The 70,532-nt window shown below is 49.4% G+C and overlaps 2 protein-coding genes across 7 annotated transcripts; both read left to right on the top strand.

The window, feature by feature from the left end:
* Positions 1–30,327: 30,327 nt before the first annotated feature.
* On the top strand, positions 30,328–57,766 carry LIPA (lipase A, lysosomal acid type). Of its 6 annotated transcripts, none has more exons than XM_041728858.1 (10): positions 30,328–30,455; positions 33,714–33,825; positions 35,445–35,562; positions 45,842–46,040; positions 47,145–47,254; positions 47,821–47,957; positions 52,177–52,323; positions 53,278–53,349; positions 55,346–55,417; positions 56,312–57,766. In XM_041728858.1, the coding sequence occupies exons 2-10, from the start codon at positions 33,715–33,717 to the stop codon at positions 56,543–56,545; spliced, it is 1,200 nt and encodes a 399-aa protein (XP_041584792.1). In that variant the 5' UTR covers positions 30,328–30,455; position 33,714; the 3' UTR covers positions 56,546–57,766. The 6 variants fall into 6 exon arrangements, with proteins under 6 accessions (XP_041584792.1, XP_041584794.1, XP_041584795.1 ...); XM_041728860.1 differs by lacking the exon at positions 30,328–30,455 and adding an exon at positions 30,457–30,478; XM_041728861.1 differs by lacking the exon at positions 30,328–30,455 and adding an exon at positions 30,491–30,502.
* Positions 57,767–63,782: 6,016 nt separating this feature from the next.
* Positions 63,783–65,572, top strand: CH25H (cholesterol 25-hydroxylase). The gene has a single exon (XM_041729118.1). The coding sequence runs from the start codon at positions 64,223–64,225 to the stop codon at positions 65,033–65,035; it is 813 nt and encodes a 270-aa protein (XP_041585052.1). The 5' UTR covers positions 63,783–64,222; the 3' UTR covers positions 65,036–65,572.
* The last annotated feature ends 4,960 nt before the right edge of the window (positions 65,573–70,532 follow it).

The following is a 70,532-nucleotide window of genomic DNA, read 5'->3' as shown; positions in this document are numbered from 1 at the left end:
GGTGAAAACCCTCAACAGATTAAGTTTAGAGGGAATGTATGTACCTAAACATAATGAAAACCTTATATGAGAAACCCAGAATATCATCCTCAACAGGGAAACACCAAGAACATTTCCTCTACAGCCAGGGCCAAGACAGGGATGTCCGCCCTCATCACTCTGATTCGACACAGCCCAGAAGTCCTAGCCACAGCAATCAGACAACAAAAAGAAATAAAAGGCATCCAAATCAGCTAGGAAGATGTCAAGCTTTCATTATTTGACGATGAATGATTTTCTGTATAGAAAACCCAAAAATCTCCATCAAAAACTGCTAAAACTGATAAATTCAGTAAAAGACACAAAGTGAACTTGCAGAAATCTGTTGCATTTCTATGCACCAATAATGAGGCGGCAGGAAGAGAAATTGAGGATTCACTCCCATGTAGACTAGCACCAAAAACAATAAGATACATAGGATTAGGCCTAACCAAAGAGGTGAATGCCCTGCACTGTAAATCCTATAAAACACTGATGAAAGAAATTGAAGATGACACAAACCAATAGAAAGGCATTTCATGCTCATGGATTGGAAGAACAACTATTGTTTATATTTTTTTAAAGATTTTATTTATTTATTCATGAGAAACAGAGAAGTAGAGACACAGGCAGAGGGAGAAGCAGGCTCCATGTGGGGAGGCCGACGTGGGACTTGACCCCGGGTCTCCAGGATCAGGCCCTGGGCCCAAGGCGGCGCTAAACCGCTGAGCCACCCGGGCTGCCCTACTGTTTAAAACAGGGCGGGTGCCAGAGGCTCCTTTTTTTTTTTTTTTTTTTTTACTGGGATCAACTGTGGGCTTTGGCCATCTGGATTTGAATTCAGCTCCACCCTTCACTCTGAGTGATCTCTGGCTCATTGCTCCCCAGTGCGTGGTGGCCGAGAGGCCTGCTGCCCAGAGCCCCCATCCCCTGCTGCTGGGGTGCTGTCCCGCTGAGTATGGTGCGGGCACAAGAAGGAGAGGCTTAGATCAGTAGAACAGAATGGAAAACCGGAACAAGACACACACCTATAACTCTATGATCAATTAATCTTCAACAAAGCAGGAAAGAATATCCAACAGCAAAAAGACAGTCTCTTCAACAAACGGTGTTGGGAAAACCAGGCAGCCACATGCAGAAGAATGAAACAGGACCACTTTCTTACACCATGTATGTAAAAAATAAATTCAAAATGGATTAGGGACCTAAATGTGAGACCTAAAACCATAAAAAGAAGAAAAGATAGGCAGCAATGTCTTGGACATGGGCCATTGGATCTTCTTTCAAGACACTTCCCTCTGAGGCGAGGGAAACAAAAGCAAAAATAAACTATTGGGACTTCATCAAGTTGAAAAGGTTCCGCACAGTGGAGGAAACAACCGTAGCTAAAAGGCAACGTACAAAATGAGAGGAGATATTTGTAAACGACGCATCCGATAAAGAGTTAGTGTCCAAAATATATAAAGTAAATATAAATCTCAGCATCCTAAACACAAATTACCAATTGAAAATGGGCAGAAAACATGAATGGACATTGTTTCTGACAGGACATCCAGATGGCCACCAGACACACGGAAAGTCACTCAGCATCACCCATCACCAGGGAAATGCAGACCCAAACCACGATGAGATGTCACCTGACAGCCGTCAGAATGGCTAAAATTCACAACACGAGAAACAACAGGTGTTGGTGAGGCTGGGGAGAAGGGGGAGCCCCCTTGCACTCCTGGTGGGCATGCGAACAGGTGCTGCCACTGTGGAGAACGGTGTGGAGGGGCCTCAAGAAGTTAAAAGTAGAGCGACCCTACGATCCTGGAATTGCGCAGCGAGGTACTTGCCCCGAGGATACAGAAGTACAGATCCTAAGGGGGACGTGCAGCCCAGTGTCTGCAGCAGCGTCATCAACAGCAGCCGAACAGCGGACCGGGCCCAGGCGTCCACCGACAGATGAGTGGGCACAGACGATGGGGGAAATACAGTCACTGCGATGTCACTCGGTCATCAGAAGGGATGGAATGAAGCCATTGACAACGATGTGGGAGAAACGGAAAGGACTGACGCTAAATGAACTAAGTCAGTCAGAGAAAGACAAATACCATACGATTGCGTTCACGTGTGGATTTTAAGAAACCAATCAAACTGCAAAGGGGCGGGGGGCGGGGGGAGATGAGAGAAGCAAACCAAGAAACACACTCTTAACCATAGAGAATAAAGTAATAAATACCAGAGGAATGGGGGGGGTGGATAGGGAAATGGGGGATGGGGATGACAGAGGGCACCTGGCATTGTATCCAAGGGTTGAATCCCTATGGTGTGCACTTGAAACTATATTACAGTGTGTTGACAAACAGGAATTCAAGTAAAACTTTAAAATAATAATTGTTAGTATTGATGAAATGGTGTGCCCAAGAGATAAAAATACAAAGGAAACTAAAAATCCAAATAAAGAGTATTTAGAGCCACAAATCCTCTCATTATCTCAGCTCAGGAGATGCCTGCCCTGTCTATTCTCACCCCAGCAGAAGCCTGTAGTTGGATTCTCTGGAGAGGCCTCTGACTGGGTGGAGCCAGGCTGTCCTTGAAACCAAAACCTAAATATAGTGCATAAAACTAAACCCCTGAATATATTGGAAGTCCCAGCACCAGGCACGTGCCAAGACCCAATCGCTAATGGTACACAGACAATAACCTAACCCTAACCCTACCGAAAACCAAACACTAATCCCAAGCCCCTAATCCATAATCTAACAATAAATACAAACCTAACCCCTTACCCTAACCCCTAAACTTAACCCTAACCCTAACCCCTAACCCTAACCCTAACCCCTAACCCTAGCCCTAACCCTAACCCTTACCCTAAGTGGTGTGGTTTCTGTCTGTTACTCACCTAGAAGCAAACTTGACGTTAGGTTGGTTATACGTGTTTTGATCTAGATATGACATGAACACCTCTTTAAAAAAATATTCATTCACCCAATGCAAGAAATCCCCGCTTGCCATCCACCTTCCCCTCACCTTTGAATCCCCTTAGTAGGAGGATATCCAGTCCCCACACCCCTTGTCTCTCCTTCCTATACTGGGGACAAGGTGTTCTATGCTGAACCCAGAGAATGTATCCATTTGTATTTCCCCCAAAAAAAGGAGAAAAAAGAAAACCACTATGAAAAAGAGCACCACCCCAAAAGAGGAATTCTCATGCCAACTCTTATTTATTTGAAAAAAGAAAATTCAATCAATTCTACCCTGAGATGCTATAGGAACCCTTGGGTTCTGAGATTGTGGGTAATTTTAATTTATGGGTTTCAGTAGTTTCCTGGTTTTCAGAATATCCTTTTCAAATAAGAAACACAAAAGAAAAATGATGGAGTTTTTTTGTTTGTTTTGGGTTTTTTGTTTTGTTTTTTCTAAAGCACTCACTTCTGAAGAGGGTGTAGCAAGGCCTCTGTGGAGGAGGCAGGGGGACCCTATCACCTGCAGACCAACTTCTGTGAGGCTGGTCACTAGGCCAAGCAAGCCCCCTAGTGGGGAAGCCTGGTAGCTTCCTCCACTCCTCTAGGGTCTGTTAAAAACAGCTTTTATAGAAAAAAATTGTTCCTTGACGTGGATCTTGACAATGACTTTTTGGGTTTAACACCCAAAGCACAAGCAATAAAAGCAAAAATCAACAAGTGGCAGTACATCAAACTATGAAGCTTCTGCACAGCAAAAGAAACAAGAGGCAACATATGGCAAGGGAGAAAATATTTGCAAACCGTGTATCTAACCGGTGGTTGATATCCAAAGCATATAAAGAACTCATACAACTTAATAGAAAAAAAAATTTTAAATTGCTAAAAAAAATAGGCGGAAGACTTGAATAGACATTTTTTTTCTCAAGGAGATGTACAAATAGTCAATAAGGACACAAAAAGATATTCAACATCACCCATCATCAGGGAAATGCAAATCAAAACCACAGTGAGAGGTCACCTTGCACCTGTTAAAATTGTTATTATAGAAGAAAAAAAAAGGGAACAGATGCTGGTGAGGATTAGGAAGGAAGGGAATGCTGGTGTACTCTTGGTGAGAATCTCAACTGGTACAACCACTACGGAAACCAGCATGGAGGCTCCTCAAAACACTACAAAGAGAACTGCTGGGATGCCCGACTGGCTCAGTTGGTAGGATGTGCAACTCTTGATCTTGGGGTCGTAAGTTTAAGCCCTGCGTTGGGAGCAGAGATTACTTAAAAATAAGTAAAAAGGGACACCTGGGGGGCTCAGTGGTTGAGCAATTACCTCGGGCTCAGGGCGTGACCCCAGGGTGCCGGGATCGAGTCCCACATCAGGCTCCCTGCATGGAGCCTGCTTCTCCCTCTGCCTGTGTCTCTGCCTCTCTCTCTGCGTCTCTCATGAATAAATAAATGAAATAATAAATAAATAAATAAGTGCCATATGATCCAGCAATCCCACCTCTGAGTATATTTCTGAAGGAGATGAAATTATTATTTCAAAGAGAGACTTGCACCCCCATATTCATTGCAACATTATTCACAATAGTCAAGACATGGAGACAACCTAAGTGTCCACCAGTGGATGAGTGGGTAAGCATATATATATATATATATATATATATATATACATATATACACACACAGTGATATTCCTTAGCCATAAGAAAGAAGGAAATTTTGTGGATGGATGCGTAGAGTTAAGTGAGATAGGTCAGAGAAAGCCAAGTACTGTCTGAGCTCCTTGGACATGAAATCTATAACCATCGGACGTAAAACAGAGAGCCAAAGGCTAAGGAGTGAGGGGAATGGGGAGATGTGGTCCCTGAGTACAAACTTTTAGCTATAAGATAAATAAGCCCCAGGATCTAGTGTGCAGCATGTGACTATAGTCACCACTGGACTGCTGCCCTGAAAGGCGCTGAGAGTAGAGCCCTCATGTTCTCTCCAGAACAACAATAAAACGATTGTGCAGCAAGCCCACGAGAAACCTAATCTGCAGCTCTTGCATCGAAGAAAGATAGGCTATTCATTGGTGTGGCCCACCCTGGAGAACGGAGGGCAGATGTGCAAAGTCCCAAGCCCTCCCGCGGCTTACAAGTGAGGGTTTTTAAAGGCAAAAATTAAAGATCAGGCCTCAGGCAGGCCTGGCATTCAACAGTGAGTTAATACAAGATCCTATACTGCGGTAATACATCCTGTGATTCCAATCCCTAGAAATTTATTTATTTATGTTTAATATTTTACTTATTGATTCATGAGAGACACAGAGAGAGGCAGAGACACAGGCAGAGGGAGAAGCAGGCTCCCTGAGGGGAGCCGGACGTGGGACTCGATCCTGGGACCCCAGGGTCATGCCCTGAGCTGAAGGCAGGCGCCCAACTACTGAGCCACCCAGGTGTCCCTTAAATAGTTTTTTTTTTAAAGAGTTTATTTATTTGAGAGACTGAATGGGAGGAGCAGAGGGAGAGGGAGAAGCAGACACCCCGCTGAGCGGGCTGCCCAATGGGGGACTCCATCCTGGGACGTTGAGATCATGACTGAGCTGAAGGCAGGTACTTCACTGACTGAGCCACCAGGTGCTCCTCTATATTAACTACATTTACCTTAAGCGACACATACCTAAAATCCTGCCCCGGGGATGGACATGGGGCCTCCGTGCAGGTTAGCAAGCCGGATCCGCTGCCTTTCTTGTGTACTGCGCCCCCACCCCCGATGGGTTCAAGGGCGGCTACCGCGGATTTTGCGGTCCTCATCGTTATCACAAGTGCGGAGTTGCTTGCACATGGTTTCAGATTAAAATGTCTCATTTCGGTGTGTGCTTCCTGAATTTTAGTTTGTGGCATTAATTCCTTTCAGGGTGCGCTAGCGTGGATGCTGTTTGCTGGCTCCGCAGCCAGGGAGCCTCACCTTAGCCAGGAGAGGAGTGCCCCCCCCCAGGGCTGGGGGACCCACTCACGGTCTCCCAGGAGTGCTCTCTGCACCAAAGCTCTGCTGCAGCTGGGACAGGCAGGAGCCGGCTTCCCCCCCGCCCCCTGAGCACCCCCTGACCTTCCTGGCCTCTGAGCTTTGGCTCCCCCAGGCTGTGCCCTCTCGCCTGGCCGCCAGCTGGCCGCCATAAAGCCTCTGCCCTCTCTGGTCTGTGGCACTCCGGCCACGCTTCTTTAACAGAGGTTGCTTCCTGCTGTTCCAAGGCTGGCCACCCGGGGGTGTCCCGATGGCCCTGCCGCGGAGTCCCGCTGCTCCCTGGCTGATGGCACCGTTTCCAAGCCAGCGACCTCCGCTCGCTGGAACTCCTCTGATAAATCCTGCGGCAATTACTGCCTTATCACTATTAATAATAATAGTAGCTACTATTTTCTTTAAGATTTTATTTATTTACCCATGAGAGACACAGAGAGAGAGAGAGGCAGAGACCCAGGCAGAGGGAGAGGCAGGCTCCATGCAGGGAGCCGGATGCAGGACTTGATCCCATGTCTCCAAGGTCACGCCCGGGGCGGAAGGTGGCGCTAAACCACTGAGCCACCCGGGCTGCCCAGTAGCTACTATTTTTGAGACATTTTCATGTGCTAGTAGCCATGGTAACCATCTGGATGCTTTCCACAAATGATGTCTTTCCATTTTCTCAGAACCCAGGAGCAGACAGGAGCATCCTGTCCCATGTCTCAGGGGACCTGTGCTTCCCTGAAGCAGCTTACACTTACTGGGTCCCTCGCCAACACGTGGGACTGGTCTGCTGGCACTTCCTTTACACAGGGGGCAGGGTCCCCCAGCCAAGGAGCTCTGAGACTTGCACCTGTGGGGTCATCCCAGGGGGCCGGGGGCTGGGGGTGCTAGCGAGCTAGTCTTTCTCAAAGGGCTACCCAGAGCAGCATTTCTTTAGAGGGACAATATAGGATTGGGCTGCCAGAGTGGTGCCAGCCCACCTATGTGCAAAGATCCAAGTTGTTTATATAGACTGGAGACCCACACAAATGTTTGTCTAGGGCCTGCACAACCCAGGGATGACCCCGCCCCTAAGGCAAGCATGGTTATGATTGCCATTTTATAAATGAGAAAACTGAGGCTTAAGGGAGCCAAGGAATCTTCACCAGAATCCCCCAGAGGAGCTGAAACTTGCATATTATCCTTGGTGTCAGAGCATGAACTTCCAGCCGCTCTGCGACACCGTCCTTCTCTTCCTTTGCTGATCTCAATGTATGCTCAGCCCAAATGCTCCTGCGGGCGGAGGCAAGGATGTGAGAGCCCCGTGACCTCCCAGCTCGGCCTAGCACGGTGCCCCACACACGGCGGCTCAGGAACTGCAGTATTCGGTTGAAAAGCTGGAACATTCCCCCACAAAGAAAGTCAACCCAGTGAGAGTCCTGATCTCCAGGATCCCTAGCTGCTCCTGGGCCCGTGGAGGCCTGAGCGGAGATGCTGAAACGTCCCCAAGTACCAAAAACTTCCCAACTCGTAGGTCTCAGATGGATGAGAGAGACGGTGGGGAGAGGAGGGCCAGATGACCACGGATTTGCTAGAAGTCCAAGAAAAGAATAGGATACCTCTGGAGATGTGCTTTGTGATTCAAAGGTACTATCCACAATTTATTGTAAATTATTTTTATTGATCAAACTCACTAAATTATAAGAAGTCTTAAAATTCTTTCCACTGGACTTTTAAAACAAGCTTGTTTTCCATGTGCTCCAGCAACCACAGGCTTTCAGTAATGCAACACAGGCTTCGGAGCCTGCTTGTCACCAGGCTTCCCCGGGCCATCCCAGCCTGGAGCCAACACCAGTCTCCATGAGAGAAGCAGGCAAGAGAAGCTAAACTGTTTCTCCAGCTCCATTTCCACCTGCGATAGCAGGATCCAGCCCTGCCCTCCCCACCTCCCACTCCCAGACATTGGTGGGAGCTCTGAGGGGCCTGCACAGTTTCTCCTCCCTGCTCCACGTGCCGCAGTCACTCCCAGAGCCCGAGCCCGGCCTGCGGTTGGCTGCTCCGGGGCCTGGCCACGCTGCCTGCTCCCCGGGGACCTGGGGCGAAGGTTGGCGCTGAGCCTCTGCCTGCAGCTGAGTCAGCACCCCTGGGCACCACAGTGACAGTCTCCCCTCCCCTGGGCTCTGGCGCGGGTGCCCAGCATGGGGAGGGACAGAAGGCAGGTCTGGAACAGAAAGTACTCCCAAAGCCTCCACTCCCTTCTCACACTGAGCCATGTTCCCAGCCCCGAATTTTTATTCTCTCTGTCTTATCTCCCCCTAAATTCTTGGCCAAGAGCCTCCTAGTCATTTCCACAGGGCCCCCCAGAAAGGCCCCACCCCAAGCAGTGGCATTGCACACCAGTGAGGATGGGCCCCAGTGCTTAGCATAGGCTACGTCTTGGAGCTGGCATCCTGCTCCTCTTGCCCCGGCGCTCATGCACGCACACACGACCTGTGTACACAGTGTACACACGCGCTGCTCTGTGCCGCGTCGAGGTGGGGATTCCTGTGGCTGCTGTGACCAGTCTTCCCAGCCTTGGCCTCTCAAAGCCGCAGGGACTTGTTCGCCTGGTGCTGGAGGCTGCAGTCGGGATCTGAGTGTTGGCCCTGCCGTGCTCTCGGGAGGACCCTCCCTGCCTCCCATAGCTCCTGGTGGCTCCCGGGGTCACTGGGCCTGTGGCTGCGCCTCCACTTCCCCACACCAATAAAAAATAAATTTATCATTAAAAAAAGAAATAATCATCAAAAAAAATTTCCTGGCCTGCGCCTCCACTTCCCCACAGTGTTCCTCTCTGTGTGTCCCCGTGTCTACTCCTTTCCTCTTAAAAGGACACTGGTAGGGCTTAGCGTAAACCCAAGACGATCTCAAGGTCTTCAGCTTGGTCAATGAAAGTTAGTAGCTCCACTGAGCGTGCACTACACGCCAAGCACTGCACACACTTCATCCAGTTCCCACAACAACCGTGCAAAGGTGGGTGTTATTGGTCCCATTTTAAAGATGGGAAAAGTGAGGCTCAGAAGAGTTGCCTAAAGTTTTAAAGCTAGAAACTAACCACTCTGAGCATGTTTACATAGCATACTCCTTACGTCCCTGGTGCCTCCTCCCCGTCCCTCTCTCCCCCTTCTCCCTCCCCTCCTCTCTCCCTCCCTCATCCCTCCCCACTCCTCCCTCCCTCTCCCTTTCCTTCCTTGCTCCCTCCTTCTTTCTTTCTCTCCTTCCCTAAACATTTAATGAATGCCTACTACATGTGAGGAACCATTCTGGGTGTTGAAGATACAAAAAAACAAAACAATAAAAAATCTCTGCATGAAGCTGATATTCTGATAGGAGAGACAGACATTAAACAAATACGTAAGATGGATAGGGTTTTGCAGTGATATTGCTATGGAAAAGTCAAAAAGCAATGTGTGTATCTTATTTGGACTTTTATTCAAACATCCCGACTGTAACAAGGCATCTTTGAGACAACAGGAAATTTTTTTTTGATGATTATTTCTTTTTTTAATGATAAATTTATTTTTTATTGGTGTTCAATTTGCCAACATACAGAATAACACCCAGTGCTCATCCCGTCAAGTGCAACAGGAAATTTGAATGTGGACTGGTGAAAGGCACTGTCGATCCGCCACATCCGATTGTGGCGTGGTGGCTCTGTTTCTAAAACGTGATTATTTAAAGGTGCCGACTGAAATATTTATGGGTAGATCAAGCCTGAAAGAATGTTGACTATTGATGTTGGATGCTAGATTCCTATGGAAAGGGCTTTATGCTTTCCTACTTTCGTGTGTATTTGAGAATTTCCATAATACAAAGTTCTGGATAGGAGTGCCAGATAAGAGGGCAAAGGATGCTGGAAGACCCAGTATGTAGATGACGGGGGTCTCGCGAAGAGGGTGTTTTAGCAAAGGCTGCATGGGGCATGGAAGGAGCTAAGTGAAGAATGTCCTCTGGGAAGAAGATTCCAGAAATGGGAGCTTGTGCAGTGCTCCGAGGTGGGAGTGTGAGAAGGGAGGAATTCACTCCAAAGAACTGGGCAAACTGTAAGAAATGGGGGCCCCTGGGGGGCTCCGTGGGTGAAGCGGCTGCCTTCGGCCAGGTCACGATCCCGGAGTCCTGGGGTTCCGCGGGGTGTCTGCCTCTCTCTCCGCCCCTGCCGGCCGCCCTGCTCAGCTCGCTCTCTCTCAAACAAATAAAATCTTTTAAAAAATGAAAATATGACAGCTAGCTTCCCATCAGCGTTATAGATATTAGTAATGTGCTTTATTGTGTTAAGCAATAGAACATTTTCACATGGTATCTATTGTTTTGGAATTTCCAAGACCAAAGAAATTTCCCCGCTGGGGCCCAGGTTGCTGACCCTTGTAGCTCAGGAACCTGCTTTTCAATGAGTCCCTGGACTCAGACCGAAATTAGCTTGTTTCCTCCCTGGTGTCTTTCTCTGTTGGTTATTAATTTAGTTTTCCTGCTTCTCATGTTTATTTTTTCATTTTAAAATTCTCCTTCACTTTTCCTTCTTTTTCATCCACTTGTCTCTAATTTGTAAGTATTTGTCTATTTTTGCCCGCCGCTGTGTTTTGGTGCTGTCATAAACTTCCTGCGGTGAGCTCCGAACAGGCTCGCACCAAACCTCCCCCCAGCTTCCCTCCAGCTGAGGGGAGCTGACCTCAGGCCGCCTTGGGCTCCAGGCGCCGGCTGCGGGGCCTCTAGCCAGCTCTGCCGAGGGGGTCCCCACGGCCAGTCTCCTCTGGAGCCCTCACGAGGGGGTCTCGGCCACGGTGGAGACGGTCCAGCAGATTCTGGGCAGCCAGGCGACAGCAGTGTAGGTTGCAGGGGGGCCGCGGGACTCCTCCAGCTTCCAGAGGCCCCGGCAAGGTGGGAGTCATGAAGACAAGGTCACCCCCATAGTGAAATACTCTGTGTCGCTGGGAAGGGCCCTGGTGGGGAGGGGGGGTGTGCGAGCCCCAGGGCTCTGGCGGGAAGAAGAGAGGCAGGAGGCTGCTGCCCCCATCCTGCTGCGGCCTGGACAGCGGCTCCCGAGGTGCCCGGCCCAGGAAAGCTCAGGGCAGAGAGCCTGCTGTGGGGGGTACGCAGTGCGGGGAGCGGGACTGCACACTGGGGCTTCAGGGCCAATTCACCTTCACAACGAGCCGCGTACCTTCTGTGGCCTCCCCCTCTGCTTGCCCAGGACCCCGGGGCCAGGAGTCCCCCCCGCACAGCCCGCTCCATGGCTCCTGCCTTTCGAAGGACGGAAACCCGAAGAGCTCTGCGGTGGGTGCCGAGTAGGACACGCGCCACGTTCCGCTCCGGTCAGTGACAGGCTGCTTGGGGACCTCTCGTTCCCAGTCCCAGCAGGAGATGAACTTCGGGGCAAACTGTGAAGCTCTGTGAACTACGGGGGGTCATGAACACGAGGACTAATGCCCTATGCGAAACCCTGCTCTCGCCTCAAGGACCCTCGGCAGGCTGGCTCGGGGTCCCTGTGTCTTACACACGCAGGATGGGACCCAAGACCCTCTCACGGGCCAGAAATGCGATGAGGTCATGGCTGTGTGTGTGCCCCTGGGTGAGCCAGAGGGCCGCCCAGCCGCCCCGAAGCCAGAGCTTTCAGCTGATCCAACAGTAGCTGGAGCCTCTGCCGCCCTCGGGCCACACGACGACCTGCCCTTCCCTCCATGACCGCTGTGCCGAGAGTGTTCAGAGGAGCCACGTGGGGCCCGAGGAGGCCAGGGAATAGGCTGGAGGCCCATGGCACAGCCAGGCTGCCAGGCCCTTCCCCGCCTGCAGCCTGCAGGGAAGGGAGACCTCCGTGCCCCCATCCCCTGTCCCCCACCGTGACCTCTCCACCAATGCAGATCAGAGCAGGAATGCCTCACTTTTGGAGGCCAGGTCTCCATGCAGACCAGGAAAGACCGCTTAACTCCGCCAGGCCCCGGCCCCCAGTCTCCCTGCACCCCTGCCTCACCAACCCAAGTGGGCTGCAGTGAGGCCCAATCAGGCCTCTGGACTGCACCCCACGGAGGGCGCCTGTGAGCAGCCAGCGCCAGGAAATTCCCCAGCGTGTCCCCTGGGACTCCCATCTACCCACAACATCAGCAGAGGTGGTGGGGCCCCTGGGGTGTCCAAAGCAGAACTCCGGCAGCCCAGATGGGTGCTGGAACCAAAGGTGAGACGCTTGCCTCTCCCTACGGCAAGGTTCACTGTTGGCGGGGATTACGGGGAGCTTCTTCAGGAAGTTCAAGTTCAAACGTACAGAATGAAATCTTTGTCCAAGGTTTGCTAACAAAACTTGTATGAACCTGAAAGAAAGCAAAGAGGGAACGTGCTTTGAGAAACACACTTGGAGTGTGACACAAAAAGGAAAAGAGTTTCAGGTGGCCAAGCCACATTTCCCACACTTTAGGTGGAGGGCGAAGGCCCCGAGTTCTTTGGAGCTGAGCGAGCTGATGAGGAAGACAGGCTGGTGATCCACGCAGACACCTGCCAGGGTGGCTGCCGTGGGACATGGGTCAAATAGCGCCCTCAGGATGGTCTCCCAGCCCCGGGGCGGTTTAAACATGGATCCTGTACCTCCTTGGCCATCACATCCTTGCTTCCAAACCACCACTGCTCGGGGGCAAGAAGAGGGACTGCTCACAGCTGCAGCTAATGTGGGTCTCCTGTTGGCCCTGAGTTAGGAAGGGAGTGTCAGTATAGGGAGGTAAAAAACAAAAACAAAAAACCAATATGGGTGCCTGGGTGGGTCAATCGGTTACACATCCAACTCTTGGTTTCAGCTCAGGTTGTGATCTCAGGGTCATGGGATGGAGCCCTGGGTCAGGCTCCTTGATCAGTGGAGAGTCTGGAGCTGGAGCTTCTCTCTCTGTCTCTCTCTCTGCTCCTCCCCACCTGCTCTCTCTCTCTCTCTCTCTCTCCCCTAAATAAATAAATAAATAAATAGATAAATAAATAAATAAATAAATAAATAATAAATCTTTAAAAAAATGAAAAAGAAGAGGAAGACAGAAGGGAGCAGTCACTGATCCAAGTTCTGGTGCCTGTAGCTTTATTGAAACACAGAGCTCAAGGTGGCCACATCACAGCTTCAGGTTCCAGGGTAATGGAGCCACAAATCAGTGTAGATCCACAGCTCTGGACATGTGTCCCTCCAGGGAACGTTAACAGCCAGGTGAACTTGTCAAACTTTTCCACTAGATGAACATCCCATAACCATTGCCCGTCAGAACCATCCTGAAATGGGGCTGAAGGCTGGCAGCTGTCTACTTTTGGGGGTACTGACATATCGTATAGAACCATGTATAAATTGGCCCAAATAGTCTCTTCCTTTGTCAGTTAGCCACACGGAACTCCTCACGAGGACACGGTCATGACTGAGACAGAAGAGAATGTAGTAGGAGGATGGGTTGTGGGAATCTTGCTCCTGTGATTTATTTGTGCCTTTAGGTGTTACAAAGGCTCAATTTCATCTACATCCTTCCACTTGATGGTGGAGAGCTCTTACATGCACCCAACTTGGTAGTTTGATGGGTCAGACTATGTCCAATTATCAAGAGTCATCAAGCCATACATAACTTGGCGGTTCCTGGTCAAGCACTCAGTCAACTAGAGCCCCGGACAAGCTAGACACTGTTTCTCCAAGGAGAACAGGCATTGGCAGAGGACGGTGCAGCTGTATCCTAAGACCCTAAAGTCAAGCTCTGTGATTCACCTGACAAAAGCTCCCTAGAGCACCCTGATCTGCCACAGGCACTTTGGACACCATCAAATCTGGTGAATCATGTGGCACAAGTAGCAGAGTGGCCTGTCTACAGTTCAGACATGTTGCAGCTCTTTCTCTTGTTCTGGCCCAGTCAAAACCAGCAGCCTTTAGGGTTATTCAGAAAATGGGCCAAAGAAGCACGTACAGATGTGGTGTGTGTTGTCTCTGAACTCCAAGGAGACCCAGTAGGCTGGGTGCCTCTTTCTCAGTGGTCGGAGGGAACAGATGGAACAACATGTTTTTCACATCGGAAGCCACATGTTCAACAGGCCTATAGGCCTCAGACACTGGACTGTTAGAAATGTCATTAAGGAGGCAGAACTCTGAAATGTTAAGGGGCTTTTTTCTCACCTACTCATAACATATGTCTTACCTAGGTGTCTAGAATGGTTGCGACTCCTGCCTGCCACAACTAAATCAGCATAGTGCCACCACCATCACCCTGCACCAGCATGAGGTCTGGTCAAATGGAGAAATGATCAGTTCTCTGCAAGGCAAGTTGGGACAGAGGCCTGGAGAATTATATTTCCCTCAGCCTGGGCAGAGAAAGTGGATTTCTTGTCGTGCCAGCTGGAAGCAAACTGCCTTTGTCGGGATTCCTAACACAAATAGAGAGCACAGCACTGACCAGAACACACAGCTACATACCGGGTGCCAGAGAATGTGTTGCCTTGCTCTAAAAACAAAAAGGCATCTGGGACAGCAGCTGGAGTGACCTCCTGATCAAGTTGAAAATAATCCAATGTCACCAAAATACACCTGCCCCTTGTATAGACACAATTGAGCAATTCTTGAAAAAGGAAGAAATCAGGGTTAAGATTGTGCAATAAACGTCTGCCCAGAATTCAAACCCATCTACCTGGTTCCAGTTTAAGCCACCTCCCGGCAGCATCAGACCTCAGGTTGTCACCCTCAAGTCTGGACCTTGAGGCAGACTCATTACTGCAAATAGTTAGTCTTACATTTTGGTAAAAAATACATTAAGAAAAAAATTCACCTTCTCCCAAATATTGAATGGCTGGCGAGGTAGTTACCCCAGATAAGACCCAGTCCTTCTGCGATCGTTGTGTGGTTTCTGATAGTCCAGATGGCACCTGGAGGGCTTGATGGCTCAGCGTCCTTAGCAGCTGTGCAGGGCCTGAGGGAGGGCCTGGACCGCGCTCAGCTCCTGAGCGGAGCAGCAGTCCCTGGCCGAGCCCGTGCAAACGCCCGCAGTGACTCTGTACGACGAAAAGTCCATTTCCGAGCTGTCCACCAGGGAAAAGCCCTTAACCTCGGTGGCCCGGCTGCACACGGCATCACAGACCGTGAAGCACTCCAGGGACAGCGCGCGGTTTTGGGGTGCTGGTGGCTGTGGATCCTGACGGTGACCCTGACACTGATCGGGCCGTGCCCTGTTCCTGGCTGGTCCTCTGAAGACAACAGCAGGCCCCATACAGCAACACCCCCGAAGGGGCAGACACTCCCCAGAAGGAAGAGGGCAGGGGGTGACAAACACCTAGATGACCTCATGGCAGCTGGGCTCCTACTACTTCCCCATGCCATACCCACACAGCCTGTCACAGAAAGCTGAGCTCCTCTGGGAGGGCAGAAACAGGTGTGAGGAGATGCAAACCAAATGCACAGAACAAAAATTAGCTGAAAGACCAAATATTAAAATGCAGAGCTACCATCCTGAAGGGGGAAGGGTGGAGAAGGATGATGCATTCTGGAGACAGGCGTTGGGATGATCTACATCTCTCGCTGTTGAGATGTGGTCATCCTATATCAGATTTCTTTTTTAAAGATTTTATTTATTTATTTATTTATATATTTATTTATTTATTTATTTGAAAGAGAGCAATAGCCAGGGGGAGGGGTAGAGGGAGAAGCAGACTTCCCACTGAGCAGGGAGTCTGAATGGGGTTCAATCTAGGGACTCCAGGATAATGACTTGAGCCAAAGGCTAAGGCTTAGCTGACCGAGCCCCCGAGGTGTCCCTTGTATCGGACTTTTTAACAGTATCAAGATCAGCGTCAGACACTTTTGAGGGCAAGAACTTTATGCAGTGACCTAAGGAAACCATGAAAAATGCCCAGTTCATCTGTCAGAAAATGACTTTCACGTGCTTGAAAAGTTTAATGTTTGAATATTGTGTTTAACCACATCGTGTTAAACCTTTGCAGCACGTCTGCATCCCTCTGGGCGCTACTAAGAGCGCAGCACTTTTGTCTCTTTAAGCCAAATGAAAGAATGTAATTGCTTTTTTTTGCCTTATTCTCCCCTCTGACAAATAGCATCTATTATGTTCCTTTCAGTGAAATACTTATTTGTGCTGGGCAATATCTAAACTGAATTAGGAAAGAAACTGTAGCTCTCTTTTGAATAAAGAAGGGAACAATCAGGAGAATTTTAGGTTTATGTGCATCAGGCTATTGAGATGATGTGAAGAACCCAGGACGAGGCCCATAGGAAATGCATACAAATGTTTGTTTCTTCCTCTTCTGTCCTTGTTTAGGGAGAATGTTCTCTTTCTTCTGTTTGGGCATAAGGAGCATTTCTAGTGGCATAAGCTGGAGGGTAAGGAGCATTTCTGGTGGCATAAGCTGGGCATAAGCTGGAGGGTGGAGGGGCTTTCCAGGTGACCAGATTTTCCTGGAGTAGACTGGGATCTAGGAAAAGTCTAAGGTGAAGCAAGTGCTCTTCCTGTGCTGATTCATTGATCTAACCAGATGCGTTCATTTACTGGACATGAGCATTTGGAAAGGAAATTCATATTTCCAAAAGCTAGAGTTGAATTGCTGCCTTGCCAACACAGCACTTCTAATTTCCCTCAGAGGAAACAGTATGGAGGTTCCTCAAAAAGCTGAAAATAGAGCTACCCTATGACCCAGAAATTGCACCACTAGGTACTTACCCCCAAAGGTGCAAATGTAGTCATCTGAAGGGGCACCTGCACCCAGTGTTTATAGCAGCAATGTCCCCAATGGCCAAATGATGAAAGGAGCCCAGATGTGCATCAACAGGTGAATGGATAAAGATGTGGTCTATAGGGGATCCCTGGGTGGCTCAGAGGTTTGGTGCCTGCCTTTGGCCCAGGGTGTGATCCTGGGGTCCCGGGATTGAGTCCTGCGTCCCTCCCTGCATGGAGCCTGCTTCTCCCTCCTCTTGTGTCTCTGCCTCTCTCTCTCTCTCTGTCTATCATAAATAAATACACTTTTTCTTAAAAAAAAGATGTGGTCTATATACGTACAATGGAACTTTACTCAGTCATCAAAAAAAGAAACCTTGCTGTTTGCAACCGTGTGGATGGAACTAGAGGGTATTATGCTAAGCAAAATAAGTCAATCAGAGAAAGACAATTATCATATGAACTCATTTATGTGTGGAATTTAAGAAACAAAGCAGAGGATCACAGGGCAAGGGAGGTAAAAATAAAACAAGATGAAATCAGAGAGGGAGACAAACCACAAGAGACTCTTAATCATTGGAAACATACTGAGGGTTGCTGGACAGTAGGGAGTGCGGGGGGCCGGGGTAACTGGTGCTATGCCAGTATGTGATACACTATATGCTAATTAATTGAATTCAAATTTTAAAAAATTTACCACAGAGGGACGTACATAACATGAAGTAATAATAGCATAGTTTATCCTTCTCTGTTCACTGTCCAACTATTTTACAAGTCTGAGCAGAACCAACAATTGAGAACTGGCCATTTAGGGGAAGCCCACAGAAAAGCTTTGTCTATAGTCAAGTACCATGTATGTGACCTGGTCACTAGTTCACTCCCTTGAGACATCTGCCTCCTTATTTTGTACCCAACATGACTGATCGTGATGATGTACAAAAGTAATATTTTCTTCCTTTCTTCCCTTCTTCTCTCTCTCTCTCTCTTCTATTTGGAACAGGGAGAAATGTCTCCTCTACTCTCTCGGAGTAGTATTACAAAATAGCAAGACTGCAAAAATTATCATGGCATAATCCAAGACCAGACACAATCCTTTGCTCCGTTCTGTTATTGTGTTAATATTTACTTAAATTATAGCTCCCAGATGGATATGCACAGATGAAGGAAGCATGGGTAACATTCTAAATGGCAGAGGAGGTACCTCACTGGCTGCTGTAGGATCGTGCAGGTACAGTCAACACAGCGACTCTAGCAGCATCTCAAAGGACAGGGGAGACGCAGGCATCTCCTGGGATTTATTCCGTGGGGAAACAGGCTCTCTGGCCCTGCTTTTTTCACACACTAGAAACAAGCTGCTCTAGTAGTGTGATCTACTTGATGCTTCCAATTCAACATTAATCCTGAAATGGTCTGTCATTAACTATCTTAAAATTTTATCTAAGGGCCAAATATAAAAAGCTCTCTGCTGTAAGGTCCGGAAACTGCATGGTTCAGCTAATTTTATCTTGGCTCTTGCCTTCTTAATAGCAATATTTTATAAAATCTTATAAAAATAAGAAATATTCACCAATGTAAGTTTGCCAGATGAATAGAAATAGCAATCAGTTCCTCTGATTTCACTGCACGTACAGCAAAGACTTAGTCAAAATATGAATGTGTATGACAATTTGAGAAAAATCAGCGAACTGACAAAAAGCAATATTATTGGCTGTGTACTGGATGTTCTGTGGGACACTGAAGTCATATGCCACAATGCATAAGGGTGCCCAGCACAGTATCATTTATTTCACCACTTAATGCCGAGTCCTATACTTTGACCATATTAGGGACTAAGCAGTTGTCTATCTGAGGGGCAGGTCACATCTGGCAAACTTACATTGGTGAACATTTTTTATTTTTATAAGATTTTATTTATTTACTTGAAAGAAAGAGAGCTTGAGCAGGAGAGGGGCAGAGGGAGAAGCAGGCTCCCCACTCAGCAGGACCCTGGGATCATGACCTGAGCCAAAGGCAGACACTTAACTAAAGAGCCACCCACGTGCCCCTGTCTTTGTTTTTTTGTTGTTGTTGTTTTGTTTTTTATTTTAAATTTAGCATCCTTTGTTCTTTGCTTTTACTTTTTCTAAGTTTTTATTTTAATTCCAGTTAGTTAACATACAACGTTATGTGAGTTTCAGGTGTACACATAGGGATTCTACACTTCCACACGTCACCCGGTTCTCATGGCAAGTGCACGCCTTCATCCCCGTTACGTAGGTCCCCCATCCCCCCAGCCACCTCCCTTCTGGTGACCATCAGTGTGTTCTGTGTAGTTAAGAGTCTGTTTCATCATATGGTCTCATTCATTCGGGGAATATAAAAAATAGTGAAAGGGAATAAAGGGGAAAGGAGAGAAAATGAGTGGGAAATATCAGAGAGGGAGCAGACTCTCAGAACATGAGAGACTCCTAACTCTAGAAAACGAACTAGGGGTGGTGGAAGGGGTGGTGGGCGGGGGGTAGGGGTGACTGGGTGACAGGCACTGAGGGGGGCACTTGACGGGATGAGCACTGGGTGTTATTCTGTATGTTGGCAAATTGAACTCCAATAGAAAAAAAAAAGAGTCTGTTTCTTGGCTTGTGTCTCTCTTATTTTTTCCCCTCTGCTTGTTTGTTTTGTTCCTTAAATTCCACATATGAGTGAAATCCTGTGGCATTTGTCTTTGACTGACGTACTTCACTTAGCATCATACTCTCTAGCTTCATCCATGTTGTTGCAAATGGCAAGATTCCATTCTTTTTATGGCTGAATAATATTCCATTGCACATATACACCACATCTTCTTTATCCATTTACTAATCTATGGACTCGCGGGCTGCTTTTATAATTCGGGTATCGTAAGTAATGCTGCTGTAAGTATGACGGATGCATGTATCCCTTCAAATTAGTGTTCTTGTATTTGGGTAAATAGTAGTGTAACTGCTGGATCACAGGGTAGCTCTATTTTTAACTTCCTGAGCCCCCTCCACACTGTTTCCCACAGTGGCTGCACCCGCTTGCATTCCCACCAGGAGTGTAAGGGGGCTCCCCTCTCTCCCCAGCCTCACCAACACCTGTGGTTTCTTGTGTTGTTAATTTTAGCCATTCTGACGGCTGTCAGGTGATAATCTCCTTGTAGTTTTGAATTGCATTTCCCTGATGATGGGTGATGCTAAGCATCTTTTCATATGTCTGTTTTTCGCTCTAGATGCTTTCTTTGGAGAAATGTCTGTTTATGCCTTCTGCCCAGTTTTTAACTGGATTATTTGATTTTGGGGTGTTGCATTTTATTAAGTTCTTTACATATTTTGGATACTAAATCTTTATCAGATATGTCATTTGCAAATATCTTCTCCCATTCTATAGGTCGCCACTTAGTTCTGTTGTTTGTTTCCTCTGCTGTGCAGAACATTTTTATTTTGATGAAGTCCCAGTAGTTTATTTTTGCTTTTGTTTCCCCTGCCTCAGGAGGCATATCTAGAAAAAACTGGCTATAGCTGATGTGAAAGAAGTTATTGCCTGTGCTCTCTTCTAGGATTTTAATGGCTTTGGGTCTCACATTTCGGTCTTTCATCCATTTTGAGTTTATTTTTGTGAATGGTGTAAGAAAGCGGTCCAGTTTCATTCTTTTACATATTGCTGTCCAACTTTCCCAATACTACACAGAAACATGTAATTTGTCTTCCTATTAGATTTTCCTTCCTGTTTTGTTGAAGATCAATTGACCATTTGGTTGTGGGTTCATTTCTGGGGTCTCTATTCTGTTCCATTGATCTAGGTGTCTATTTTTGTGCCAGTATCACACTGTCTTGATCACTATAGCTTTGTAATAGAATTTGAAGTCCAGAGCTGTGATATCTCCAATTTTGCTTTTCTTTTTTAAGATTGCTTTTGCTATTGGGGGTATTTTGTGGCTCCCTACAAATTTTAGGATTGTTCTGGCTTTGTGAAAAATGCTGTTAGTATTCTGATAGGCATTGCACGGACTGTGTAGATTGCTTTGGGTAATATACACATTTTACCAGTATTTGTCCTTCCAATCCATGATGGACATTTTTTAATTATAACACCTTGTTAAATTTACCCAGACCCTAGAGGCAACATGCTTTGAGTTGCGAAAATTTCATAATGTTTAACACCAGCCCTTGCATTTAATGAGTGCTTGATGCATGCTCACTGACTCCGTGAGCACTTTTTAAAGTGCAAAAGAAACTAAAATAATTCCAGTTCCAATCCTCAAGAACAAAAATTTTCTTACTGTAGCTCTTGGTTCATAAAGTTGAATGTTATTCATACCTGATTAAAAATGCTTTTTCACAAAAGGAAAGGATGTGTTTACTGATTTCATAGGCTGTTAGCACTTCTTTAAACTAAATCTATGCTCATCGAGTGACTTATGGTGAATTATAATTTTCTGTGCATGTTTAAGTCCTTTGTATGGTATGTTTGGCAGGGTTGGAGGACAGAAATAACTCTGCCATGGTGAACAGAAGGAATCTCAGAACCAACATAATCAGCGACCCACGAAAGTTAAACTTGATATCTCTAGCTATTTAGTAGCAATCTGTTAAAAGATCTCTGGTACAGTTTCTTAAAAAAAAAAAAAAAAAAGGAACATTACGTAGGTAAAGTCTAACACCAAGAATGCAACCTTCTATTGCTTTTATGGTCTTTCTTTCTAAAATTGGAAGAATATTTTGACACATCTCAAATTGAAACAATGATTTCTGTGTGTAAAAAGCTTAACAAGTTTTTTGTCACGGCTCGAGAGTTCAGGAAAAAAAGGTGACTACACCCATGCAAAGGATGGAGAGGTGGGAGAAATGGAGGAAAGCAGATTAGGAAATAAGAGTCTCAGACCAGAGAGGTACTTCTAAGTCAGTGCCCTTGAATGAACTTGGAGGAGGAAGATGATCCTGCCCATGAAAGAAGAAATGCCACAGTTGGGTTCAGTTTCAGGAACCTCACTATCACTACCAGGGAGGACTCCGATTCGGTGCTTCAAACTCAAGACCAGCTTCCGCTCACCCATCAGCGACTTTTCCCACCTTTGGTCCTGATAGAAAAGGAGCTGAATTGAACCTCCCCCTTATGGCATGAATTGATTCCCTGACTACCTAAAAGGAGAGTTTCCTTGGGGCTTGCCCAAACAGTAACATTATAAGCCAGAATAGAGCATATTGGTTGCCAAGTTCACTGCTGTGTCAAGGCAGAAGTTGGAACAAGATCACCATCCTTGTAGTAAGACTAAGCCTGTTGCCATCCAGAACTGGGGACCAGGCTTCATCATCATATATTCGTAAATTACTGCTGGGTCTAATAGGCTTGCTTTATGCTCAGGACACTGGAGCTGAGGGAGTCTTAGGGGAAGGATAATTAAGAGGAAGAGAAGGGAAAGTAAAAGCCAAATTGTTCCCAAGACCCTGATATCTCTCTTGTATGGAAAGAACAGCTCCAGCAAGAAACAGGATAAGAATCTGTGAAGACTTGATGGACTCCCTTGCTGTCTCATGTCTCAGCTGCCAATGCTGAGGCCTACTTCCGTAAGGTAAGATGTTCTTGGGCTTGTCACTTTAGATCGTTCCCCCACCCCGCCCCAGGAGGGATGGTCACTTGACAAGAGCCCTCTAGGATTTATGATAAAGTATGAGCAAAGGATTTGGATTGTTTTTTAAGATTTTATTAATTCATGAGAGAGGCAGAGACACAGAGAGGAGAAGTAGGCTCCCTGCAGGGTTCGATCTGGGACTCGATCCCGGGACCCCGGGGTGATGCCCTGAGCTGGAGGCAGACACTCAACCACTGAGCCACCCGGGTGCCCCGAGTTTTTTTTTCTTATGTGTTTGTTTTGTAACCATGAATCACTTTTAAGTGATAATATATTATAGAGCTCCAACAGAAATTTGTGGGTTATAATGCAATGGGGGGGACCCCTTAGACAAATGAGTTAAAGACATAAGGACAATTTTGGCTTTAAAATACCACCTCTGTGTATAATAAAATGACCACCAACTTCTCAATAATAACCGGTATTAGAATAAAACAGTGAAGATATTTTCAAATCAGTAAGAGCCTAAATCCTCACAAGGGTTGACGAGGTCATGCATGACAGGCTGACATCCTCCTCCTGCTCCTCTGCCTCATGGGCTCCCTTGTGGCACAGGCCAGGGGCAGCCCGGCCTCCGCACCTGCTGGGCCTCCACCTGGAGCGCCCCAGCCCTGCCCTGGTACCTACAGGGCTACACCCCATTTCCTTTAGGGCTCAACTCTCTTGTCCTCTTCTCTGTGATAAAGTTTAAAAAATGGCCTGCTGGCAGCTGAGCTACTAAAAAGTGGAAAATCCAAACAGAAAGCACAAATTTAAGAGTACCCCGACTTGAGAAGGTGGTAAACTGCCAGGCTACATCTTGATGTGTATCACAGCTCAAATTCTTTCTTTCTTTTTTTTTAAAGATTTATTTATTTATTGAGAGAGAGAGAGAGAGAGAGAGAGAGAGAGAGAGAGCTTGAGTCAGGGGAGAGGCAGAGCAAGAGGGAGACTGAGGAGCCAATGTGGGGCTTGATCCCAGGCCCCTGAGATCATGATCTGAGCTGAAATCAAGTCCGTCACTTAACCACTGAGCCACCCAGGTGCCCCACAGCTCAAATTCTTTTGACACTAGTTTTCTTCGGCTCACACACCTTTTCTTTAACAGCTTTATTGGGACGTAACACACAGACCTGAAAGTCACCCTTTCAAGTGCATACGTTGGTAGGTTTTGGTATATTCACTAAACAGTATAGGGTACAACGCTCCCATTGTCTAATTTGTTGAATTCCAGAGCATTTTTATCATCCCCCAAAGAAACCTTGTACCCACAAGCAGTCACTGCCCATTTCCCTCTTCCCTTTGTACCTGCCAGTGACAAATCTACTTTCTCTTTCTACAAATGCCATTAGACAATATGTATAATTATTCTATGGCTCGTTCCACTCAGTATGTCTACAAGGTTTGTCTACACCGGAGCAGGTGTCAGTGCCACGTTGCAACCCTTTCCACCAAATATCTATGTATCGATACATCACATTTTATCTATTGATTCATTATTTTCTTTTCTTGCAAACACTGCACATTATGTTTACCTTAAGCAGAAGAGCATCCCACGACTTTTTGGGAAACAACTTTATGTTATTTCCTGAGGCAACTGTACAGATTTCTTTCCCAGTAACTACAGCCCGCATGACTCTGGCCAGAGGTAATCTGGTGAACTTGTATTTTCACTAAGTTTCTTTCAGACAGCAAAGTAGAAATAAATCCTTTTTAAATCTCAGAGATATGTTAGAAAAGTCAGATGACCTAAGTAGTCAAAACAAATCAGAACTAACACACAAATACACACACACACACACACACACACACACACACACACTTAGACAATCCAAAAAACTCAGGACATAGTGTCATATGTAAAATATTTCATCATGGAAAAAATAAATATGTGTACAGGAAATAGGTCAGGAGAAATGTATAGTAAATGCTACCCAAGTTTTTCTTTTAGTGAGATTATTGTAGATTTTTTGTTTATTTTATTTATTTTCATTTTCTGCTTTTTTTCCCTTCAATTAACTTGGATTATTTATGCAATCACAGGAACAGTACTTATGTAATTAAAAAATAATAACAGATAACAAACATACTTAGTGGGGATCCCTGGGTGGCGCAGCGGTTTGGTGCCTGCCTTTGGCCCAGGGCGCGATCCTGGAGACCCGGGATCGAGTCCCACGTCGGGCTCCCGGTGTATGGAGCCTGCTTCTCCCTCTGCCTGTGTCTCTGCCTCTCTCTCTCTCTCTCTGTATGACTATCATAAATAAATAATAAAAAAAAAATTAAAAAAAAACATACTTAGTATTTTCCCAGACAGTGTTCAAGTACTTTCTGTGTATTTTAAAATATAATACATGGGAATGTATAACTCATTCAAATTCTCAAGAGCCCTCATAGATGAGTATTCTAATAATCTCCATTTTACAGATGAAGAAATGGAAGTAAGGAATGGCCCCAGAAACATCTGAAAAGTGAACAAAAATTACTAAAAGGTGCATTTAAAGTTGTAGAAAAACCTGCATGATGTCCACCAAATTACTTAAGTATTAGAAAAAAAATCAGTTACTCAAACTACTGATTTTGACCAGGTAATAACAATTTGTTGTTGACCAACTTATCTGGAATCCACAATCTGGGGTGAGATAAGGGTGTGGGAAATGGAGAAGGAGGTTTCATTGAGTAGGTATTGCTTGAACCAAATCATGGAAGATAGCTAAATGCTCAGCAAGCTGGCAGGTTGGGGGTAGGGGATACGGGACGGACAAAGGCATTCCATAGATGGGGCGTAGAAGATGTAAGATTTTTTTATATGTTTTTTAAAGATTTTATTCATTTATCCATGAGAGACACAGAGAGAGAGGCAGAGACACAGGCAGAGGGAGAAGCAGGCTCCCTGCGAGGAGCCCGACGCGGAACTCGATCCCAGGACCCTGGGGTCACATCCTGGGCCAAGGGCAGGTGCTCAACTGCTGAGCCCCCCAGACATGCTGATTAATTTTTTACATTTTAAAAGAAAAGACAGAATAATACATTTTTATGCTAGCTCTTTTGATTTTTAATTGGCAGCCACGAATTCAAATTTCTAGAACATTCTGGGGGCCCAGCTATGTTGGCAGATGAAACACATCTGGGGGCCTTTGGGTCTGGCCTCTGGATTAGGCCTCGTGCCCAGTTAGTTGCTCAGGCATGTGGAAGACACGAAAGGCTCTGACTCATCTATTTCAGTGTCCCCACTCGGGGCCTGGTCTTTGTAGGAGTCCGTGAATGTCACTGATGGGAATCAAAGGCAGTCATGTGTGGGGAAAGAATGGGCTCTCATGCGATGATCCTAGAAATCCTTCTGGTGCAGGAATTTGTCCCCGGCAGCCACCACATGCTTTTTTGCAATGGAACTAACTGGAAGGCAGTGCTCTCTCACCTTCTCAGGTCAAAGCCTGGAGTGTCCTGGATTCCTCACTGAATCGATGCCCGGTGACAACTCCTTCCCCTCACCCGCAAACTTATGTCACCTGCTGGGATCAACTGCAGGCCAATAAGCATTTTATCAGAGCTTCTAACGGAAACAGAACAAAACAAGATATGTTTGAGTTGCCTCCTTTTGGGAGGTGGGGAGGTTACCAGAATTTGCTGAGCATAAAGAGATGGAGTCCCTAGAATCTTAAGTATGGAAACGCTTGTGGGCGTGAAAGATGGGAACAACAGGGCCAAAGGGCAGCGAGACCCCGCACCTCCAAGCCCCAGATGGGACAGGACCTCCCTGGAGGGGACCCAAATGTAGAACCGGTTTTCTTGGGGGGCTTCTGTTACCTACGGGCCATGAAGGGTGAGACAACATTCCTTTTTAGTGGCTGAAGACTCAGCCTCTCTTTCTCCACACCTGCTCGCTGCCCCCGCCCCCCGCCAGGCCTTCCTGTTGTAAGGCTCTGACTCCCCATCTCCTTGTCTCCTGCATCACACTCTGAGGACAGGAGCCAGTGTTGATCGGGTCTGAGTCAGCGACACCAGGAAAGTGCCTGCGCTCAGGAGAGATGGGAAGGGCTATAGTTCTCACATGGTGAATGAGCACTGGGCTTTTGGCATCAGGCGGAGTCTGATTGCTGTTTTCATGGCTTTCGCCTCCATATCCTCATCCGAGGGGGAGAAAATAATAACCCTGTAGAGTGGTTCATGCTTCAGTGAGATAGCATATGTAAAGGTTTTTTTTTTTTTTTTTAAGGTATAACCAATGAAGATTGAGTGGCCCAAATCTAAAGTGCACATTTTGATGAGTTTTGGCATATGTATATAGCTGCAAAAGCATTGCCACAATCAAAATAAAGACATGCATTCCCTCAAAAGTTTGCTCATGCCCCTTGGGAATCCAACCTCCTCTCTTCTCCAAAATAAAATTCCCTTCCCAAGCAACTAGTAATAGTCTTTCTGTCAGTGTGGATTAATTTATATTTTCTAGAATTTTCTACAAGAGAAATCATTTAGTGTGTGCTGTTTTTGTCTTCTCTCTTTCAACATAATTATTTCAAAGGCCATACATGTTTCTGTGTGCACAATAGTTTTGTTTTGTTTTTTTTTTACTGCTAAGAAATATTCCACCGTACAGATGCAAATTTGTTTATCCATTTACCTGTTGATGAGCAGATGCATCATTTCCAGTTTTTGCCTGTTACAAATAAGCTGCTATGGTCACTTGTGCACAAACACTTTTCATTTCTCTTGGGTAAATACTTAGAATAGTGGAGCCAGATGGTAGGCCTAAGTAGAGCCTTTCAAGAATCTTTCAAACTACTTTCTAAAGAAGTTGTACCAGGACGCCTGGGGGCTCAGCGGTTGAGCATCTGCCTTCGGCTCAGGTCATGACCCTGGGGTCCCGGGATCCAGTCCCACTTTGGGCTCCCTGCAGGGAGCCTGCTTCTCCCTCTGCCTGGGTCTCTGCCTCGCTCTCTGTGCCTCTCATGAATAAATACATTTAAAAAAATAAAGTAGTTGTACCATTTTACATTTCCACTAGCAATGCAGGCGATTTCCAGCTACTTCTCGTCCTCGTCAAACTTTTTAATTTTGGCCATTCTGGTGGGTAAAATAGTGGTATCTCGTTGTGGCTTTGATTAGCATTTCCCTGATGACTAATGATGGTGAGCATATTTTCATGTGTTTATTTGCCATCTGCGTATCTACTCCCTTTTGCCCATTTTTGACTGGGTTTTTAGTCTTGTTAAATTGTAATTAATTGTAATGTATCATTTTTATAAGGTTTTAAAAAACCACCTAATTGGCATATATATAATTTGAATACCGTACAAATTACTTGTTTGAAATGTACAATTAAATGAGTTTCACTTTATCCACAGAGTTATGCAATGAACGCCACAATTAATTTTAGAACCTTCGTCATGGTAAAAGGAAACCCACAACCTTTAGCCCTTGGCCCACATTGTCCGGGCTCGTCCTCCCGACCCCTGTCCCCAGCCCTAGGCAACCATTAATCTAGTTTTTGGCTGTACAGACTTGCTTATTCTGGACAGTTCATGTACATGGAATTATTTTCTCTTTTGGGGGTGACTGATTTTTATCACTTAGCAAGCATTCAAGTTTCATCCATGTGGTAGCATATATCACTACTTTGCTTTCCTTTTATTGTGCAATAATATTCCATTGTATAGACCTATCACCTTTTATTTATCCATTCATCCACTCATAAACATCGAGCTGTCTCCACTTCTTGGCTGTTAGGAATAATATTTCTATGAAATATTTGTGCACAAGTTTTTATAGAAGGGTGAGTCCTCTTTTCTCTCAGGTGTGTACACAGGAGGGCAATTGCTGGGTCATATGGCAACAGCATGTTACACCTTTTTTTTTTTTTTTAAGGTTTTATTTATTTACTCACGAGAGACACCCAGAGACAGAGGCAGAGACACAGGCAGAGGGAGAAGCAGGCTCCCTTCAGGGACCCGATGCGGACTCGATCCCAGGACCCCGGGGTCAAGCCCTGAGCCAGAGGCAGACACTCTACCCCTGAGCCCCCCAGGTGCCTCCAAGATATTTACATTTCTAATCCTCCATCTACTCACTTGTAAAATGGGGACATTTTGATTGCAGCAATCTGGGTAAAGGGCTTAGCACAACGCCTGACACGTAGAAATACCGCTAAACGTGACACTCATTTCTCGGTGCTCCCGCACTCCAACGCCCAGGCCAAGCGCCACTGCTTTCCTGAGGGTTTTCCACTCGGTCTAGCACAGCCCTCGCGGCTCTGCTCCGACCTCCCTGGCTGCTCAGCTTGCCTATCCTTTGCTCTCCGTGTGTTCTCTGTGCTTCGTATCTAGGAGGCCTCACCCAGTCTTGGGACTTTCGCTCGGTCTCTAGGCTCTGTCTCCAGCCTGGAATTTGACTTTGAACGTGAGATGGGTACGTGCCAGAGCTGGTCTTTGCCATTTTGTCCCTGGATCCATTCCCCGGCTGTCCCCTGCTCTGAATCTTGGGGGGTGGAGGTGGCGCGGCCCCATAGCTTCCCTTTCTTAGGCTCCTGGGTCATGAGGGTCAGGCTGCATTTGCCCCCAAGGGGGAACTGGTGGGAGGCTCGGGGGCAGGAGGCAGGAAGGCCATGGGGCGGAACCCTCCTCTCCCGGCCCAGAGGCGTCTCTGGCCAACAGCCATCCCCCAGGTCCTCAGCCTTTCCTGCCCTTGCTGCTCTCTGTGGGCCTTGCCTGAGGCCTGTTGGCTTCCTGGCCGCTCTGCCACCGCGGAGCCACTTCCTGGGGGTGGAATCCCTGGTGCGGGTCCCGCCTGCAGAGAGTAGCCTAACAAGTGTCTCACAGTCAACACGTCTACCACGACTCTCGGTTTCCCTCCCAAGCTGCCCCCCCCCCCCCCCCCCCCCCCCCCCGCCCCCGCTGCTCTCAGCACCGCGCCCAAGCCATCACGAGCCTCGATCGTGTCTCCCCGCTTCCCTAGCTGACCTCAGCAGTCAGAGTGATCTTTCTAAAGTGTGAACCAGAGTATGTTGCCTTTCTATTGGAAACTCTCCACTGGCTTCCCATCTGGGTAGGAAGAAGAAGCACAATCTTTACAGTTGCCCCTCTGAGGCACCCAACTACTTCTGGGACTTCATCACATTCTGTTCCAGCAACACCAACCTCATTGCTCTTCCCAGAACCCACCAGAATATTCCTGCCCCAGGGCCTTTGCACCTGCTATTCTCTCACCCCAGAATGGTCTTTCTGCAGTATCTACATGGCTCTCAGCCGCCTTCCTGTTTATGTTCAGTTGTCACCTCATCAAAGTCCTTTTCTATCTTATACATAACATAGGAGTGTCCTCCATTGTGCCTTTATTGTTTTATTGTTCTTCGTGGCGCTTTCTACTACTTCTTGTTACATGTTTACTCGTGGTGAGTCTTTTCCCATTGGAATGTAACAAGGGGAACGGGGACCTTGTTTGCTGGCTTCTTTTTTTTTTTTTTTTTTATGATAGTCACAGAGGGAGAGAGAGAGAGGCAGAGACACAGGCGGAGGGAGAAGCAGGCTCCATACACCGGGAGCCCGACGTGGGATTCGATCCCTGGTCTCCAGGATCGCGCCCTGGGCCAAAGGCAGGCGCCAAACCGCTGCGCCACCCAGGGATCCCGAAAAAAGATTTTATTTACTTAATCATGAGACCCACACAGAGAGGCAGGCAGAGGGAGAAGCAGGCTCCCCGCGGGGACCCGACGCGGGACTGGGCCCGGGACAGGATCCAAGGCAGCCGCTCAGCCGCGGGAGCCACTCAGATGCTCCCATCCCTAGTCTGCGCATTTATGAAATAAAAAGCCCTGATACTGGGCATTTTAGAAATAAAACAAAATGCAAAGCAGCCTTGCTGCTCTGAGCCCTTGCACAGCGCACTTCTTCCGCGCGGGTGCGGGGGGCGCGGCCCGGGTGGAGCAGGTGCGGCGGGGGCGCGGCCGGGCTGGAGGCGGAGCCTGAGCCCCTCCCCCGCCCCGCCCCCCACCCCCGCCCCGCCCCCACCCCTCCCCCGCCCCGCCCCCCCGCCCCTCCTGCCCCCCCCCCCCCGCCTCCCGCGGCGCATGCTCCGTGCCGGCCTGGGCGGGGCGGGGTCTCGGCGGCACTTCCCGGCGGCTGCCGCTGCGATTGGCGGCGAGCGTGGCTGGGGGGGGCACCGGCCCCCCGCGTCCCGGGTCCCGCCCTCGGGCTCCGCTCAAGAGGCCTTGCGGCCGGGGCGGGCTGCGGGGCGCGGAGGGGTGAGTGCTGCGGGGCGCCGGGGGTGAGTGCTGCGGGGCGCCTGGGGGTGCGTGCCCTGGGGCGCCGGGGGTGAGTGCTGCGGGGCGCCGGGGGTGAGTGCTGCGGGGCGCCTGGGGGTGCGTGCCCTGGGGCGCCGGGGGTGAGTGCTGCGGGGCGCCGGGGGTGAGTGCTGCGGGGCGCCTGGGGGTGCGTGCCCTGGGGCGCCGGGGGTGAGTGCTGCGGGGCGCCTGGGGGTGCGTGCCCTGGGGCGCCGGGGGTGAGTGCTGCGGGGCGCCGGGGGTGAGTGCTGCGGGGCGCCTGGGGGTGCGTGCCCTGGGGCGCCGGGGGTGAGTGCTGCGGGGCGCCTGGGGGTGCGTGCCCTGGGGCTGCCCTGGGGCGCCGGGGGTGAGTGCTGCGGGGCGCCTGGGGGTGCGTGCCCTGGGGCGCCGGGGGTGAGTGCTGCGGGGCGCCGGGGGTGAGTGCTGCGGGGCGCCTGGGGGTGCGTGCCCTGGGGCGCAGAGGGGTGCGGGCTGCGGGGTTCCCGGGGGGGGGGTGCGTGCCCTGGGGCGCTGGGGGCTGCGGGGCGCCGGGGGTGAGGGCTGCGGGCTGCGGGGCCCGGGGGGTGTGGGGTGAGTGCTGCGGGGCTCCGTATTGCCCTGGCCCTGGCCCTGGAGGCACCCCCCGCCCGAGCTGAATCTCTGCGCCCCGGGCCGGCCGGGGTCTAACGGTGCGCGCCCAGGTGTCGGCCCAGGTGGGAGAGAAGCCGGCCCAGGTGGGAGAGAAGCCGGGCGTGGGCGCAGCGAGTGTAAACGGAGCCGAGCTACTGCCGGGCGGTGGACTGGGTCCTGACCATACCGTTACCTGGGACCTTGGGGCCGACCCCTGTCTCGTGTTCCAGCACCTGCGCCGCGCACCTGCTGTGTCCAGGGCGCCCCTGAAGATCCAGGGGTTCTAAGTGACTCAGATGCCGCCGAGGGCCGGGGTGAAACAGGGCAGAGCCTTGCTCGCGTGTTATGGTGTAGAAAGAAGGGAGATTAAAGTTGCTAAGAAAGCCTGGAAAAACAAACAATCCAGCCTGGAAGGGAGCTTTGTCTTGCTCTAAACTCAGTCATCATCCTTCCCAGGACCTGTTGACTACTTGGTTGAAAAGCTGGCTTAATGGGATGGAAGGAAAAGTGAGCAGAGGGACGTGTGCAGTTGAGAGCCCTTAGCTGTTACCCTCCTGCAGCTTTTCCGCAGACTCTGTAGGTTAGCACCCGGTGGAAGGCGTCTGCTGCCACGGAATTCTTTAGTTGTGGGCATAACCTTTCTTTCTTCCTTTTCAATCTCTTCCCTGCTCCCTAGTAAAAATATGGACTTTGGGGCGGTTGAATTTATGATAAAAGGTGGCTTGGGAGGTGGCCTTCCCAACCACCACAACAAAACAGTTGTAATTGCCAAGGGAGCCTCTCTGCCAGTGCAGACTCAAGGTTACATTCCTTTCTTTCTGGATGCACAGTGTGCTCCATGGCTTGGAGAAGTAACTGCAGCATCAACAGGACTTGCATTGGCAGGATTTGCACGACAGTCTCTAGAGAACGTCTCTAAGGTTGGTGGAATACTCAGATAAACCGCCCTAGTGTATGGATGTACAATGACAACACTTTAAACCAACGGTTCCATAACTTTTGCCGTACGTGTGCTCCCATGAAACCCTTGGTAAATTCAGCATAGTGAACCTGTCCAGCTCCCTCAAAACATTCCTTGTAGCCCCTTGTAATCCTTTCTTCTCACTCCTTTTCTTCTCAGGCAGCGGAGATCTGCTTTCCATCAATAGAGATTACGTTGCATTTTCCAGAGTTTTATATAAATGGAATCATATGTATTTATTCCTTCTTTTTTTTTTTAGGTCTGGCTTTCATTCCCATAATTGTTTTGAGATTCATCCATTGTGTGTTCACTCCTTTTATTGCTGAGTAGTAGATATATTCATGTGTGTATATATATATATATCTCCACCCATTTGGGGCATTTGGGTTTTTCTAGTTTTTGTGTATTACACACAGGCTGTTATAAACATGTTTGTACAAGTCTTTGTATGGATATACATGCACACACCTTTTCTTGAGTGAATATATTTTTAAAAGCAAAGAATGCCTCCAGCTCCAGTTTTGCCTCTAACCATCCAGGTTCCTGGGGGGACTCTCTTCACTTTGCCTTTAACATTCAGCCCCAAGGTCTTTGCTGTGCTGTGATTTTGCGCCATCCCTGGTGGGAACTAGATCATTGTGGGTGGTTGCAAGGTCTCAGCAGGGGAGAGGGATTGGTCTTCTATCCTGTTTCTCTTCCAGGCTCTAGTTCATTCCAGTCTTTTCCTTGGATGACATATCTGTTTTATTTACTTTTAAAAACATATTATCATACATTATAATGTGTAATTGACACAGTGTTGACACAATGTTACATTAGCTTCAGGTACACAACATAGTGGTTCAACACCTTTGGACTTCATGCTGTACTCAGAGTGTAGCTACCATCTAGAACCATGTAACTCTCTTCCAAAAACATCGGCTCTATCCCCTGTGCTGTGCCTTTCATCCCGAGACCTATTCCTCCCATAACTACAAGCCTGTAGCTCCCACTGCCCTTCACCCATTTTGCCCACCCCCTACCCCTACCCCTATGCCATCAGTTCTCTGCATTTATGGGTTTGTTTCTGATTTTTGTGTACTCTTCTTTTTTTTTTTAGATTGCACATACATGTGGAATCATACGGTATTTGTCTTTCTCAGTCTTGCTTATTTCACTTAGCATAATATTTGAGTGACAAATTTGAATCCTGACGTGTAATTTTGTGTGGGAACAAAAACAGTAGAAGGCAAGAACTGATACTGGACTTGAAAATGTTTAAATCACAATTAGAAGGGAAAAGGTGGGAGGCTAACAGGTGCTGGAATTCTGTGGCTCTTCCCTATTTTCAGCCTATTGTCTTCTAAGTCCCCTCTTCTGTTATTTCTTAGGAACAATTGGTTGAACCTTGTGGTGAAAGAGTGAGTGGGTGTGCTGGGCTCCGAAGGTCACATGTTAACTGGTGAAGGCAGGTGGGGGAGTTTTAGTAAAAAAGTGGTTCCTTATTTTTTGGTTTCCCTATATGGCTGGAGTCTTTTGTATCGTATTTGCCCTTGACCCGATGTTTACCTGCCCTAAACCTGGTTCAGAACTTTATATGGAAGCATTAATCTACCAACATAAGCTGTGTAGTGAAATTCAGACAAATAACTGCAGACTATTTTGTGCAGAATGAAAATGCAGCTCCTGGGATTGGTAATCTGTTTGGTCCTTGGGACCCTGCGTTCTGAGGCCCTCAAAGGGAAGCTGGCATCCTTGGATCCTGAAACGAAGATGAACGTGGTAAGTTTCTCAGAGTCTCAAAGAGGCTTTTAAAATGCAGCAATGACAGATGTGCATTATTTTCTGTGATTCAGTTATGTGGGCTACGTGAAGCTACAGACTAATCTCTTTATATGTCATTGTGCTTTTCATGTTCTCTGAACCTTAGATTTTGTTTGCTGCCTTTCCCACCAGGTAACGTGCGTTTTACGAATTGCACTTAACTGGTAAAACTACATGCTTCTTGATGGGATAAATGACATTTTTATAAATTCATTTCATCTTTAAGTCTCACTGCATTTATTGAAAGAATGATAAAAATGTATCAAAACTTTGCAAGAATGTGCTACCAAGTGCTACTTTTATGATACACTGGACAAGGAGTGTGATTAGCAATGCCCAGGGAATACAGTTCAAGACAAAGATCAACATATCTGAAAAAAAATTTGTTAGACCTTTGCAAATATAATTTGTTGAGTAATTGACACAGTTCAGAGTTATTAATTTTAAGTAAACAGTAAAATCTGGAAATACCTCACTTAGACATAAAATATTGGGAAAATACAAGTGACTATAGAAAATACTTTATTTTTTATTATTATTATGTTTTTTTTAAGAGCAAGCATGGTGGGGAGGAGCATAGGGAGAAGGAGAGAGAGAGAATCTTAAGCAGGTTCCATGCGTAGTAAGGAGCCTGATGCGGAGCTCGATCTCGTGACCCTGAAATCATGCCCTGAGCTTAAATCAAGAGTTGGACACTTAACTGAGCCACCCAGGCGCCCCAAGAATAGCTACTTTGAAGCAGATGATGCAGTGACCTCAGTGAAGAATCCAGGCAAGCTCAGAGGCAGATAAATCCATAGTGAGTCAAGAGAATATAACCTGATATATCAGGGTCTTAAGGCCAAGTGTTATTTCTCGTCCCCAATTTTTTCTTTCATTCCTCTCCCTCCTCTAAAATTTTTATTCTGTAAAAATGACGCAATCAATTCTTTCAAATACTTGTGATAGAGAGGATAGTGAGCACTTACATTAAATCGAGATGCTTGAATTATCCACACCCACTGAGCTCCTGATTGACAGTTGGCTCCATGGGTTGTTCCTTATGGAGAAGTGAATTTGATCATAATTTCCTATTTTTCATCTCTTATTCTTCAGCTCCACCTTACTATTGTGTATTTTATTACTGTCTCTTGTTAGCATTATTTTATTAGGTCATTGATAAAAATGGGTTAATGAGATACTATGTTTCCCAGGACAGGCCCTTTTAAAATAAGGGTAGTGGTAGGTGGCTGTATTAGCTGACATATTTAGAAAAGAAAGAAGTGTGTGTCTCCCTGTGGAGCCAAGATGGAAACAGGCCGAAAGCCGTGGTGAGTTAGACACGTTTGGTGTAGAACATGCTAGAATGTTGAAACCAAGGTTAATCAAACACCTGTGAGCAGAACACATGGATAAAACGTGCGGAGGCTCCCCCCTGTTCGGGAGGTGCTTCTGGAGAGAGCACAGTAGGAGTTCAGGGACAATCAATGGCTTAAAGGCTGAAGAATGCCTACACTTTGTCTTCCCCTCAACCTGTTCAGGTGGGAGAGCGTGTCGGCTTCTGTCCACAGACTTTCCAATATTCTTTTTCTCTCTAGAGTGGAATTATCTCTCATTGGGGATTCCCTAGTGAGGAGCACTTCATCGAGACGGAAGATGGATATATTCTTTGCCTCCACCGAATCCCTCACGGGAGAAACGGCCGTTCTGACGAAGGTATGGGCCTTTTCTCTGGTGAGAGAGCAGGGCTCTGCGAAGTACTCGCAGTGCTGGTATTTGGCTGGTTTTTGTATCAGTGACCAAGTTGAGTTTTAACTTCAAAGCATTGAAATGTTATTTTTAGGTCAAGTACTAAAAGTGTTACATTTACACGAGGCATATAAAAATACTGTTTTTAAATAGGTAAGGATGAATCATCTAACTTCATATTTTGCTTCAAGATTTGAAGGTCAGTTTTGTTGGAGGACGTGCTGAAATCTCTGCTCTCTTTGTCATAAGGAAGCACCTTATTAATGAAAGGTTTTGAGCATTACGAAGATAGCTTTTGCTGTTTGAAAATTAAATTGTCGAACAGGCAATGTATTCACATAGTTCAAAACTTAAAGGAAATAAAAAGCCATACAGTGAAATCCCTCCCTGCTGTCTCATTGTTGGACTCCCCCAGGTGTATATGTATCCTTCCCAAATCTCTGATTTCTTCACCTCTAAAAAAATCTCTTTAGAAACAGATATGAACATAATTATTATTTTTCCCTGCTTCCATTTTAATACAAAAGGTGGACTGTAACACACATTCTTTTGATTCTTGAATTTTTTACTTAATATCTTGGAAATCTTTCCATACAATACATAGAATACTTCACTGTTCTTTTTTTTTCTTTAAGTTTTTATTTATTTATTCATGAGAAACACAGAGAGGGAGGCAGAGACCCAGGCAGAGGGAGAAGCAGGCTCCCTGTGGGGAGCCCGACGCGGGACTCGATCCCGGGACTCCGGGGTCACGCCCTGAGCCGAAGGCAGACGCCCAACCCCGGAGCCCCCCAAGCGTCCCTTCACTGTTCGGTATAGCTTAGCTATACCATGACTTACTTGACAGATGCCCTAATAATGGGCATTTGGGCTGTTTCTAGTCTTCCGGTAGAAGACAAATACTTCAGTTGAAAATAACCTTGTATGTGTGCAATTTTGTTTGTAAGATTCGTTTCCAGAAATAGAATTTTTGAGTCAGAGGATGTTGAATACATTTGTGATTTTGACAGACAGATGCTGTTAAATTGCTTGTCGTGTGGTCTTGTTCCACTCTCACTAGTAATACATGAACGTCCTTAAAGCTTTGAAGATAGGTATGTATCTTCCCATAGCAAAACTGTGGTTTCTGATTCAGATTAATGAATTTCTAGACAGACTACCTGAAATTGTTAAACATGTATCAGACTAAGGATCTGATCCCAATTCAGTCATTTCTCCAGATGTGCCTTATGCTCTAACATTTTCTGTTTGTAGAGACTTTCCTTGGAAAATGAAAATTGAGATTAAGGAAATTTGATGACTAACTGTTCTTCCATTAACATTTTATGTGAGCAGAAGGGCTTTTTTCCCTCAGTTCTTTCTCAAATTATTATTCAAAGCAAACTAAAAACCTATGTTAGCATGAGCTTTGTGGCATTCTTTTTTTTTTCTTAATCTAGAGTGTCTATTTTTTCTTCCATAAATTCTAACTATAAGAAGGCATTTCCTAATGCATAAGTCATTTTTTTATATTTAATTTCTAATTCTTGAGATTTTTATGATTTACACATATATATCATCATTAAGCTTCCTTATTGTAAGTATGTTGCAAAAAATGAGTAGTGAGCTATGCTGAGGGCTTCTATTTTTTTTCTGCTCAAAACACACAAAAATGTATACTTATTCCAAAGTGAACATAGGATCGTACTTTCCTTGCTGTTTGCTTCTTTGTTTGGTTTTTGGTTTTTTTAGTAAACCCTTTGCTTTCAGATCCCATATAAAAAAAAAGACTGCACTGATATATCTCTTAAGGTTAGTTGACCAATTAGTAATGTGAATCTCTGCTAAAAGAAGCTCCATGAAAACAGGCCTAGACAATGCACCCTCTCTGTTCTGTGGACGTGCCCCCAGGCTTGGGTCTCACGCAGCATTAGAGCCGATAGTGAGGGCCGCCCACCATGCCTGTGGGCAGCGCCACTCCTGCAGCTGGAGCGCTGTGCCCTGCCAGGAGAGGAAAGCGAGCACCGGTCTCAGTTGGCTCCCTGGTGGCAGGAAGGGGTCATGAGTTCAGCGCTAGGTCTGTGTCAGCTGGCAGAGGCCCTGGTGCTTTTGCCTCTGCATCTTGGATTCTTCACCAGCAGAAACAGTTGATTGGCTGGATGATCCCATGACTCCCTTTTAGTCTTGCTCACTCGGGTCCTGTGGCTTCTAGTCCAAAGTCTTTGGTGGTGGTGGTGGTTGGCTGGCGTGCGTGCTGTGGGGCCGTGGATACCCTTGGTCCTCGGAATGGGGAACGCACAGGACCCTAGGACCCTGAGCTCATGACCTGAGCCAAAGGCAGATGCTTCACTGACTGAGCCCCCCCAGGCAGCCCCGTACACCTTCTCTATAGTAAAATAGAACAGAACCCTGTGTACACATGTATGACACACATATTTTTAGAGGGTTTTTGGACTCAGTAAAGAATGCACTGGTGTAGACAATCATTTGCCTGTCTGGCCAATGTCCTACCAGCCAGTCAGTGTGGAACACATATTTAGAAAGCTCTTAGTGGCCTGTGGAGCGCATGTGTGTGCTTCTTGCTGTTAAGCCAACTTCTCTGTCAAGTGTTGAGCTACCCCTGCTCTGCACTCGCTCCAAAAGGGAATTGAAATTAGGAAACCCATCTTTAGAAGGGAAGTGGTTCTGTTTTCATGTGTTCAACCTAATTTCAGAAAGTCACGGGACACCAGCACTGGAAGGATGTCAACGTCCTGTGTGAACCCGGGATCTGGAGAGTTTGCATTTTAAACTTACTTCCTGGTGGATTCCAAGGCCCTTGCATTCTGGAACCTGTGTTCTAGGTGAACACCCTCATTTTACTGGGTGACACAGAAAGAAACTGCTTTGAGGCAAAGAATAGTGGCTCAGCCCGTCTGACTCCAGAGACAGTGCTCTTTGAACTAGAGAACGCAACCTTAAGTCATAAGTATGGGGCAAGTGGATCCCATGATGATTAGGTGATTTCTTTTCTTTGACTAAAACCAGGAAATGCATATTGTCTTGCCTAAAATAGAACAGCGACCACAACAAGGCAGACCTGTTGCTTAATTGGGAAATACGTTCCCTATAATGCAATTGCCCAACAAAGCGCCAGGAGTGGATTGGTTTATCTGATACAGGTACCTCATGAGTACCTGTTGATGGTGGTATGATGGCCCCATGAGCCAAGCGGTGGGACTGTGGGATATGAGTAGTTGTCTTCAGGCGTTTTGAACTTCCCCTTGGCCGAGACGCCCCAGGGCTGGCCTCTGGAGCTTTTGAAGTCCTCACTGAAAAGTCACAGTCAGGCTTGTGAATTGGATCTTTGGACAGAAGGGCCATTGACTGTGTTTGCCTTTGATTATTTTAGGGTTCTGATTATTTCTGGCTTTTCTGTTCTTCTGTGCAATCGCTAACAGAGCAGTCTCTGAGGAAACGCTGTGCCCCAGCGAGCTCCCCGAAGGCCCCAACAGGCTGAGATGTAATTCCTGGCCCCTCAGCTACACTGGGCACAGGCAGGGTCTTTAATCAATGCCCGGCTGGTCGGCTCTGGCCAGCTGAATGCACGCCCAGGTGTGCTTGGCTCCGACGGCACGTGGGGTAGGTGACTGTGTTCAGACCTTGACCTCACGGAGCTGCGCAGGCCGGTTCCAGCCTTGCACGTGCTGTCCGTGTACAGGCTGGGGCTGCAACAGTCGGGGTGGAAAGCAGAGTGTCCCGTCGGGAGCCGTGCCTCCTGCAGTTCCCTGTCTTCCTCCTGGTTCGCCCTCCCTCTGTCCTGTCCCCCGCGTTACCTCTCCGGGAGGATTCCCCAGCCGCTCGCCAGGCCAGCCCCCGCTGCTCATTCTGAGCCCTCCGGTGTTTCCCTCCCAGCACCGATGGCGGGAAGACCAAGGTCATAACGTGTTCTGATGCTCACGGGGTCTGTGATTTCCATCCTCACTAGACCGTACGCTCTCTGAGGCTGAGGCTTCTTCAGACTATTCAGTTGTCCCTCCAGCCAAGGCTTCAGTCTCTCCAAGAGGCCTTCCAGCCTGGGCCCTCCTGGGACATGGTGGAGCAGGGCATCGAGGGCCAAGGCCACGCAGGTGTGGAGGAGTCCGTGCTCCAGAGCTCGGGCATAGCCACAGATGCCCGTGGAAAGTGCACGGCTTGGAGCCCTTCCTGGGGCTGGGCCAGGTGCTCCCCACGGATCGGGAGGTGGATTCTCGTGCAACCCTTACCTCTGTTACAGGTGAGGGGACCAGGGTTTATGGAGCTCGATTGGTTTGCCTGTGGTGAGGCAGCTGGTTGACATGGCTTAGGACTGAGCTCCTACCCACTCTGCCCTGGGGACAAGGTGATGTCCCCAGATAAAGCCACAGTATGGGAAGTGCTCTGTTCAGGTGACCTGTGCACCAGCTTATGTCTTGGAAATTCCTGGCCCTGACTGTTTTGGATATAAGCCCCTCCTTCTTCTTTTCTCCAGTGTGACTGTAAGTGTTATGACTACGGCTTCCCCCTGGTACTACTTGCTGAGAGTGCTCTGGACTGTGTTTGGAGGCCGACTCTTCAAATTCACTCAGTAGCCCTCTGCTCTGGATAAGTGGAAGTCTGCTCTTCATAGTTCTTGACAAGGAGGCTCTAGAACCGCCTCCAGGAACCTGTGGGATGTCAGCCTGGGATCTCCACGTGTGGCCTCTCTCTGGGTATTTAGGCAGCACGGTCCTCTCTGGGCCAGGCTGGCGCAGCAGAGGGAGAACCTGCGCCCCATTGGGTGAGGGCCCCTTGAACACAGCTGTGGGTGGGCTGCATCCGGAGAGCTGAGGCAGCCTGTCGAAAATAACTACTTCCAGGCCTGTCCCTGGAGTTCCTAAATCAGGATTTAGTTCCCTAAATCAGGAGCTGGGCCCGAAAGGTGTATGTTTTTGAAGTGCTCCAGCCGGTTGTGTATCTTTTGATACGCAGCCAGCTTTGGGAAGTAGCGTGCTCGGCTTGCGTTGAAGTGGTTGGGTACAAATGGAGTACTTGTAAGCACACCTCTTGTCCCCTACCACTTTGCTTTTTAATGACCGATTTTGTTGGAACAGTGGTTAAAGTGGGGACTTTGGAATGAAGACAGCTTGGCTCCCGCTGGGCGAGTGTGCTAGCACAGGTCACGTAACCTCCCTCTATCTCCGGGCATCCGTTGTCTTTAGCATGGGGGTGGATCGTCACATTCTCTCGTAACAGCACAATCCATGTGGAACACAGCGCCGGACCCATAATCAGGAGCTGTTATGAAAATACTAGTGATAACCACAAATTAACCAGATGCCAGAATGCCTGCTACGGTTTGGGAGTTTTTCGTGATCGGAGTCCTGCCTCAGGGATGGTTTGAACCAGCCCTGGACTTTGGGCTCGTGCACTGTTGAGGGCCTGCCTTGCTGGGGCTCCAGGTCTCTTGAATTGTCCAGTCCTAGGGATGATTGCAGGGACTCTAAAACAAGGGGCGATCCTGACTTTGCCTTACCGGGGGCGACATGGTGGCAGTGTGTGCACCACAAGCAAGTCCTCGATGCCGTTTTGTCTAGAATCTGCCTTGGCAGAAGGAGCAGGAGGCCGGGGGAGCCCTCGTGTGACTCAGAGCTCACCTTCTGAGCTATTCTGGAAGGCTTTAGGTTGTGCAGTCTCCTTCCAAACCAGCGAGGAGCCAGGCCTATCTCTTCTTTAGGTCCTGGAGACGTACCGCCCGCCTGTGTCCTGTTCCGGGATTGCTGGCTCCACGACCCCGCACAGATTCCTTAGCCATACTGTGGCTTGATACCCCCACACTCCTCCTGTCTGACGGTTCTGGAGGTCAGAGGTCCTAAGACCAAGGCATTGGCAGGGCTGCGTTCCTTCTGGAGGTTCTAGGGGAGAATCTATTTTCTTGTCTCTTCTAGCATCTCGAAGCTGCCCACATTCCTTGGCTTCTGGTCCCATCCCCTACCTTCAAAGCCAACAGCGAAGCATCTTCCACCTCCCTCTCCCTCTCTCTCTCTCTAGTCCTCCTGCCCCCCTCTTAGAAAGACCCTTATGTTTACATGGACCTGCCAGCTAATCCAGGCTGATATTCCCATCTCAAGATTTTTTTAAAAAAAGTTTTATTTATTCATGAGAGATACAAAGAGAGAGAGAGGCAGAGACCCAGGCAGAGGGAGAAGCAGGCTCCATGCAGGGAGCCCGACCTGGGACTCGATCCCGGGACCCCGGGGTCACGCCCTGGACCGAGGGTAGAGGCTCCACCACTGAGCCCCGCGGGTGCCCCACTAGAGCGATACTCCTTTTCCAGCAAATGTTCAAGTCCTTGATTGATAGTGGGATGGGGAAGAATGACATGATCCCTTCCCTCCTCTCGCCTGCCAGGAGCAAGGGAGGGATTCCGGCGGGCACACGGGCAGGCCCATCTCCACGGCCCTGTCGTTTCTGGGTGCCCTCCTGCAGTCGCTGAATGCCAGGGGGAGGAGACAAGCTTGTCAGCACCTCTGTGCCACCTCTGTGCCACCCCAGGCCAGGCTTGGTTAATGTTTTGTCTGCCGATGACCCATTGTGTTTAACAGAACCATGAGTGCCAGATGCCCATGAGGGCCCTTTGGTTCTAGAAAGAAAGGAAGGTGGCCCAGCCTGGAAGGACGTGCACCCCACAGGGTCCTTCATGTCTCTGGGTCACACAAGGCACCGACCTTGACCACCGGCCCCCACCCCTCCTGGCATCAGACCTCAGGGAGCATCCACGTGCACTCTGGGGTCCCGTCTGGCTGCAGCCTGGGGCACCCTGTCGGTTCTACGAATCCAGGGGCCCTTTTCTTTGCCAGAACCCCCCGTGCAGCCATCTGTGTTTCCCTTCCTGGCTAAAGTGTCCCTGCCTCTGGCTGCATGACTTTCTTTCCTGTGGGCTTTCCTGAGGGGGCCTGGCCTAGAAGATGACTGTGTGTCTGTTCCTGGGCCACAGTGTAGCACCTCGGGGGAGGGCGTGTGCGTTGCCCACCTCTGTCTCCCACATCTAGCCCAGCGTCTGATGTAGTATAGGCACCGGGAAAGGTTTATGCAAAATACATGTTTTCAGTCACTTCTCTTTTTTTAAAAAAAGATTTTATTTATTCATTTAGGAGAGAAACAGAGAGCGCACAGCAGGGGGGTAGAGGCAGAGGCAGAGGGAGAAGCAGACACCCCGCTGAGCAGGGAGCCAGACTCGATCCCAGGACCCTGGATCAGGATTTGAGCTGAAGGCAGATGCTTCACTGACTGGGCCCCCCTGGGTGCCCCTTGAGTCACAGCTTGATGGGTTTGGGCTTCTAGTGCTCTTATTGTCCAGCAGGCTCAGTAGAAATTCTGCAGATGCGTGGCTAGGACTGAGTGGCCCAGCGTCGCCGTCAGGCCATGTGTCACCCCCTGCCCCGGTGGCAGCTCCTTTCCTCACCTCACTCCCATGAGGTAGGCCGGGGTCCCGAGCACATGCTACCCTGACGTGTGCCCCTTCTCGGCTTTGCACTTGCCCTTCCCAGAGAGCCTCAGGGGCTTCTCGCTGCCCGTGGGATCCAAGGATTTACTGGTGGTGGTTTAAGAGTTTCCTGGTGCATCGTCAACTTGCCAATTCCAACATTTCTCCTTTGCGGCTCCTCGGTGAGGGAGGGAAGTGAAGCACAGAGCCCCCAGGGACCTGTGGCCACTGGCCCCCCACAGGCCTCGGCCCTGGCCTGGCTGCACCCCCCGGGGAGGCCACGCCTGGTTCCCCCGAGATGGCCCAGTGCAGAGGCCACTTCTTGGCCAGGGGTCACCAGGCTCCTGGAGCATCTGGACTCCGTGTTCCCCCAGGGAGGTGGCCCCCTGCAGACCGTGCTTCTGTGTGACCACGGACGTCACAGGCAGGTGCACCCCTCGGAACAAGGCAGTCCAGGCCGGTCATGCCTGAGTGCGGCCAGTGTCTCCTCGATCAGCCTGACTTGCTGGCCTTTCAAGGTCAAGTCTTACTCCTCCCGGCGCGGCCCCAGAGCACCTTTGATGGAGGCGAGTGTCTCACTGTGTGGAAGAAACACGTTAGCGGTGATGTGTGGCTCCCAGGGGCCTGTCACACAGGCTGCCCCATTACCCTGAGCCATGATGCCTCTTGTTGCTGTCGCTGCACACAGGGCAGCCCTGCTGACGAGCAACTGTTGTTTAAAACCTATCACGTGTACTAAAATTTATTTACTGTATTTATTTTATTTTTTTAATTATTTGGGAGCGTGAGAGAGAGAGAGCAAGAGTGGAAGTCAGGGAGGGGCAAAGGGGGAAAGAGAAGCAGATGCCCTGCTGAGCAGAGAGCCCGACGCAGGACTCAATCCCAGGACCCTGCAATCATGATCTGAGCCAAAAGCAGACGCTTCACCAACTGGGGGGAGCCCCCCCAGGAATCCCTTTATGATGATTCTTATTTCTGCTGCCGGATTGTGATCTTCACTAACAGTGGGGAGCTGGCCTCTCAGATGCCATAGATGCCCCGACCCTTGTACGTGGAGCTTTCTGAGCCAGGTCACCCTGGTAACGTGGCACCAAAATAAGCATTGACCTCCAAGGAGTGCTCATAACGCTGCCCCAGTCCTGTCTGTTTTGCCCTCTATTCTCTCCGTGACGGTGGGAGGTCACGGATGGGTCCCTGCTGTGTATCATGAGGTCAGAGGAGTCGCGTCGGGCCCTTGCCAGGCAGGGCATCCCACTGCCTTTACAGACGCAGTACCCATGCGGTGCCCACGCTGGAAGCGCTTGGACGCTGCCCCTGGAGCTGCCTGGAGAGCCCACCTTGCTTCAGAGGGACAGTCACCACCCAAATCCGTATTCGGACATAAACAGAAATAAACATTCGTCCAGACGGATCTTTCTTCCCATTTTCCCTCGCTGCTTCACGCTCTTCCCACTTCGTGCCCATCGTCGCTGCCCCGCTGTCATCCAGAGTAGCCTGTTGTCTTGTGCTTTGCCTTCTTTCCCTGCCTTTTAGGCCACATCATAAGCTTCCAGGCTGCCACAGTCCTTGTCGTCGCTGGTGGCTTAATTATTGCAATAAATAATTGGACTACTTAACAGTTAGCTTCCCCCGCCCCCTAGGGCCAGACAAGCTCATTCATTTCTGTTGACAGTTGTTTACGGAGCGGAGACCCAGACTGCCCGGGTGACGGTAGTGAGCCGACGTGCGTCGGGCACTCGCTGCGTGCCAGGCACTTCGCTGAGAGCTCTTCCAGTAGCATCCCGTAGCTCGCCGCCCGCTGGCCCTCGTGAGGCGCGTCCCACATCTCCCTGCTGCGGGGGACCATCAGGGTTGCCGACGCTGAAGGACCCTGCGCGGGGCAGCACATCCCAGGTTGGAGGGACAGCCTGGAGCCTTGGCTTGTCTGTCTCCAACACTCATGGTCAATATGACGTCAGCTCCGTGAGGGCGAATTGTTTCCCTCCTGCTACGTCCCCAGTGCTGGGAGTGCCTGGCACATAGTTGGTGCTCAATACGTGTTTGGTTAACGAATGACTAAATGGTCTTAACATGATGTCAGCAGCCAGAGGTCACGTTTCTCTGGCTCCCGAGTCTTGTTTTACCTCTACATCACTGTATAGGTGAGCAAAAAAAAAAAAAAAAATATATAGATAAAAGAACGTGTGTGTATATATATATTTAGGAATTTGTGTGCATATTTTTCTGTCTTTCGATTTATTTTGTCAGGATACATTGTAAGAAATGTAATTACTGGACAAATAGGTTACAGAAGCATTTCACAAGGTCTTAAGAATGTATTAACATTTTTTTATGGTGAAGTGAATGTGTCTTGTTAGCTACACAAAATCCTCTGTTTTTGCTGTGACTTTACCAGCAGCACTTAAAAAGATGTTCTTTATTGACGTTGTATAGGAGTACGTTGTTACCTTGACATTTTATTTTTAAAAAAATTTTTTAAATTTTTTTATTTATTTATGATAGTCACACACACACACACACACACAGAGAGAGAGAGAGAGAGAGAGAGAGGCAGAGACACAGGCAGAGGGAGAAGCAGGCCCCATGCACCGGGAGCCTGATGTGGGATTCGATCCCGGGTCGCCAGGATCGTGCCCTGGGCCAAAGGCAGGCACCAAACTGCTGTCCAGGGATCCCACCTTGACATTTTAGTTTGTTTTTGAGTCACTATTTGCTTTGGGATCTTTTATGAATTATCTGCTCATTACGATCTCACGTTTGCTTTATAGCTGGGTGCTCCCCCGCCTAAACACCAATGTTTTCCAGGTCCTAAGGCAGTGGTGTTCCTGCAGCATGGCTTGCTGGCAGATGCTAGTAACTGGGTCACCAACCTGCCCAACAGCAGCCTGGGCTTCATCCTGGCCGACGCCGGTTTTGACGTGTGGCTGGGGAACAGCAGGGGCAACACCTGGTCCCGGAAGCACAAGACCCTCTCCATAGACCAAGATGAGTTCTGGGCTTTCAGGTGTGTTTGAGTTGCTCGCGATGGGGTCTGCTTCCTTAGCACCCTTCAGGCAGGCACTCTGGGGAGGCAGATCAACAGGGAACTCAGGGCAGTAGGAGAGGTTGCAAAAGGTTGTTAAAGGGTGAAAGCCTACTGAGGAATTTAGTAAATCACAGCAAGCTGAATTACAAGCAAATAATTACATTTGAGATTTAGATCCAGTTACGGATGTTTAGTTATATTGGCAGTCCGGGTCGTGTGGGAGCTGCTGGGTGACTCGTGTCCTATGACCTTCTTCCTTCCTCCATAAACATGCACTGCTTTTCTATTTCCAGAAATTGTCCTCTCCTCTCTGTTACTTCTGGCTCTGCCTATTACTCATGGAGTGACATGTCAGTAATGTTTTTTTGTAAAACGGGGCTAATAAATGCCTAACTCATGAGGTCATCGAGAGAATCAAAGGAGAGGATACAGGGGAGAGCCTGGCACAGGCGGTAAAGTCTGCGCGCGCATCTCCGGATGACAAGCGGCACACGCGCGGGCCCACGGCTGTGTCCTGCTACCTGGTGTTAGAGAAGGTCAGGGCTGTGGACTCCTCCAGGCTTGTTTCTCATTTGAAAAACCGTAGTTACCTATAAGGACAGGAAACGCGAGCGTGGGAGTTTTTACCAAAGGCCCGGGCAAGGATATACTTGTCACACCATTTGTAGTGGTGAAAAGGCCGAAACTATCAATGCCCATCAGCAGTGGATGGACAAGGTGAGTGTTGTGTGTCTACACAACAGACAGCCAGCGGCCGCACAGCAGCATGGGTGTAGCCAGACATGCTGTTTGGCCATACTTATGGGAAAATTCAGGAATTAGGGGCACCTGGGTGGCTTGGCATCTTAAAAAAAAAGAATGGGTTAAGCTAATTTGTGGCATGAGAGGCGAAGGCAGTGGTGACCCTTGGGAGGCACAGTTAGAAGGTGGCCCGCGCCGCTCTGTTAACATGTTCTGTGCTCGGTGCTACTCTTCCCGGCTGGGCTCAGCTTACGGGCGCCGTCACAACGCAGCCTTACTGTGCGCGTGCACTTGTGTTTGCATGCGGTGTCCTCACGAGAGCGTTCCTTTTTTGGATTCCAGTTATGATGAAATGGCAAATTATGACCTACCAGCTTCAATCAACTTCATCCTGAATAAAACGGGCCAAAAGCAAGTGTATTACGTGGGTCACTCTCAAGGCACCACAATAGGTATGTGATAAAGACGAGAGCTTGATGGAATGTCTTAGTCCGGTTTGCATTTGTTCCTGAAAGTAAAATATGAAAAAAAAAATGTTAGTTCAAATTGAGATGTGTGTTTTTTGTTTTAATGCCAAGCAAAAATAACGAATAGGGGAAGGGCAGAGAATGTGGGTACTACCTCATGTTCTCTGGAAATGCAGACTTTCATATCAAGAGATACGTTAGAGCTAGAACATTCTAAGCACATAAGTTCCTTTTGAGTCTTTGGTGACTGATCTGAGGGCCGCGGTAAACGTTCCCTGGGGCTGGTGGTGGGGCAGCCTGTTGGGGAGAGTCTTTCCCAGGCTCGGCTTAGCTGACCGAGGGGGAGCTTCTGGACTTCGTCCAGCGCGTACGCAGGCTCAGAACTGAATCAGCTGCACATGTCCTGGTCACTCAGCGCCCTCCTGGTTTGCGGGTCCTGCCCTGGTGACCGTGCTGCTGCTGCAGGGCCCCGGGGCTGCCGCGCAGCCTTGCCGGCCTCAGAGGAAGTCCTGCAAGAGGGAATTCCAAGTATCTTCCTTCTGTTCCCACAGGTTTTATAGCATTTTCACAGATCCCCGAGCTGGCCGCAAAGGTCAAAATGTTTTTTGCCCTGGCTCCTGTGGCTTCGATCCAGTTCTCTACCAGCCCTCTCTGCAGATTAGGAGAATTACCAGAATTTCTCCTGAAGGTACGTGGACTCCCCCGACCCCCAACCCCTCTTGCCCCACAAACTTCCTTTTCAGACCTGAAGAATTGGCCCTTAGAGGGAGAATCTGCGCCTTCCCCCGGTCCGTCTCGCTGTTGATGGAATAGTGGGGCTTCTCGCCATGGTGTTTCTGTCCCCATCACCCCTGCTTCCAGGTCCTAGGGGGTCAGGGAAGGCGGGTCACTAATGCTGCAGGGGCATTGTCTTTTCATGGGTCACTTGTCAGTGCCACTCACCACCCACCACACAAAGGGAGCCCAAGGGAACCCTTAAGCCGCTAGAGTTGCTCTTGATGCCACGTGGAGAGCCCAGGGAGCCTGTGCCTGGGAGGAAGAGGCAGGTGCTGCCCCCACATGCCGGACCCTGGCCCCAAGGGCAACCTAAAGACACTGTTCCTATTGCATTTCATAGTCTGACCCCAAACACAGGCCAGTAACCGCCTGAGGCTCAACCCAGGAGCTCTGTGAGCTCCCCCAAGCTCTGTCCAAGGACAAAGCAGTTTTCAGGAGGAGGAGTTGAGAACCAGCAGAGGCCAGATGGCCCATTACTCATGCACCCGATGTGCTTCCCGTGCGATACATTTATACACACGCACAGGGAATGCTGCAGACTGTACTCTGATTTTGGAAGCCGACCGTCACATAAGATGGATCCTCTGCCCCCGTGACCAGAAGTGCACGTTACGTGTGGCCCCCTCTAACCAGACTCGGGTCGTAGAAGCTTCAGGTTTCATTACAAACAATTCAGAGATTACAAATAAAGTGCCCTTCCATCCGTTACCCAGGCCTTCTCACTCCTTAGAGTTGAACAAGGTGCTCAGCATGGGGCCTTTTCCTATAGACCTTGGGTGTGGATTTATTTTTTATTTTTATTATTTTTTAAAGATTTATTTATTTATGATAGACATAGAAAGAAGCAGAGACACAGGCAGAAAGGAAGAGGGAGAAGCAGGCTCCACGCAGGGAGCCCGACGCAGGACTCGATCCCAGGACTCCAGGATCGCGCCCTGGGCCAAAGGCAGACGCTCCACCACTGAGCCCCCCAGGGATTCCCTGGGTGTGGATTTAAATACACACACAGATCCTGAGAGAAATTCAGTGTTTTGTTTTAACGCTGACGGTGGCCAACTTAGGTATATATTGCTCTGAGGGTCGTGCCTTCCACTTGGAGAGCTGTCATGCGACTGCATAAAACACTGACCCGTTCTTCCCCCTTAGCAGGAATTACCGCTTACTTTTTCTTTTTTTGTCTTTTGAAATCCAGATAACTAAAGCTAAGGGCTTTTTCCCACCTTTTTCTTCTTCTTTTTTTTTAAATTTAAATTCAATTAAGTAGTTTAGAGTGTATTATTAGTTTCAGGGGTAGAGTTCAGCGATTCATCACTTGCACGTAACACCCAGTGCTCATCACGTCCCAGGAACTGCCGCCTACGTAGCCAGACTCCCGTGGTAGATGCTGAGGTTGTTGCTTATGTGCCGTGGCCATGCCCCTGTACCTTCTTCCCGAAGAACTGAAGTGGCTCTGTCATAGGAGCGTCTCTGATTTCATGTAATCCTTGGAGGTTGTGATTTAATAGCCTTGTAAAGGTAGACCCCCCCCCACTTCCCGCCTTGGAGGCGGTGCCTCGTTAAGTCTGCAGAGGGCCCTGGGGATTTGCACTTTCACAGAACACCCCATAGGACCTTACTGTAGACTAAACAGCCTGGTCCTCTGGAGTCCCTGTCCCAGACAGCAGTGTTTTCTGATATCCTGGGACAGTGACAGAATGGGAAAAATAAATGTTCCTAAAACCTCTCAATTAGCTGCTGTGGGAAATCTGGGTTGCCTCCACGGAAGCTCAGTGCCCTCACTCTCAGAACACGATGATGTAAGTTAGGAAGACTTCAGGATTGACCTGAGCAGGCCTGTAAGTGTACATAAGGTGAATTTTTCTTTTTTGGAACACTCTGTCCTGCTTTGACGTAGTTGCCGGTGGAGTGTGCCACAGTGACGTTCGGTTAGCAGTTTTAAAGTGCAAGGTCAAAAAAATAGAAAATAAATAAATTAAGTTCAAGGTCAGCGTCACCACCCCGTCCGTCCAAAGGAGAATGTGGCGTATTGTGCCCCACGTCAGGGATGCCCTGTCTCCGTGGTTTTAGTAAAGAACCCCAAAATCTCTTTGTCACATGTGACCATCACGTAGACTTAAAGCCAGGAGTTTTGCATACTGATGCCTCTTCCTGCAGCGTCCTGCTCTGCACATGCTTCTCGCTCCCCCCCAGCCAGTCATCATGCGGCTAGTCAGGAGAAGAGGCAACCCGAGGGGACCCAGTGGCCATCCTGTAGAAGACGGGTCCGATAGAGCTCACGGGCTCTGCGCACGGGGACAGAACTTGCCCGAAGTAGGGCTGAATGTGGCCCATGTGGTGTAACAACTTCAAATCAGTCACACCCTTTAAAAAGCATATCTAACGCTGAAATCTCAATAATTGATTATTTTGGGGGGCAGGGAAGAGTGTTGTGTACCCCAAAGCGGTTGCACCCTTAGGCTGGGTTAAGCTTTCCGGTTCAGAACGTCACCCAGGCAGCATGGCATTTCACATTCTCCGTTTTACACGCTGCGCTTTCGTGCCACCGCTGCAGGTCTATTAGGCCTGTGAGGAGGACCCTGCCCCATGCCTCGCCCCCCCCCCCCCCCCGCCCTGGCTTCTGGTGGCTTGCTCCGCTCTCCTTGGCTTGTGAGAGGCTCTCTCCCGTTTCTGCCTTCATCTCCGCATGTGTGAGCACCCCCTGCGTGTCTGTCTCTACCCAGAGTCCTCCTTTCTGTAAGGACCCTGGTCCTACTGCGTGGGGGGCCACGCTGCTCACCTCATCTTCCCTTGACGGCCTCTGTAAGGGCCTGACTCTAATAAGGTCACATGCCGAGATACTGGGAATTAGGGCTTCCACATACCTTTTTTTTTTTTTTTTTTTCCTGGGATGGAGGAACACGGCCTTGGTAGGCATTTGAACTTTTCACCCCTGCTCGTCCCTCCGTGGGGTAGGCATCTGCAGAAGTATAAATCCTAGGGGGACAAATTTGGGTGCAACGTAAGGAAGATGCTTTTCCTGTTTCGCATTGCACCCGTACGTGAAGATCTTTGGGGGCATAGTGATTGCCCCAGAGATCCTTGAGCACAGGCTCAGCGGCCGTTGGTCAGGGCTTGTGGAGACAGGAGTCGGCACACTTGGTCTCTAAAGGGCCCCGTAGGATGTGTTGTTGGCTTTGTGGGTCACATGGCCTCTGTTGTAACGACTGAACTCTGCCCCTTTAGTGTGAAAACAGCCAGAGACAAAGCAGAAGAAAATGAGTGCACCTGTGTGCCAATAAAACTTTATTAACGAATAGGCAGCACAGGTGGAGGAAGAAGGAGGAGTTATTGTTTAGTGGGAATGGAGTTTTAGCTTGAGATGTTGGGAGAGCTCTGGAGAGGAATAGTGGTGTGGGCTGCACAATAATGTGTGTCCTAATGCCCCTGAACTGAACACTTAAAAAATGGTTAGAATGGTAAAATTTTGTGTTCCTCATGCTCTATCACAATAAAAAAGCATGAAAAGAAAAACACAACAGGTAGTGGGCAGGAATCGGCTCACTGGCCAGTAGAATTTATATGGATTTTATATGGATGTATGTGTCCTACATGAGACACGTTGTTGACCAGCCTTGGTTTTGACTTTCTTGGAAGTCACTACCAGCCCAGCAGTCAATGAGAGTTCTTGGGGATGGCCCTGGGATGAGTGATCATTAATGCCCCTTCCTTTTCTTTTCTTTTTTTAAATTTTTACTTATTTATTCATGAGAGACACAAGCAGCGGGGGAAATGGACTCCTTTCCAGGACCCCGGGGTCACGACCTGAACAGAAGGCAGAGGCTCAACCCCTGAGCCACCTGCACGTCCCATTGCCCCTTCCTGCTGTACAAAGTCTGCTGTTTGTTAACTTATTTGGTTTTTCTGCCTCTTTTCCTCACTGGAGACTTTAAGTCCACATCTCTAACATCTGCTTTTGCCTTAGTAAACCTATCGTGTAAGTATGCTGGTGTGACCGTCCGCCGGTTGCCATTCGTCTTCTGGGGTCTCATGTGGGGACACTTGGTGTGCGTCTCTGCTTCGGAGGTGGGTTGGGGGGCTTGTAGGCCAGAATGAAATGCTGAGATATTCTTGGGTTTCTTTTTATTTTATAGGACTTACTCGGGTCCAAAGAATTTCTCCCCCAGAGTATGCTTCTGAAGTGGCTGAGCGCACACTTTTGCTCTCACGTCATTCTGAAGGAGCTCTGTGGAAATGCCGTTTTTATTATCTGTGGATTTAATGAGAAGAACTTAAACATGGTATGTGTGTTTATGATCACACTTGCTTGAGCTTTCAGTGAGTTTATCTTGTGTGTGAACATGCATGTGTGCTGGAGGATGTAAGAGAAGCATGAAATGACCTCGCTGAAGACGCAAGGGATTCACTTTGGCAGGTGCCTGGGGATGCTGTCTGCTGGTCTCAGGTCTGCTGTGGGCAACTTCCTGCTGAGTGAGGAGACTTGTCGTAATTTAAGTCCTGATAATTATATTCATTCTAGTGATCTGTTTCTTTTGAAAAAATAATGGTTAAGTGTATTTAAATTTGTGTGTGTGTGTGTGTGTCTGTGTGTGCACACATTTCTTATTTTATAAAATGTAGATCTTTGGTCAGCAATATGCTGGTACTTCTAATGCTTTTTTTAAAAAAATTTTTATGTATTTTGAGGGAGAGTGAGAGAGAGAGCATGAGCATGCACAGGGGCAGGGGCAGAGGCAGAGGGAGAAGCAGGATCCCCCCCGAGCAGGGGCCTGGGGTCCTGACCTGAGCCGAAGGCAGACGCTTACCCGGTTGAGCCATGCAGGCACCCCAGTGCTGGTATTTCTAAATATATTTGTCATTTGTAATGTTGCATTTTGAAAACAGGCTTTAAAATTCTAGAATGAAGACTCCAGGGAATTCTTTTAAGTGATATCAATTTTTCTTGTTCCCAATGACAAAAGCAAGGTCTGAAGAAAATGGAAATGACCCGTAACCTAAACCCACGCAGCCCTACAGTTAGTTACTGTGTCTCTCTGCTTCCTTCCTACATATTCTGCGTGTGCGTGGTTGTACGTCTTTTTGTAGGACGTATTTGTAGTCAGAGAACTAGAACTTTTTTCCTTGCTCTTCGTCTCATACATTTGAGATTGTGGCTCCGAAGTGCAGAACATGTTTCTTACCGGTGCCTCCTGAATGCCGTGTCCTTTACTTATTCCAATGTATTTATTTTGCAGTCTAGAGTGCCTGTGTATATATCACACTCTCCTGCTGGAACTTCTGTGCAAAACATCTTGCACTGGGCCCAGGTAGGTGTTCCGGGGGCGCACTGGGGTTTGCCCCCCCACTGCCCCCCACAAAGCCAGTCCGCTTCCAGAGCGGGGCTGGTTTCCTGCCCCCGTGTCCTGGGTTCCTGGCATTGTGCTACCGTACTGTTTGCGAGTTCACCCAGCAGCTATCAGGCTTGACTTTTTTCCCCTGCCCTCCCCTCCCCCCATCAGTTTTTCACGGAGTCCTAGATTTATCTTATTTCTGTGTTGTTCCACAAAGCAAGATTTTGGAGCGGCTTTGAGAGGGAGGCTGCAACGTCAGCACTAACCCAGGAACACAGTGGATAAACCAGAGCTAAACCAGTCATCGCATCAATGGGAACCACTTGCTTTTAAAATGCAGTTTTGATTGTCTTGTCCCGTACCAGAAAGCAATGCATGTTCATTCCAGAAAATTCAGGAATCATGTATAGGAAAAAAAAAATAATGCTCTTATGATAGAAATAATAGTTGTAGGAAGAGGCTGATTAATTAATTAGATGGCTTACATTATTTTCTTCTACTTATTCTTTCATAACTTGCTTTATTCCCACCTAACAGTATTATCAGGGGCTTATTTCTACCTTAGGACATATTTTTGTAGGAATTTCCTTCCTAACCTTTTTTTTTTTTAAGATTTTATTTATTTATTTGAAAGAGGGGGGCGGAGGGACAGAGAGAGAAGCAGACTCCCTGCTGAGTAGGGGGCCGGCCCGGTGTGGGGCTCCATCCCAGGACCCTGAAGTCACCACCTGAGCCCAAGGCAGATGCTTGATTAGCCTACTGAGACACCCAGGTGTCTCTATAACTTCTTTTTAAATATGAACTAACTCACCATTTAAGCTCCAAACCAAGATGCTGTAGGTGCCTTGGAGAGCAGTTGCCAAACACTGGGTAGTCACCATCTACATCTGAGTTGCCCCTTTTAACAAAATATTGTTTAAAAAAGTAAGGGGAGTTGGGCTCACGGTAGGCTGTTGGGTTGGCTACAATCCAGGCTTCTAAAAGTGGATATGTAGAAACTATGATGGGGATGATAAATAAATATATTAATTCACAGATTAGTAGACGTAGAACATAGTATTTATAGTAATCCACATGAGTATGTTAATATATAATCAGTATTTTATACTAGTATGAATTTATTAATCCCTGTACATTTTAATCCCTATATAAGTCTTAATATGTATATTACATGTAATATCCATTTCTTTCCCAAACAAGGTAGTTAACTCTTTGAAATGTTTAAGATTCACATTTCAGTAAACAGCATAAAGTTTATCTCATGAGTATAGTCATTGATCCAGTGTCATTCACAGCACATGTGTAGCTGCTTTAGTGTATCATAGGGTAGCTACATTCCAACCAAAAGGAAATTCTTGTATTATTTATTTTATTGAAGTGTAGTTGTCACACAATGTTACATTGGTCTCAGGTGTACGGCACAGCGATTCGACGAGTCTTTGGGTCATGCTGTGCTCCCACGGGCGTAGCTACCATCTGTCACCACACAGCACCGTTACAGTACCAGTGCCATTTAATTAATTTATGTAAAGACGTTATTATTTATTTAGAACTATTTAGAGTAGGGGAAGGGGATGGAGGGAGAAAGGGAGAGAATCTCAAGCAGATTCTGTGCTGAGCACAGACCCTGATGTGGGGCTCGATCTCATGACCCTGAGATCATGACCTGAGCCGAAACCAGGAAGCAGACATTCAACTGACTGAGCCACCCAGATGCTCCCCCCCATGCGGTTTTATTTTATTTCATTTTTTAATTTATTTATTTATTTATTTATTTATTTATTTATTTATTTATTTATTTATATTTTTTATTTTTTGCGGTTTTATTTTAAATTACAGTTTGGAAATAAAGAGTAAATCTGGGGTCAGCATAAAATGGACTTCTGAGGATACAGCTAACTCTAGCAACCTGTGACGCTTTCTCAAACTTCTGTGTCAGATAACATTTTCCCTCAAATTATCTTCTTTTTAGTTTATTAAATACCAGAAGTTCCAAGCCTTTGACTGGGGAAGCTGTGCCAGGAATTATTTCCATTACAATCAGGTAAGGGCTTCAAAAGTCTTTAGAATTAAACCTGGCTCTGAAAAACCACCAGCGGAGCAGCTGGAGTCACGGGGCCTCTGGGCTGGGTGGGGGGTGGGTGCTCGGGTGCTGGGGGAGATGTGAGGGAGACCTGAATAGACGGTGGCAGTTTCCCTCCATCTTCTGGAACAACCCGAGCCTTGTGGTGGGTGGTGTGGCCTGGGCCTCCCATCCTGGTCTTTTCCGCTGGCTCTGTAACAACTGTCACCATCTCACATCGTTCAGTGTGACCAGGAACATGGACTCTAGGGTCAGGGAACCCTCAGTCTGCTCCCTGGCAGCTGGCCGGGCTGCACAGCCTAAGCCTTTTCTTCCAAATATACAGAAACAGACCATTTTCTGAGCACCAAGTGCTCTAAAGCCTGAGGCACGTGGCCCATATTTTTCCTGTTTAGTTCTCACACTGCCCGTGTGGCAGGTGTGCTGGCTGTTATCGTTATGGAAGGTAAGGGAACTGAGCTGGGCAGAGTTCCTGTGACCTGTGTGGAACCCCAGAGGGAGAGGAAGTCAGAGTAGGGTGTAGGACACCCCCGCCCAACCTCCCAGGCTCCAGGGCTTCGCATCCGCCGCCCAGAGATCAGCGCCTTCTTCTGGGGCTGAAGCACCGAAGCACCTGCCGTGGTGTCTGGCACGGGGCAGCGGGCGATAGCTGGCAGTTACTAGGGTTACAGGTCTGTGCTCAGGGTTAGGTTTCTTTTTGCTCCAGTAGTAGTGACTTCAAAAGTGAGCTGAAAGCCGTTGTCAGAACTTCGTCTTCCACTGTCCCATCACACTTACTAATCGGTATTGAATGAGGATTGCTTGTGTTTTTGAAAAGTGAAACAACAGCAAAGCCTTCTGTTGGTTTTACTGCAGACTTACCCTCCCCCTTACAAGGTGAAGGACATGCTCGTGCCCACCGCTGTCTGGAGCGGCGGCAACGACTTGCTGGCGGATGTCGACGACGTCGGCGTTTTGCTGCCCCAGATCACCCACCTGGTGTACAACAAGTTTATCCCTGACTGGCAGCATCTGGACTTTATCTGGGGCTTGGATGCTCCTTGGCGACTCTACAACGAAATAGTGAACCTAATGAGGAAGTATCTGTGAGAGCCACGCTGGAGAAACTGTCACCAGTTCGGGTGACGAGTCACGTTTAAATTTGTTGGCTTGATTTCTCTAAAATCATTGTCTTTCCCAAGCCTTTTAAATTTTTTTGTATCCCATCGAGTGATGACTGAAGTTGCTCAGGTCTCTCCAGGATTAGAAACGCGCTAGCTTACTTTCTCTCGTCGCGGCCTGTGTGAAGCTCGTGTCTCAAACATGGTGCAGCCTCTTTAAAGCTACCACTGACTTGCAAAAGGTCCTAACTGTTGTGTATATCCTTACAATTTAAAATACACAATACTGCCTTTTTACCTTGCACAAGACACACATGCTAAGTATGTGATGGGGTTTGAAAGCTGTGAGGTTCGTTGGCAAATAACCGGACTTTTGATTTGAAAATGGTCAGGATGTGCCCAGTTCTTATCTCTTTGCCTCAAAGGGCTGCTCAGTCCAGCGGCCTTGGAGTCACCGGAGAGCTAAGTGACACCCTCATGTTCTCATGCAGTCGGTGCAGAGCTGGGCCAGTCGTAAAGATTCTATAATGAATTTTAGCCAACAACCATGATTCTCGTTATTTAGCAAATGTTTAAATTGCTCAGACCAAACAAAACAATTGGCTGGAATCTTCAGACAATAAATTCTACTCATTAAAACGACCCCCCAACACCCTATATTTTACATGGCCTGAGTACAGGAAAGCCTCCGTAGTCAGGATCCTCTCATCATGCAGCAGGCCAGAAATCCACTGGTGTGAGAAGACAAGTGGACCAGGAGGGAGCCCCAGTCTCCTCCATGGGGTTAGCGTCTGCTAGGCCGGCCGCTGTGACTCGGTGCTTGGGCGTCGGAGGCAGGAGCCCAGGGCTGCCCGGGAGGAGTGTCCTAACCATTTTCACCCAAGAGAAATGTGACATGAATGTTTTCAGATTAATGCTCAGGGATTCTTCCCGTGTCTTTAGTTTCGTACGTGTCCATGCTGTCAATGCTCCAGACCCCACTCCTAGTTCACGAAGCCCTTACTCACCTGCCTTCCTTGCTGTGCCATGTCCTTGCAATACAAACAGATGGACAGAAGGACAACCGATAGGTTTTTCTGGTTCAGCTCTTTTGGCTGCGATAATAAACGATGCTTGGTACTGGCTGATGTGTGCAGGCAGCACGATACCACTTTGTAACACTGAAAAAGTCTTATTGGAACTTTGCAATAAAACTCAGTAGCTTCATGGACCTGAGGGGCTGTGTGTATGTATGTGGGGTTTTTTTTTGTTTGTTTGTTTGTTTTACATTTTATTTACTTATTCATGAGAGACACAGAGAGAGAGGCAGAGACACGGCAGAGGGAGAAGCAGGCTCGCTGCAGGGACCCAATGCAGGACTCAATCCCAGGACCCAGGGTCACGCCCTGGGCAGAAGGCAGATGCTCAGCCACTGAGCCCCCCGGGGGCCCCCGCATTCTCCTTTATTTGCTGGCCCTTCTGTACTTGACTGTCTCTTATGGCAGGATTTAGGCTTTTCTTTCTCATCTTCTCCCCCCCGCCCCTGGTAAAGCCTCACTGACACTGTCCGTGGGCCTTTGGGCCCTTCCCATGGTAAGGAGAGAATGGTTGCGAACCTAAGGGGCATGGGGGATATTTTGGACACAGTGGCTCTCAGCCTTACCCCACAGGGGCCGTTGAGCTTGTGAGGTCAGATGGAGACCAAGCAGAGACCCCCATCTTCAGGGAGTGGCCGGCTGCAGGAGGGACCGTGGATTCAGGGACTGTCCATCTAACCCCTCCCTTGCAGGAGGCAGCCAGGCTGGCAGAGACCAATCATTCATGCTATCAGGTCCCCAAGGCATCGATCTGGGGGCATCTGGCGCCATCTCTCCATCACTCGGTGTGCTTGAGGGCCGAAGAGCCATCTTACCCATTTCTATAGGCCCAGAGTCAAGCAAAAGCCTGGAATAAAGCGAGTCGATATGTACCCGTGGACGGACAAGCAGTGTGGAGAACGAGACCACACCAGTCAGCTGAGTGGAGTTAGATGCACAGTGATATCCTGGGAGGGGCTGAGGTCTGAAGCGGAGCCTGTGTTTTCATGGCACCACAAAAGACCCCAGTGGCACCAGAGGCACAGGCTATAGGTGCCTGGGAGGGTGCTGCTCCTCACTGGCTCTGTGTCCCCCCCATGCCGCCCTTTCTCCTTGGGCCAAAGCAACCGCTTGGGCTGAGCAGCCATGGGATGCATGGGCAGGGCTGGGAGGAGAGAGCTGGGCAGGTGCTTCTGCCTGCTGCCCTCGGGTAGTAGTGGGCGACAGCTTGCCCCAGACGCAAGGACTTCAGGCCATCGCAGGGGACTTGGGTCTCTGCTCCGCTTGTGCCTTGGAGAAAGAGTCAGTAGAGTTTTGGGCACTGGGCGACACTACACGAACGTGCAGGGTGATTCGTAGGGCCCCTCCCACCAGCATGTGTATCGCTTCCCCCCTTCCCAGGCTTTCCTCCGGGGCGTTGTCTTCAGTGTGGGGCAGGCTAGACGTTGCATAGCTGTTCCTGCTACAGTCCTGGCACCTTGCACGTTTGCCTCTGTTGGTGGCCTCTTGTTCCTGACATCACTGCATAGCTCCTTTTTTTTATTTTTTATTTTACTTTTTTGCTCCTTTTTTTTTTAATTACAAAAGCTTTATTGTTTTTTAAAGATGTTACTTGAGAGAGTGAGCAAGAGAGAGAGCATAAGCCAGGGCGAGAGGGAGAAGCAGGCTCCCCGCTGAGCAGGGAGCCAGACTCGGGGCTGGATTCCAGGACCCTGGGATCATCACTTGAGCTAAAAGTAGATGCTTTATGGACTGAGCGACCCAGGTGCCCCTGTTTTATTGTTTAACAAAACAGTCTTGCTTTATCTTTGGTTGAGTGGAGAGGAGCTTGTCCCTTAAGAGGTCCTGGTACAGGTTGGTAGGAGGTCTGACTCTTCTTTTCAACTAGGTTTGATATATATTCCTTTGAGCAGCACCAAAGATACCCAGAGATCTCCAGGGCAAGAAGACTAATTAATGCACCCAACTTGGGCTCTAAGATGCTGTGGTCACCCGGGGCAAAACCCCCAAATGGTTAAGAACACAGTCATTTCTTGCCGTCGCCATCAGAGGGCTCTCTTGGCTTTGCTTCCAAATCTCTCCCTAAGGAGGCTTTCCCTCCCCTCTCAGGCGGCAGGTGGCGATAGCAGAGAAGGTCCTTGATCTGAGAGTCACTTGGTAATTTGAGGACTGGTGAGAACAACCGTGTCTCTGGTCATTTCTATCCAGGATTATGACCAATTATTGCCTAACTCATAATATCTGAAAAATGTCCTCAAAGAGTAGCTGTGCCCCAAATGCAACATGAAGCTAAAAATATGCCTAATGGGTAAGAGAGTGCTGGGAGCCTCAGACAAGCAGGGGAAGTGGGCAAGGCCTGGCCTCACACTTAGGAAGGACCAAACTTTAGACCATTGATACTATCTTCAAATAATGGAGATCATTTTATGTCTGAATTAGAGGGGTTAATGCATTAAATGTAAGTATTTAAAATACACTGTATTTTTTTACTTCATTTATTTTTTAATTTATGGAGATATTTTCAAAATGTGACACCCTCCCCCCCAAAAGGTGATATTAGATGTCAATAATTGTTCTGATTTTTATTTTTTAAAGATTTTATTTATTTGAGAGAGAGCACAGGCTAGGAGAGGGCCAGAGGGAGAGGGAGAAGCGGACTCCCTGCTAAACAGGGAGCCTGACGTGGAACTCGATCCTGGGACCCCGAGATCACGACCGGAGCTGAAGGCAGACGCTCAACCGCTGAGCCACCCAGGGGTCCCCCAACTACATGTTCTATTTGTGGAGGTGGGGACAGTATCCAGAATCTTCTGGTGAGTAGTACCAAATAACTTCGAGAGTATGTTAAATACGCACAGACTTGATAGCTGCACTCATAGACGTGATTTGATCTCCAGGGTAGCTGGAGAAGAAAGGAATCCTGTCCTACCACCCTGTCAGAAAGACCATGCCAAGATAAAAATGATACACAGAAAGTCAAAGTCAACTGGAAGAGCACAAAAATAGTATGGCCCAAGTTCTAATACTACTAGAACCCAGTAAATACCCCCTCTATGGAAAACCATCCCAGTAGGTAAGTAGCTGAACCACATCAATCAGTGCTCTAAAAAAAAAAAAAAAAATTCACTTTTAAGCTTCAATTTAGAGCTAGTATCTTTAAAAACAAAGATATCTTTAAAAACAAAGATCTGTGGCATTGAGTCCACAGATATCTTTTGAACACTCACTATATGCAAGGTATAATGCTTGGCACTGGGGGAAGAACCCCTAAAAGATGGTACCTCTGCCCTAAAAAGACCCAGCAAGCTGTTCAATCTGTTTTGTGTATGGAAGTTTTTAAAGGTGCACATTTGCCAGTTCAGGAAATGATACCACTCTAGTCAAGACTAAATAGGGTTCGATTTTATTTGGGTCCATTACGTGATGCTGTCTTTGTTGTCCGTAAGGTCATGCTTACTTTTTCTGCATCCTCCCTATGACCTTGAGTGGACAACGATGAGATTATAACTGACTAACGTCCCTGAGATGGTTGCATTTGTATAGCAGACACCGACTTCTGTCCCAGGCAGCTGACGGGCTGGAAAGGCAGGGACGCCAGTGGCTCTTCTCCGAAGTTCTATGAGCAAGAGGGGAGAGCCTGAGCCAAGCGGAAGGAAACTGAAGTTTTACTGCACAGGACTTGATGCAATTGGCCCATGGAGAATATTCAAACAGGTTTAGTGATAGAGGATGGAAGAACCAAAGAAGGCAAAGAACAGGTTTTGGTTGGAGCTGGGGGCACAAAGGGGGCAGTCCTGATAGCAACCTAACAGCTAAGTGCAAATGAAGCACGTTGGCCAATGCCACCCACTGAAAAAATCCACAAGAGTATCCAAAGCACCCAAGCATGATAGCTGAGACCTCGGGAAGAGGACAGCGTGTGCTGAATGGAAATTTGCAGGTTGACTTAATTTCTTTTGAGGGCAAATCTGAGTGATGATTTACCTCTGGGCAAATCCTTTCATTCGAAAAGTCGGATAAAGTGAGCTCTGGCCATCCTGGGGCGCGCCGAGGGTCTAAGAGTGAAGGAGACCAAGCCCATCCTCTTTCCTCTGAGATGCTGCTTGAGCCATGCAAAGTTCAAGGGCAAGCCATGTCTGCAAGGACTGGGAAAGAAGGAAGTCCCTGGGTTGCCCTAAAGGTGAATTGGACTGAGCAATGGATCGGGGTGGGGGACTGAAGAGGAGCCCTGAACCAACAGGCTGCCTGCGAACTAGACACTGGCCAGCGAGGGAGGCCAGGGGCCTGCGCCGTTCCTAGCTCTGCTACCATCTAGATATCCAAGCAGTCAGAAAATCCCCCCCTCCTCCTGTTTTTGCATTGATGGTCAAGAAGCTCAGAGCTGTTTCTGAATCTCTGTCTCATCAATATACAAGCAGAATATCATAACGTTCTCTGTCTGGCACACTGAGGTTCTAAAGAAAACAAAGCTGCAGCATGGCCAGGGGCTGAGGCCCCAGGGAATGGGCGTCTAGGGAATAGTGTATTCCATCAGGGGCGGGGCAGGGGCACACACCACTCAGGAGGTTCTGAATTGGGAACTGGCTTGTTTAGGGTATATGCGTAGCAGCCAACACATTACTAGATTTCAATATATAACCGTGTATTATGAACTGGCTTATGGTTTATCATATGCATATGTGTACACATCCCATAGAGCGTTATATTTCTGGATCCGTAAACTGGTTTATATTTCTGTTGTATTTATTCTTTCCTCATAATATGTGGCATTATCCTTTTATTTCTCTTTACGTGATTTTCTTTGATTTTCATTGTAAACTCCCTCGGTTCTTCAGGTGAAATGTGGAGCACACATTTAAAATAATATGTGTCTTCCTTAGCCAGCTTGCCGTGTGCCAGACACTCTGCTTTTGCCCCTGTAGGGCCACAGCGTGGATAGCCACGCTGCTTCTGGGCAGCTTGGGGTTCCCAGTCCGGATGAAATCACTTCAACTGAAGCACTTAGGTAATGCCTGGCAAACATTCTTTAATTATTATTGTCTTCCCATTTTAATGCTTGAAAGAACCTCATGAGATGGTGACCGGCGGTGGGGAAGGATGGGGGGTGGATTAAAAAAATGCAAGCTTCGAGAAGTGGTGCGCTGTACCCCAGCCTCACAGGGACACGAGAGGCAAAGTTAGAATCAGTTCGGAGCGGTTCCACCCTCAAAACGTTCATCCCCGACTTCCACGCTCTAGGGGACCCTTGGGTCAGCCACCCCGGGTCAAAGGCGGAGGTGGTTTCCTAGCAGGTCCTGGGGAGGCCCCAGACCTCGCCCAGGGCGACCGCCTCCCGCTGGGCCCCAGGCGGGGAGCGGGGAGCCGCGGTCAGGGGAATGGGGTCTAGGGGGCAGGGTGGGCCCCCTAGGCTGCACCTGCAGCCCCTGGAGGCCGCTGCCCGGGAGGGAACGGGGTGGGGGTGGGGGGTGCAGCGGCTTTGCAGCCAGATCCGGGCGGGCTCTGGGTGTTCAAGTCCAGCACCTGCGTGTTTTGGGGTTTGTTGTTCTAGTTGTTTGTTTGAATTGAAGCCACACAGCCCACGTCCCTGCCCAGTCGCCGGGCCTGCCTGTCGGGATGCGGGTCGGGGCCCTGCACGCCACGGAGAGGAGCGGCCGGCCTGTGCGCGCCCCGCGGGGGTCCGTGCGCGGGGGAGCCGGTGCAAGAGCTCCTCGCGGGTCGCGCCCTCCGTCCTCTTCCTCTACCTGCGCCGCACCCCCTGGCGCGCGCGCCAGGGCGCTCCGCGGTTCCCGCCTGCGGAAGGATGTGCAGTTCGCAGGTGGTCAAATCCAGCAGGTCAGATCCAGCAGGTCAGATCCACCAGCTCAGATCTGCCAGCTCAAATCCACCAGCTCACATCCGCCAGCTCAGATCCACCAGGAGGTGCGCCCCTATGGAAGCGCGGAGACGCCGGAGGGCCGGGGGCCCAGCAGTGGAGCGTCTGCCTGGGGCTCAGGGCATGACCCCGGGGTCCCCGCGGGGAGCCTGATTCTCCCTCTGCCTGGGTCTCTGCCTGTCTGTCTCTCATCAATTAGTTAATTAAATATTTTTTTAAAAAAGAGAAAATGACACGTCTGCACTGAAACGCACAGGGACTGGCGCGGATCGCAAAGCTCCTGGCGGTGGCCGCGGCGGCGGCGGAAACACTGCGTCTTGTTTGGGGTGAGGACGCGGAGGAATGCGGCTGTCGGGGTTCGCGGACCCGCGGAAGGGCCGCGCGTAGTACCCCGCGGCAGCCGTTCGCCAGCCGCGCGCACTCGGGGCGACCCTCCCCTCCCCACGCCACGCGCACAGGGAGGTCCTGGGGGTCTTCCCGCGGGTCGGGCTCCGGCCCCAGCTCCAGCCCCGCCCAGGGAGGGGGGCGAGGGAGGCTGACCTCACCGGGGCAGGGCCGCGGAGATGCGCCCCGGGGCGGCCCTGGGGGGTCTTCCTCCAGCTCCAGCTGCAGCTCCAGCTCCAGCTCTAGCTCGGGGCTGACGTCTCCGGGGCGGCTGACACCACCCGGCTGACATCACCGGGGCGGGGCCGCGGCGCCCACAAAAGGCGGCGGGCGAGCGCGGCCGTCAGAGCCGAGCATGAGCAGCCACAACAGCTCGGGGCCCCTCGTCCTGGGCCCGCCGGGCCAGCTCCTCCTGCAGCCGCTCTGGGACCAGGTGCGCGCCCGGGCCGCGCTGGCGCAGTCGCCGCCTTTCGCGGTCCTCTTCTCTATCACCGCCTACCTGGGCTGCTGCCTGCCCTTCGTGCTGCTGGACCTGCTGTGCCCCCGCGTGCGCGCGCTGCGGCGCTACAAGGTGCACCCGGACTGCAGGCCGTCGGCGCGCCAGCTGCTGGCCTGCCTGGGCCGGACCGTGTGCCAGCACGCCGCCCTGCTGCTGCCCGCCTCGCTGCTGCACTGCGCCCGCGGCCCCGCGCCCTGGCCCCGAGAGGCCCCCGAGCTGCCGCAGCTGGCGCGCCACGTGCTGGGCTGCCTGCTGCTCTTCGACGCCGAGGTCTTCGCCTGGCACGTGCTGCACCACAGGGTGCCCTGGCTGTACCGCACCTTCCACAAGCTGCACCACCAGCACGCGGCCTCCTTCGCGCTGGCCACGCAGTACATGGGCGCCTGGGAGCTGCTCTCCCTGGGCTTCTTCCACGTGCTGAACGTGGCGCTGCTGCAGTGCCATCCGCTGAGCGTGCTGGCCTTCCACCTGCTCAACATCTGGCTGTCGGTGGAGGACCACTCGGGCTACGACTTCCCCTGGTCCACGCACAGGCTGGTGCCCTTCGGCTGGTACGGCGGCGTGGCGCACCACGACCTGCACCACTCGCAGTTTAACTGCAACTTCGCCCCCTACTTCACACACTGGGACAGAATCCTGGGGACCCTGCGGTCCGCTCCGGCCAAGTGACCCGGCGCCCTCCCGGTGCCCGGGGTGCTCGACGGCCGGGGCACTTCACGCTCCAGTCGGGAGAAACATGCCCAGGCTGCTCTGTTCTGTGTTGGTTTTTTTGTAAGTAATTTATTGCCTGATGGAGATTTATGGGTGAAATCCGAGGTGTTTTCACCGTCTGGTGAAGTGATTTATATCATCCTTGTCTATGACAGTTGTATTCTTGGACTGAAATTCTAGCTCACTTCCATAGCCTTGATTCCTGGGTATGTTAGACACTCATCACCGGCATATTTAAATCATCTCACAAAGGACTCGATTGTAGGACAAGAACTTGGCTGTGCTCACACGTGTCACAGAAAGAGGTGAAAATGACATATTTTTATGGAGAATAGGATCTCTGACTCTATTAGCAATGAAATATGTTCCTGCTGGACAGTGATCGCAATTGTTGTAACTCTAGTATTTTTTCATATGACTGTATATTTATATTGAAAGAATTATTATTTGTACTTTAAAAAAGAAAAAAAAACCCCAGATCATAAACCAAACAAATACTGGCTGCTGTTTCACTGGCATTGAAATATGAAAACGGGAAGAGGGAGCTGGGGTGGCAGGTGTCCCTCAGAGCCTCCATCAGCCACGGGCCGAGAGAAATCTGGGTGACGGGGTGTTCTGTAGGGGATTTGTTGGGGTGTTCTGGGGGGATGTGTAGGAGAGACAGGCCGGAGAAGGGGTCAGTTTGTCTGTTTGGGTCTAGCAATCTCATGGAGGGAGAACCGCTGTTCTTCTGAATGGTTTTCAGCTGATGTCTGTGTAACAAGCAACTCAAAGAATTACCCTCTCAAGTTTTAGAGAGATTAATTAACGCCGCTCAACCATTTGATTATTTGGAGGAAAGCAGTGTGGGGGGATGTGTAGAATCAGCAGAGTGCCTTGCTTTGCAAAACTGGCGAGTGCGAGCGTGTGCCTTAGAGGGGGTAATACCTACAGAGGAGACTCTGAGTCGGCCCTTGTTTTTATGGATGTTTCTAGCATAAGTGACCCTCGCAGCTGCTGCAGGCTCTGCAACTGGGGATTTTGGGGTATTCACTTTTCTTAAGTCAAGACATACATGCAAATTACCCCTTTTCAAAGAGAAAAAAAAAAGTGAAATTTGACCTCAGGCCCCTGGTTCCTCATTTGTAAAAGGGGATTGTGTTCCAGATGTTCTGGGGATTACTTGCCACGGTAAATGTCCCTATTCCCGACCACACACCTGCTACCCATTATGTACCCCAGCCAGCTGCTGCCTGCTTGTTCTCATTCTATCTTTGGAATTGGGTTATACAGGCTAAAGTAAAACATCGAGACCGTTTAGATAGAAAAGCATAAGGAATGGGAACTTTGCATATAATTCTAGGCTCATTATATACGGACTAAACGGTCTTGTTTAAAGGTGGAAACATCCATCTAAAGACCCGGTTTCTGCAGCCTGCCAGATGAGACTCCTGAGAAGACGCCTTCCCCCCTGCCTCCCAGGCTGGCAAGATGCAGCAGGATGCCTGGCCACTCTGCGGATTTTCCTACGTTCCCTCCAATGCATGGGCTCTCTTGGCTTCTTCACTAACTACCTCCGCCCGAGCCTGCAGAGGGTCCACGCCGGTCTTAGGGATTCTCCTGATGCATAAGAAGCGAGGTCCGTGAAAAGAGGCCATGAGATGTAGGTGGAATGGGCTGCGTTGGAGGGAGTATGAGGGCAACACACTGGACGGAGAGGGAACAGAAGGGCGGGCGGGCGTGGAGTACGTGGTATGGCTATTAGCTGTTCCGAGCAGCTCTGGGCACCCCCCGAATTGCCTCCAAATCTGGACTAATGACAGCTTATCATAGCTCACTCTCAGAATTTTTTGAAAATGTTTCGTGTTGTCTCACTGTAGAAGGGAATTTTTGCATTTCGGGCAAGCTGTATCCGTAGAAATTATCTAGGGTTAGAAACATTTTGTCTAAATCGAGGTCTTAACGGTTTTTAATACCTTGGGAGGTGAGGTAGGGGAGTGGAGAGGATGAGCAGTTTTTCAGCTAGTTTAAGAACCCAGGAATAATAATAGTGAAAAACCTCACATCTGCACGCACTTTCACACTTTGTTCCACTTGCTCCTCACACTCTAAGGGAGGTAGGATGGCCCCTATTATTATCATTAGGATCGCCATGTTACAGATGAAGAATTGCTACCTGCACAGGTTAAGTGACTTGCTCCTGACATTTTTTTTTAGATTTTATTTATTTATTCATGAGACACAGAGAGAGAGGCAGAGACGCAGGCAGAGGGAGAAGCAGACTCCCTGCAGGGAGCCTGACGGGGGACTCGATCCCGGGACCCCAGGGTCATGGCCTGAGCTGAAGGCAGACGCTCAAGCCCCGAGCCACCCAGCAGCCACACTGCTTTGCTGTGGGTGTCCCTGGATTCGGAGCCGGGGAAAGCATGTGAGGCCAGTGCCCGCAGGCCCCCAGAGAGCAGCCGCAGGTCAAGCTCCGTTTCCCGTATCCCTCACTGCACGGGGCAGGAGCACAGACGCTGCAGCCAGACTGCCCTGGGGGAAGCGTGTCCCTGGGACCTAGCTAGCTGAGTGACCCTGGGCAGATTACTGAGCCTCAGCCTGGCCTCCCTGTCTGTGAAATGTGGATCATCATGGAGCTAACCTCCTGCGGTTTCTGCGGGAGGTTCTGAGGTGCGTGCAGGGCTACATGGACCAGGGCGGAGGGGGGTCTCGGCTGCGTTTGTTGGCTGCAGTGGGTGCTTCAGGAAGCCAGCAGCAGGGCGGCCCCGCGGGTACCGGGCCTCCCAGCCACACGCTTGAGCTCTCCTGCCCTGTAGGGGACCAGTGCAAGCCCAGGGTTTGATCCTGCTTTACCTGGATCTTTAGGGCTAAAGGTTCGGAAAAGAGAAGTCTGTGTTTGCTTCTTGCTCCTCGCCTCTGAGACCTCCCACCCCTACCTCTTCCAGGAGCGCCCATTCCTGGGTCCCTGCTGTTTCCCCATTGATCTAATCCAGTGATTTCTTCTCCTTGCTTTCCCATCTTCCTGCCTTTTTGTCTCTCTTTGGTTATCCAGCCTCTTCTTGGAACATGGCTCTTGCTTGGTTTCAGTGAGGTTGCTCCAAGCTGCTTTCCTTCCTGAGTCTCTAGTTTCCACGTGTGGCATAGCACAGAGGCCAGCCTCAGCCTCAGGGTGTTTCTCTTCTTGCTAAAAAAGCATTGACTCTGTATGTGTAGGTCAGATGGGTAGTAGGTGTAGGTCAGGGTGTGGGTCATTCGTACCAGCTTCTAGTGCAAATCTCCAAATCGCCTCTCGCAGAGCCTCTCGCACACACACACAATGCATAATAGGCGCACCTGTATGTCCATGCGCATGTATACACTGCGTGTGGAGACACCCTGAGGGTACACGCGACATGCGAACTACGTAGGTCAGCACACCATTATGTGTCCATAGGCGTGGTTTGCATAAACACCATCACACGCACGCACAGGCACAAGCACACAGGTATTCACACATCTGCATGTACACACCCAGTATAGACATGTACTCCCTCCTCTCTGTTTCTACCACTTCTTTTTTTTTTTTTTTTTGAGATTTATTTATTTATTTGAGAGAGAGAGTGAGTGGGGGAAGGGGCAATGGGGAGACTCTCCAAGGAGACTGCTGCCCAGCATGAAGCCAGACGCAGGGCTCCATGTCACAAGCCTGAGATCACGACCTGAGTCGGTGCTTACCCGACTGAGCCACCCAGGCAGGCCCACACACTACCCAGCGTGGCCTGGATCCGGGAAGCTTTGCCATTGCCCTGCTCTTCCCCGTCAGGTCCTCATTCATCTCTAGTGCAGCCCGGCTTCCTAGCGGGGGCCACACTCCCGACATGCAGTCTCCGTTGGACGGGGGCCCAGGATGCCCAGCCAGCACCGGCGCCTAATCTAAGGCAGCGCACGCTCAAGAGGAGGGTGTTCGCAGGGTGCCGAGAACCCGGGCACCTGGGTTTGAAGGACGGAGCTCAGGGAGGATTTGTCCGTGTTCACAGGCAGGGCAGGGTGGGGAGTGCTAAAGGGACCTGGGCGCCCGGCGAGGAAGCAGCGGCTTGGGGACAAAGGGCTGCGGCGGCTTGGCACCGCTTGTCCACCTGTTGCGCCCGGGCCGAGCGACGCGGGGCTCCCTGGCGGCCAGTCGGTTTATCGTGAGCCCACAGGTGCGTGAGTGAGCCGACCCCGGGGTGGAAACTCTCCTGAGAAGCTCCGGCTGTGTTCTCCAGGCAGCCGTTCCTTCAGGTGAGGGCCAAGCCCCCAGATGCTAAGCAGAGGACGGATGTGGTTCCATCTGGTGGACGAGGGCGACTGAGACGTGGTACCGGCTCCTGCATCAGGGCCCCTGCAGGCCCGGATCCAGGCCCCGCTCCTCTGCCTGCAAGCTCTGTGAGTGCAAGCAGGCTACTGCATCTAAGACCCAGTTTTAAAAAAAAAGGGCAGGGGGGATTGTGCCCAATAAGGAGGGTATTTGGAGAATTTCGCGCCCTGCTTCCCATGGAGCAAACCCTCGGGGCAGCAGCTCCTCCATCACCAGCTGTGGGGAAAGCATCAGGGCTGCAGGCAGGACCTCGTCACCTGGCTCCCAAGGTGACCAGGGCAGGTAAGCGGGGGAGGAATGGATCTCTGTCCTGAAAGCAGCACAGGCTCAGGGAAGGGACGGCGTGAGGGAAGCGCGGCCTCCACCTCAAGCCTGGACTTCCTCCCACCGCAGATGCAGCCAGGCCACCCTGGCGTAGGGTGCAGACCAGAGCCACTGGCCCGGGCCCTGTCTCCCTTCAGCCAGGAGGCACGAAATGGTCTTTGAAAGTTAAAAAAAAAAAAAAAAAAAAAAAGTTAGTGTGAGCAAAATTTTTAGACAAAAGCCCAAGGGCATTTCCTCCCTCTAAATGTCTTTGGCCTATTTCCTTTTTCTGTACTTTTTGATCATGACTCAAAGCAAGAAGAGAAACTGAAGCTGCCTTGCCCAGCAGCCAGCTCGGGGCTCGGGGCATGGGGCAAGGGGCGCGGGGTTCTCCCCTGCCCACCTGGCCTCCCCTTGGGCAGCCACTCTGCCATCCCTGCCCGAGAGAGAGGCCTCGGGAGGAAGGGGTCGTGTCCCATGGATCCAGATTCCCTGGAGAGCGCAGCCAGCATGGCTGCAGGGCTCCGGCCGGCAGCTGTCGCCGAGCTCCCTGCTCTCCCATGTGACGGGAATCTTGAGCCCTCGGAACATCAGTTTTCCTTTCTGTGAAATAGGCAGAGGTTGGGGTACGTGCAAAGTAGGGGCCCTACTTCCTAGGCTGCCAGGCGACCTCAGGGGACAGTGGGAGGACACGGGAGGGGGGACCCCGGGCATGTCAGGAAGGCACCCAGGCCACGGCCTCCTGTCTACCCCCGATGCCACCTCAGGCCTTCCCTGCCAAGCCTGGCCTCAAGGCTCCTGCCTGCAGCCCTTCCCTGAACCCCTCTCCTCAGC

This window comes from Vulpes lagopus, chromosome 14 (assembly GCF_018345385.1).
Source record: "Vulpes lagopus strain Blue_001 chromosome 14, ASM1834538v1, whole genome shotgun sequence".
Taxonomy (NCBI): domain Eukaryota; kingdom Metazoa; phylum Chordata; class Mammalia; order Carnivora; family Canidae; genus Vulpes; species Vulpes lagopus.
This window is presented reverse-complemented; position numbering and strand designations above follow the sequence as displayed.

What these genes read in the sequence shown, in the direction of transcription:
- LIPA (XM_041728858.1), top strand. Translation starts at nt 33,715, where the DNA reads ATGAAAATGCAGCTCCTGGGATTGGTAATCTGTTTGGTCCTTGGGACC. An exon ending in AAACGGCCGTTCTGACGAAG is followed by an intron (nt 35,563 to 45,841) that starts GTATGGGCCTTT and finishes AATGTTTTCCAG; the next exon opens with GTCCTAAGGCAGTGGTGTTC. An exon ending in CTCTCAAGGCACCACAATAG is followed by an intron (nt 47,255 to 47,820) that starts GTATGTGATAAA and finishes CTGTTCCCACAG; the next exon opens with GTTTTATAGCATTTTCACAG.
- CH25H (XM_041729118.1), top strand. Translation starts at nt 64,223, where the DNA reads ATGAGCAGCCACAACAGCTCGGGGCCCCTCGTCCTGGGCCCGCCGGGC.